Source organism: Pristiophorus japonicus, chromosome 6 (assembly GCF_044704955.1).
Source record: "Pristiophorus japonicus isolate sPriJap1 chromosome 6, sPriJap1.hap1, whole genome shotgun sequence".
NCBI classification, from domain to species: domain Eukaryota; kingdom Metazoa; phylum Chordata; class Chondrichthyes; family Pristiophoridae; genus Pristiophorus; species Pristiophorus japonicus.
In genome coordinates, this window is record NC_091982.1 from 186,806,946 (window position 1) to 186,879,034 (window position 72,089).

Below are 72,089 nucleotides of genomic sequence, written 5' to 3' on the forward strand. Positions count from 1 at the left end.
AACAAAGATAGCATTTTTTGGGGTCTTTTTGTAGAAGTATCAACTGGGTGGACAATTATACAATGAGAAAAAAAGGTTTGATCTTTTATAAAAGGAAAGAAACCTGTGATTTGTTTGCCAAATTTTATGCCACATAGAGTTTGCACATGAGAAATAAAATATACTATTTGTTTTTCAGCTGTGTATTCTATGCCAACAAAATAGATAGAATGAGATTTGTTTTTCATCAAAGAAGTCAGCTGTATTTCTAACATGATAATATTTAAAGATATAAAGGGATTAATTTGGTCCTTCAAACATTATTTTTCACTAATCCCATATTATGTTCCATCGAGGATGTTGCGAGGAGTCAGATTTCATGCAACTATCGCTCTAGTCACTGAACAAGAGTCTGAGGTAGAAGTTAGATTGATATTTGTAACCCCCTTATAAACATATGAACATATGAAAATGAAGGACAAAAAAAGACCAGTTGGTCCATTGAGCCTGTCCAATACCATAATGGTCCAACTAAGCATCATGACACTCATTGCATTTCACCCGACAGCGGTTATGTAATATTGTGGGAGAGACTCATAAAACAGAGAAAAATCCTAGCCTCTAAGGTGTCAGTCTTGGCTCAGTAGTAGCACTCTCTCCTCTGGATCAAAAGGTCATGGGTTCAAGCCCTACTCCATTGCGTGAGCATATAATTTAGGCTGACACTCCAATGCAGTACTGAGGGAGTGCTGCAATGTTGGAGGTGCCGTCCTTCAGAAGAGATTTAAACTGAGGCCCTTCAGATGATCCCATGACATTATTCGAAGAAGAACAGGATAGCTCTCCCAGTGTCCTGACCAATGTTACTGAACCAAATCACCTGGTCATTCATCTCATTGCTGTTTGTGGGACCTTGCTGGACACAAATTGCCTGCCATGGTTCCCAACACTACAACAGTGACTACACTTCAGAAGTACTCATTGGCTGAGAAGCGCTTTGCAATGTCCTGAGGTCGTAACAGACACCCTTTCTTTCTTAAGCAAATTCAGGGTAACAAAAATCTAGGAAGTTCCACTCTGACCCCCTCCCTTCCGAAAGCAATAAAACAAATTCCAGAAGTCCACAGTGATCACAAGACACATTGCCCAATACCTTTTGTATGTTGTGATAACAGCCATAGCCAAGCACTTATCCAGCTCCCTTTTGAATGCTTGCAGTAAATCTGCCCTCACTGCACAAACTGGTAATTAGTCGCAAAGGTCGAGAACCCTCAACAAAAATAAAACCTCCTGACATTTGACATCTAACCTAGTTCTATGATTACATGACTTATACGCATGTCTCCCTAACCTATCTAATTCAAATAGTTTATCCACAATTTCAAGGGCCTCAAGCAAGTCCACCCGAAGCCAAGGCTTTTCTAAAGTAAATGACACAGCTCTGTAAACCTATTTTGTTAACTAAGCAGAGTGACCATTTGTACTTGTTTTTGTGTCCTTCTGCGCATGCGCGCATTGGATGCTGTCCCCGTTTTGGCCATGTGCCTTCGATTCAGTCGCACAAACGCAGTGCAACATATGAGGAGGCCGGAATTCGGAAGTGGGCTCATACAACGAGCTTATGTGGACCTGTCTGCTGCTGCTGGAGCTGGATGCATTTGCATTTTTTGGAACATTTTCGCGGCCTTCTGTGGGAGAGATAACATCGGAGGTAGTGGAAGAGAGACACAGGGGGGAGAGAAGAGAGAGACACGGGGGGGAGGGAGTGAGAGAAACGGGGGTGGGGAAGAGAGAGAGAGACACGGGGAGGTGGGAGAGAGAGGGTCAGGGAGAGAGAGAGAGAGAGAGACATGGGGGAGAGAGAGAGATGGGGAAGATAGAGAGATATGGGGGGGAAGACAGAGAGATAGGCAGGAAAGACGTGGGGGAGAGAGACTGGGGGGGAGAGAGAGACATGGGAGGGGGAGAGAGTCACGGGAGGGGGGAGAGAGAGAGAGAGAGAGAGACACGGGGTTGGAAAGAGGTGGGGGGAGAGAGAGAGAATGAGACAGAGACTGGGGAGAGAGAGAGGGGAAGTATGAGGTGAGAGAGGGAGCTCAGGAAAGATGGATCATATTCTTCCAACCCCCTTTACACCCACACCCAATTTTTCGGAAAGCTCGATGCATATGTTACAAGGGATATCATTGGAGTGGATGAAATCCGGAAGTCACGACACTGTCACTATTCACTTCATGCCCAATAAACCTGTTAATAATTCATGACCCACACACAATGCCTCATCTATGGCAGGTGGGGCATGAACTTGGGCTGGGGTGTTAGGAACTTGGGCTGAGGGAGGCATAAATTTGGGCTGGGGGGGTAGGGATGAACTTGGGCTGTGAGGGAGGGATGAACTTGGGCTGGAGGGCATGAACTTAGGCTGGGGGTGTCAGGAAATTGTATTGGGTTGGGGAGCTCTATCCTCTCTGGGATCTGAAGTCTGAATGGCTCGAATTACACATTGCAAGGTCACTCAGAACTTGGGCTAGGCGGTTCCAATTACACATTCCAGAGGAACTTCTGGGTGTGGCTTATCCTCCAAGGGGACTAATCAGTGAGCATCTTCTAGTGCAAATAGCTCCATCCTTAACTAAGGGCCTTTAAGCTAGATATAAATCTACTGGCCCTCCTTTGAACTTTTTTCAGGTCCTCTATATAAGGCACCATGTGAGAGGACCAAAACTGGATACAATATTCTCGATGAGGCTTCATCAGTGCCTTTTACAAGGACAATATGGTGCTTTATGTTTTTTATTCGATTGTGTTAGCAATGTATCCTAATAGTCTATTTGCTTATACTACAGCCTCATGGCACTGGTCATAAACCTTTAAAGATTCATGTACTATAACAAACTTTAGTTCAGAACTCTTCATGGTATACACATGCTTGGCATTAACCCAACCCACCTGGACAACATTGCACTTATGAATATTAACTGACCTGTCAGATGCGGGCCCATTCTCCCATTAAATCTAGATCTGATTTTAGTTGTTTTTTCAAATCTAACATGCTAAAACTTGCACAAATCTTTGGATCATCCACAAGCTTGTAGATAGCTCCCTAAACACTTTCATACAGCTCATTAATAAAGGTCATGAAGAGCAACAGTTCTAATACTGATCACTGTGGGACACCACTAGTAACCGAACTCCATGCAGAATTATTACCAGTAGTAACAACCTTCTGCTGAAGAGAATGCAACCAATTTCCTCATCCAATCCATGATTTGCCTGCAATCTCATAATTCTCTATCTTATTAAGCAGCCTATTGTGTGGCACCTTGTCAAAAGCTTTTTGAAAATCCAGGTATACAATATCAACCAGGCTATCCACATCCACCAACATGTAACTCCCTCAAAAGAAATGCAACCATTTTGAGAGTCCCTAATAACCCCTTCTGTGTCCAGGTGGTCATACAGAGTATCTCTAATTACTCCTTCCTGCAACTTGCCTCTAACCAAATTAACCTAATGATTCCTCAGTTCTGACTTGTTGCCCGTTTTGAATATTGGCACCACATGGACCGCCCTCCAGTCCATGTGAGCAATTCCATACTGTAACTGACCTGGAACTGTTTTGTTATGAGACAGTATAGAGGGCGCTTTACTCTGTATCTAACCCCTGCTGTAACTGACTTGGAAGTGTTTCTTCATGAGACAGTGTGGAGGAAATGGATTCCGCCCGAGGGTGCTCAGTGAGTTCTTTGCTCATATATTTAACAGCTCACTAGGGTCTGGAATTGTTCACATGGACTGGAGGGAGGTCCATGTAGTGCCAATATTCAAAAAGGGCAACAAGAACTACAAAATCATAGCATCATTAGCTTGATTTTGGTTATAGCACCTTGTGGGACATGAGGAAAACCCTGCTTGGAAGTTTACATTCTGAAATGGGTTGCCTTTAGAGGGGACACTTCTTTAGTCAAATCAATTAAATTTCTTTGAACTAAAATACATTTCATTAAGAAAATAGCTTAGACTGTATCATCACTAATAAATACTGAAATTTCCAAGTTCAGTACACTTCAGTTTCTTTACTGTATACAGGGTCAAAATTGGTGGACATAATGCCGCATACCGCCCGCAGACATACTGCCCAAAATCGCGAAATTGATCAAAAAATACCTACGTACCACCCACATACCGCCAGGCGGGAAATTCATTAGCGACATACCGCCTGCCCAAATGGAGCGCCCTACAGACCGTCCAAAAGTCCAATATTGGTAGCACACTACCGACATACCACCGGAGCTGCACACCGTCTGAAAAAAGGTGGTTTTATGCCGATGGTATGTCGGCGGTATGTAAACTACAATGTTCCTCTACCCCCCTCACCGCCAGCGATCTATTCCTCCCCTGAGTGACCTATTCCTCCCCCCAGCAATCTATTTCTCTTCCCCCCCCAGACATAGTCCTTGCCTTCCCAGCAATCTAATTCCCCCCAGAGCGATCTAATCCCCCCCATAGAGATCTAACCCCCCAGTGATCTAATCCTCCCCCCCCCCCAGAGCTCTAATCCCCCTCAGAGCTCTAATCCCCCCCAGAGATCTAATCCCCCCCAGAGATCTAATGCCCCTCAGAGCTCTAATCACCCCCAGAGATCTATTCTACCCACCCCCCACCCCCGAAAAACGTGAAAATAAATAAATAAATACATAAGTATTATAAATAAATCAAAAATACTGCACAAAACAATTCAAAATCTAAACGTACCTGGAGACAGTTACCTGCGATTTGACGTCAGTAGTCTCTGGCCTCTGGACTGTTCTTCTTGGGGGGGGGGGGGGGGGAAAGTTCGATGGAAGAGCGCGCGTGCGCAGAACTCAGGACCCAAAGAGCCCCAAGTCCCAGACAACTTACCCTGCACAACTGGAGCAGTCCGTCCATCACACTCCACTGACGCACTGCTCAAGACCGCATGGACCGATGTCGCCGCAGTGAAGATTGACCGACAACCGCGAGACCGCCGAACATTGGGCGGGCCACCAAAGTCGGGTTTGCAAAGTTCTTTTTTAATGAAATTAACCAATGTCTATCAGAATTGGTGGCCTGAATATTAACAGGGGTGGGTTATGTAGGTGGTGGGGGTGCACAGAGTTTTGGACAGAAATCCTCAAAATCTGGGATTCCCCCCGCATGCTGTCGAGTTTCAACTCCACAGTGTGCGTGTTTTGTACTTGACAGGGTCCCTACCTGGAAGTCAGCCTGACATCCTAATTGACAGGCTTGTCTTCCAGTCAGGTGGGAGGACTCCAGACCAGGTAGGACCAATACATGGCCCGGCGAAAATCTTGGGAGGGTCCTATCCCCGAAAGTGGGGGGGGGGGGGGGGGGGTGGTCAGATCCCGGGGTTCTTTGTATTGGGGAGGGTGGGTGCATCTGATGCGTGGGAGCTTGGGGGGCTGGGAGGGAAGCACACCTGCTCCTCCTGGCCCACAATCAGTGCTGTAAAGGTACTTCTCCCCGAAACTCTTTTGAGTTTACCTGCAAAAACATAAACATTAAAACCATGCCACTCGACCTGGGTGACACAGCAGACATTTTCAAGGCCCCTTTTTTTTTTTGTTTTTTTTGGGGCGCTAAAATCAAATTTTTCCAGTGCCCCCTATAAAAGGGGAGGGGGACACTAAAAGCACCGGCAATGAAAACAAATTAAACTTTAAAACGTAAAATCAAATTAAAATTTGGTTGCCGGGCGTGATGATGCACTCCAGTCCCTCCGGTGCCCACCTCTTACTTCTCCCCGAAGCTGTCTTCGCCTTCCTTCAGCTGCCGGGTTTACCCGAGGCCTGGGAAACTTTCCGGCCACTGTAAAACCTGCAAAGCAAGTTAAATCAGAGGCTACCAGCGTCATTAAAACATTTAACTTGCCAACCTGCCTCCTGGGAGCGGGTTGGCTGCCCGCCACTTGTATCGCCGTGGTTAAACCCGGAAGTGAGTGGGTTGGAGGCGGGTGTCATATTTTAAAATTTTTACATCTGACCCAGCCCCAAACCATCTGTTTTTACATGTTAAAGTTCAGCCCGGTGTCTCAGAATTCCCATATTTTAGTCCCATATGAGGGAAACTCAATTGTTTGAGAATTTCTGTGTACGTCAGGTCCTGTTTGTGCCACCAATCAGGTGGAACTCGGAGCTCCTCAGTAGTCTTCCCAAAAGTATATTTTAATCCTAAATTTAGAAAGTAGCTACCACTGCAATAGTATGCCATTTCCATTCTGGAGGGGTTTAATTCTAAGGGCTGGATTTTTACCAGGTTTGCGACCAGGTTTTCGCCAAGATTTGATCCTCTGTGGCGAAAACCCGGTCGGCGGGATCCTCGAGCACCTTTTTGCGGCGCGGATTGCATTACCATCGTACTTTCGGCACTCTCTGCCATGCTCAGAATACCGACAGGTCAAACCTGTCGATGCAGCCCTGCCAGCAGTGGTAAGTACGAAGACCTGCAGAAAAGGTAAGTAAAACTTTTTATTTTTAATTTTTTGCAGCGATTTAGTAAGTAAGGGTTTTGTGAATGTTTTTTGAATGTTTTTAGCACTTTTTTTGTCCCCACCCACCCCCCCTACCTCCCAAGATCTCTCTTGCAGTGCTACCGACCACGGACTAAAGTTGCCAAAACTTGCGATTTGTGCCGCCAATCCTCATGCAACACCGATTTTACCGATGACGCAAACGTAAAGTCCAAAAGTTAGGCCTAAAATCAATAGCGCAATGAAAACGGTAATCTTGGCATAAAATTACCGTTTTCCGAAAATGCAGCTCTAAGAGTGCTAATTAATGCACAGCTCCTTTGTTTTGATCATGCTGTGGACTCACATCCACTGCAAACTGGATTGAGACAATTTAAAAGTGGATTATAACTTGATGTCTCAAAAGGGGTTGTGATTTATATATTCACTGTTGTAGTATTTGCAGAATGTTCTCTGTATTATCATTTGAAAGATAAAACACAGACAAGCAGATCTTGTCCCTAAGGTTCAATATTGTCTGGGTGACAAGGAGAATGAGTTTTGTTCAATTTAACATGCAACATTTGAAGACCTTTCCATGTTTCAGTGCCACAATAGAATACCTACAGAAACCCACAACACGTACAGTCAAATTGGATTAATTAAGAATCCTTTATACAATAGCTGGAAATTCGCATTGGTGGTAAATTTGCAGCTGATTTGCTCCAAATAGTCGGAAGTGATTTATTTCAATTCCACATCACATTACCTCTTCCCGTCATTGCATCTCTGGGCTGGTATAAACAATCTGTCTGGATTTAATTTACGAAAGTAGTCAATGCATGTGCTGGACAATTAATTTATTACCTCCTGACAAACTAACAGACTTGGTAGCAGCCCCAATATTATCACTGATGGATTGTATTCAGCATGGGTCATCTTGACCTGAGTTGAATGCAACCAAATGGAGCTGATAGGCTGCAAGTGTTTGAACTAAAGCACAAATTTTACTTGACTTTTGACTCTCTAATGCACAAGTAGAAATGAAAAACATAAAGAACCACAATAATTTAAGCACAAAAGGAGCAATGAAAGGGTGAAAATAAATGAAAATGAAAGGAAGGAAATAAACAGTAGTTTTACCAATTTGTTTCTTTGGATAGGAATCAATTTTTTCCATATTCTTCCATCTCCAAAGAAAATCTTGCAAATGATTGACTACTTTTGTTCCATATCATGGCATATCAAAAGAGAAAATATCCACATGCTTCTACAGGCCAATATCAATACAGCTATACATATAAATTAACTGACTTCCTAGGAATCTATAAAATAAGCTCTGGTTTATTAGTTGTAGTAATGATCGTCTCCCAACGCATGTACAACTTAAGAAGTTTTCCTTCAGTCTATGATGGAAAGTTACATGTTATCCATGAGATGTGAAAACAATCAGATTCCTTGCTGATGTTTTACATTTTTTGATATGTTTTCTAACATGCATTAGCCTTTAGTATGCTATATATAATACCCAACACTTATATTAAAGCTGAATTTTTAAGCGCACATTTAAAAATAAAACAATAATTATCAGTGTTCTGTCCTATTTCTTCGATTGGAATCTCAAGTTCCAAAAGTTTTTTTTTACTTTGGGTTCTATTCAAGATATAAGAAAAAGATGATTAAAAGGTCTAGGGATGAGTAAGTAGTGCAATTAATAGTATATTTATCTAAAACTTTATCAGTTACCACTTTACAATAACACTAACATTGTACAGCTCTCGAGTCAGATCCTGACCTGTCTATTGTGAGGAATGGCATGAGGCCCGTTGAAAGAAATAGCTGTACCATGCTATTCCACTGCAAGCTTAAAGTTGCTTTACAAAGTGCTCAGGGCTCCACTGAACTTATTAGACATTTTATAAATTTATGCAATGTTTATGTACAACTGGTTATTTCATATTACTGTTGGGCTACCTAAAACATAGCCATTTGTTTTCATGTGGTCACCCAGAGGACCTCTCTTTGTGAATTCCTGTTAATGATTCCTGTCTAGAAATGTAAGCTCCAAAATTTCTGATGACAAAAATGTGGTTGGACAGACTTACGCCCACCAGTCTGTTCTAACACAATGATTTCCAAATTCTGGTTACATGGTCATTAGTTCTTCTTGGGGTGGGGAAGGGGTGGGGTGACTTTCTGGCCAAAGAGGAAATTCTTCTCTGAAAAACAATCCTTCCTGTCGTTGCTGGTTTCCTAATAGTAATCGATTGCAGTGTTGACATCATGCAGATGTACTTGGTAGTGGGAGCAAAAAAAAACAGATCTGGTGGGATTGTCCCTTAGGCTATTAAAGTACAACATTTGCAGCAACTAATCAAAAAAAAGTAAAATCCTTTCTGTGAAGCAATGGTAAAAAAAAACCTTGAAATATGACTGTACACATCTCATTCATTTTCCAGTAAGTGATTTACAATGATTCAGTCTTAACTGTTAGACTTAGGCTAAGCTAACCCATACACGGTGAAGACAAAAGATGTAGATTTCAGTTCATTACAGACTTATTTGCTAATGGAAACTGTAATCTAGCCATGGTGGGTATTGAGAGAATGGCTAAGCTGTAACATGGAGCTCCATATATGTCTATAAGCATGTATGTACAGGGTTGTCTCCTAGGTCTGATAGTACCAATGGCAGCAGGCAGCATAAACAACCAGCTGTGAATTGATAGTGTAGCTACTGGTCCTCAGTGACAAACAGATAAATTTTGGGCTAGAGTTTCCAAACAATCTGCCAGCGCTCAATTCCCGCCCAAAAGACCGCTAAGATTCCCAAGATTATAGCCGGCGAAAAATTCCCCCCCCCAAAATAAAATCCACCCAGCGAAAAATATGGGCATTGCACCTGATTCTTGGCAGAAAAATGGAATTTCGGGTTGATTGGGCGATAATTAATAAATTTACTAAAAATTTACACCGAGACTGCGGGCTGGCCGAGGAGAAGAAAAGCACAAAAAATATTTTTTCAAAAAACATAAAATAAAAAATCATAAAAGCATTCTCAGGACCCCTTTCACTTAAATCACTACAAGAGAATTTTTAAATAATTAGTATAAAACCAATGACTTAATTTTTTCTTGCAGGGCTACTCATCTACCGCCCAGCTCTGCTGATTCTCGGCGTTTTTTTTTATACTTACCTACGGGTCACCGCTGAGCTAAAAATCACGCCATGGTTATCTGTGGAAGGTGCACGCCAACGGTCTGCTCCCCAGTGGTACTTCGAAACCGCCGGCGTGCCTCAGCTGGGAAATTTTTTGCCAACCCGATTCTCGCCCAAAACGGCCAATACCGTGAAGCACTGGAAATTCTAGCCTTTTGTCTTTTTTAAAGAATCTTGTTGCTCTTTGAAATATTTTTTTGAATATATTGATTCTTGGGGCTGGACATTCCCCTGATGATCACTAGGCTATCGCCCAAATAGGCAGGCTATCACCCATTTTACTTAAAAAGTGGAAAGTTGGGCTGGAACACTGCCCAAAGATAGCCGGCCCAATCTTTGGCACACAAAGAATTTCACATCGCCGAGGTGATTGCCCTCCACAACTTTCACCACATCGCCCACACATCGCCGGGCTGATCGCTCGCCGAGAGGATCGCTGGAGAAAAGCTGCTCCTAACCGGCACTGTTCACAGGACTCGGCACTATGGACGCCATTTTGAATGTCGGACGAAGCGAGAGGCTGTTTGAAAAAGGAGCTTATCAGGATAATTAATTTGAGAGTTATTTTAAGGGCCTTACTGACTCATCTGCTCACATTTCTATTTATTGAGGACAAAGGACATTTATAGCAATCGTGATAGGGTCTGTAACTTCTCTACCATTATTTGTAAATGCTCACATGCTGGAGACTGAAGTTTGATTTAGTGAAGAGCCCAATCAAAGAAGTGGCAGACTGATGCGGAGGAGGAGACCTTACACCAGACGAACTTACAGGGAAAAGCAATCATACCTGAACTTGTCTGATAACACGTGCCTTAGGAGGCTGCGCTTCCGAAAGGAGGTCATCACTGAGATATGCCAGCTAATTAAGGGAGATCTGGAGCCTACCAGCACCATCAGGACTGCACTGCCTTTTGAGTTAAAGGTTACTGCGGCACTTTCCTTCTACGCATCGGGCTCCTTTCAGGCTTCAGCTGGCGACATTTGTGATATCTCTCAGCACGGCACACATTGCTCCATTTGACAGGTGACTAAAGCCCTTTACGCACGCAGGATGGACTTTATAAACTTCCCCATGACCAGGGAGTTACAGACCGAGAGGGCTTTGGATTTCTCGAGAATAGCAAACTTCCCCAAGGTTCAGGGAGCAATAGACTGTACGCACACCACCTTGAGAGCACCTTTACAGAATGCGGAGGTATTTCGTAACCGATTTCAGGATTCCACTTCCTGAATGTGCAGTTCGTTGTCGACCACAACCAAATAATCATGGCAGTAAATGTTAATTTTCCAGGCAGCATCCATGAGGCGCACATCTTGCGTGAGAGCACAGTCTCTGACCTATTTAACAGTCAGCCACAAGGTCACGGTTGGATGCTGGGTAATAAAGGATATGGCCTTGCCAGTTAGCTTATGACCCCCACTGAGTAATCCCCAGACGGAAGCCGAGAAGCACTACAATTAAAGCCATTTAGCTGCACGCAATATCGTCGAAAAGACAATTTGAGTGATGAAGCAGCGCTTCAGATGCCTGGACCACTCTGGAGGCAGCCTACAGTACCACCCTGACCAGGTCACTGAGTTTATTGTGGTTTGCTGCGTGTTGCATAAACTAGCTATAAGGAGAGGACAACAATTGCCTGATGGGGTTGCCAGTCCACCTCAGAAGAGAGTGGAGGAAAAAGAGGCAGACGACGAGGAGTAGAAGGATGTCATGTATCCTACATGGTTACTACTTGTACTATTACAAGGTGTGCCATCAGAAGGCACTGCAGTGGGAGACTTGTAGGTTACCTGTACAGGTGTGCCAGCCTAGTATAAAAGGCAGGCCACCACGTGTGATCCTCACTCTAGAGTTACATTAAATGGACTAAGGTCACTACAGTTCAAGCACAACACATTGTCTCGTGGAGTCATTATTAGAGCATCTGAAGACATAACAATTGACGATGAGATTACAGACTTTCACGCGAAAATGACTAACTTTGGTACGTTGCAGCAGTTCACTGATGGTGATGATTGGGAAGCCTTTGTGGAGAGGCTCGACCATTTCTTCACAACAACGACCTGGCAGACGACAATCCAGCTACACTGGCTGATAAGTGCAGAGCTATCCTGCTAACCAGTTGTGGGCCCACCGTCTATGGCCTCATCAGGGATTTGCTGGCACCAGCGAAGACAACAACCAAGACATACGAGGAGCTTGTAACATTGATCCAAGAACAACTCAAGCCCAAAGAGAGATTCCTCACAGCCAGAAACCGGTTTTATACACACAGACGGCCTGAAGGCCAGGAGATCGCGAAATATGCTGCAGACCTCAGGAGGCTGGTGGCATCATGTGATTTTGGCGACCATCTCACCGAAGCGCTGCGGGATATCTTTGTCATCGGAATCGGCCATGAGGACCTTCTTCATAAGCTACTATCTGCGGATACAACAGTCACACTGCAGAAGGCCATCTGCGTGAGCCAAGCATTCATGTCCTCGATCTGCAGTTCGAGGCTGATGACTCATCCTCAGGACTCAAACCTGGCAAGTACTGTGCACAGAATGGCGCCTTTTAGAGGCTGGACTGTAGAATGGGAATCTTGTCAGGGGAGAGAGAACAAGCTCCCGAGTCCCTTAACTCAGAGTCCGCCGAGGGGGGCTAATCTAGTAGCACCATGCTGGCTTTGCAGAGGGAATCATAGGGCCCACCAATGCCATTTTAAAAACTATGTATGTAAAGGCTGCAGCAAATGTTTAATAGAAATATGACTCACTGTGTTGATGAAGAGTCTGCAGATGGCCATGAATCCAGCGCGGATTATGAAGCGATAGTCAGAGAGGCAGCTCGGTCCCATGGTGAGGTATATAGCATGCTTACCTGCACCACCGAATGTTCTCCATTGAGGATGGACGTTGAGATAAATGGCGATCCAGTCTTCATGGAAGTGGACATGGGGACGAGCCAGTCAGTAATGAATCAAGAAGCCTTTGAGAGGCTATGGGACAATCAGACTGAAGGACCCAAATTGATCCCGGTTCAGGCAAAGCTGCGCACCTACACCAATGAACTTATCCCAGTCATTGATAGCGCGAATGTAAAGGTACTCCATGACGGAGTGGTGCATAAGTTACCCCTGTCGATTGTCGCAGGTGATGGACCAACGCTACTCGTAAGAAGGTGGATGGAGAAGATCCATAGTAGCTGGGATGATTTCATCCCTCCAGCGATTGACGTCCCCTGCGCTCGGGCAAAGCAAACCCCCACCTGAGGTTGGATCTGGCACCAGAGAGCAGACCAGCACAGCACCCGAGGCACAGATCTCTCAGCATGACTGCATGGAAATGATCCAGCTGAGACGACCCGAACGCACCTTCCAGACTCCAGTGGCAGGACTCCGGAGGAAGAAAATCGGATCCAGAGGCGACTTCCCAGCTTCGGTGGAGGAACCCGGGGAGAAGAGGATCACAGCAGTACAGCAGTCGACATCGTGGATGGAATAAATATGGCACCCAAACCATGAGGTGAGGCGCTGAGAAAAAAGATGGCGGCTGCCGGACCATGAGGTGCAGCGTTGATGGAGCAACATGTGGTACCAAGCGAAGAAGAGGATTGGGGTAAAGATAGCAAGGCTCTCTTAAAGGAGGCCAGCAACCCACCACACTTAAAGGGACAGTTCCACACTCTCAATCAATGTAATAGCAACTGTGAGTTAGATGTAAAATGTGTACTTGATGATCAGAGTTGTGTACATGCAATAAGCAAGGAAAAGTCACGCGATTGCGATCGGAGCTACAGGTTATTTACAATAAGTAATGAAACGTTGTGCGATGTGGGATTTCAACTGCATACAGTCAATGTAGCGGGAAAACACTCATCGGGAACACACAGGTCCAGCGAGCTACCTAATGCTGTAGCCTGCATCCCTGGGACCAGAGTGATGCACCATGGAGTGATGCACCAAGCAGCTAATATATACAAGCTGCAGAGCAAGCAATTTCAGGAGGGCAATGGCACCGGTATCAATACTCTGCCCCTGATCGGCTCCACTTCTCAGGCACCCGATGGCACCAACCGCCACGAGCCTGAAAAAGCAAACTGCGCTAAGGCGCAGCCCCCAGACCCTAACGCCACCAAGGCTACACCCAGCAATGAAGGGTCACCTGCAACAGATCTCCCAAATGGGACTGGGACCAGCCAGGATCCCAAACCAAATAACGCCCAGGCAAGCGAGTCAGCAGTTCCCTGTGCACTGCTGGACGACTGCTCCTTAGGGAGCAGCAGCGATCCGGGGCACAAGGAGAGGACAGGGAGGTCACAGGCAGTTGTGAACCTGCCTGTGCTAGAAGCAATGGCAAAAGCCCCGAGAGCAGGCAACTTGAGCCAACTGGGTTCCTATTGCCAGCACTAGGCACCGCGTCTCCACCAGATTACCTGGACACCATCCAGCAGTTTTGGCATTAGTTTGTCCTCACGCACCGGTGCTGACCCCAGCACTGACTCCAAGTATATTCCAAGTATGTACCTCACCATTCAAATGTACTTACCTCACCACACTATCACGAATGCAATACTGTAAATGCAATTTTTTGGGGGACTTGAATGTATCTGTATGTAATGAGCCAACGGCACAATCTGTATTTGGCGGGGGTGGGGGGGATAGAATGGAGTGGTCATGGACGCACAAACAGAAACCACCAGCAACTCTACTGCCAACGAAGCACCACCTACTCACCAAAGATGGAAACGACCCCCCAAGCGTCAACTAGAGCTAAGCCCAGAGCACAGTCAATGCAAAGACAATTTGCACTAAGAACTTGGGGGAGAGTGATGTCATGTATCCGACATGGTTACTGCTTGTACTATTACAAGGTGTGCCACCAGAGAACACTGCAGTAGGAGACTTATAGGTTACCTGTACAGGTGTGCCAGGCCTAGTATAAAAGGCAGGCCACCATGTGCGATCCTCACTCTGGAGTTATATTAAATGGACTAAGGTCACTACAGTTCAAGCACAACACATTGCCTCGTGGAATCATTATTAGAGCATCTGAAGACATAACAGAGGAGGATGATGAGGACCTCGGGGAGGACAATCAGCCTAGCGAAGAACTCATGCCCCCACGCCCCCCCCACTAGACTGGAAAAACCCCGTGGGAGTTACACAGCTGCAAAACTCTTAAGTCAGCAGCTCATAAATGAATGCTTTGCATGAACTTACATTGGTGACAGTTACAGTTACAGTTATGGAATGACAACAGTTGCAGTTGCGTTACATTTCATCCTTGTCTGGCCTGGCTTGGTCATTGTTTTCCAACAATTGTATTCATGTTTTACCATACTGTACGTTATTATAAGACACTACACAACAATTGTAAAATGCAATAAAAAAATTTAATAATTTAACAAAAAACTTTTAATTTTTTTAATTTAAGCCCCCCACCCCCCTCCCAACGGTCACCTAACAATAAATTTAAAAAACAACAACAACAATAATATAACAACAATAAGAACAGAATAACAATAACACCTCCCTCCCTACCTGCGGCCAAGCTTCCCTCCAGATCCTCCACCCACCCATGGCTTAGCCCCCCGTTTGAATCCCTGGGTAGAAGGATAAAGTTGACTTGCAGAAGACAACCTCAAGACCTCCTGCTGTGGGGAGGGTGAGGATCGTCTCAGGGAGTGATGGAAGGGAAGACGTTCCTGAGGAAATGACTTCCAAGCTAGAAGGAAGTCCTTCCTCCTGACTCACATCTGTGCTGGCAGTTGGTGAGATGGCACCTTGGAGTGCAGTACTCTCTCCCACTAGTCTCGCATGCCACAAGGCCTGGATGGCGGCGGTCTGCTCATGCATCTCCCGGATCATCTGCTGCATATCCTCTGATTGCGAGCGGACATCCAGGAAATGTTCCCCGTGAACGCATCAAACGCTTGGAGGAGCTCGCGACTTATCACGACGCTCTCCATGCACAGTTTGTACATGCCCTCGATGCGATCTGCCAGTAGCAGTGCGTGCTGACCTTGCTGACTTGACCTCCTTGGGGTCAGTGTGGGCACTGAATGCCTTGGAATCGCCAGTTGCAAGCCGCTTGGTCCCGCTACTTCTTCTGTCGAAGACAATGATGACAAAGTGACCGCAGGTACAACATTCAAAGTGATACAAGGGGCATTCTCCTCCCTTTCCATAACTTCCTCCTCTGGTTCGGTGGTGTCTTCCTCTTCCGCACCTGTGGTGACGACAATCTGCACCTTGCCAGCTGCAGGGGCAGGTATAGGTGTGGCCTCCCTTTGCGCCATCGGAGTGGTGGGACCTGCAATACACAATTGAGCTTATTGAGTTTATTAGAACAGAAGGGATTCTTGTGCTGCGCTGGCATACATAGGAGGAGCAGCACTACTACAATAAATGTGACCAAGAGACATTACATATTAATGCATCATATGGTAGTACATTTGATAATACATCTGTGTTGAATTCATTGCCCCAGAGAGCTGTGGAGGCTGGATCAGTCGGAGATAGACAGAATGATAAGGGAGTGAAGGTTTAAGGGGAGCAGACAGGGAAGTGGAGCTGAGCCCTACATCAGATCAGCAATGATCTTATCAATTGATGGAGCAAGTTCAAGGGGCCAGATGGCCTGCTCCTCCTATTTCTTATGTTCTTATGTTGTTAACCTGAGAGTAGCACAGAAGCTGCATGCATAACATGACATCATTCATATATTATAATGAATTGCCGTTACATTACTTTGAACTAACAATGCTTTACACATTACTCACATGACACAAGAGGGGGTTTTGCATCACCATGGGTGGTGGCCAAGTGACTGTGGCTGCCGACAAGTGCCGCAGCATGTTCCTCCAAGTCAATAAGGATAGAGAGCTGGGCAGGGCCTCCTCCTGTGCGCCTGCGCTCAGCCCGATTCTTAGATATCTTCCTCTGCCAATGTAACAATAGCATGGCATAAGCTAATTGACTAGGTACTATCATGGAAAGACAACAGTTTCCAACGTTATATGCTAATAGGCTTTGTATCCACAATTGATGCACGGTTATAACAAAGATCGTGTTTAGGATCTAATGCTTGACACAAACATCTCGACTACAATCTCCATTGAAGGCCCCCAGGGGTGGTGGAAATCAGGACAGCTGGTGAGCTCGGCAATGACAGGAGCTAATGTTCCCAAATGTCCCAGGACAGACGCCCACCCCAGGTTAATTGGCCCCACCGAGAGTGCACCTCATTGATGAGGGCCTTACTCGCTTCATCGGAAAAGGCTTGGCCCTCCTCCTGCCCCCCCCCCCCTCCACATCGTGCCCACTCTCTGAAGACTCGATTTCAGACATTTTTCAAAAAAGCTCTTTCTCTTGCTGTTTCTCTTTCTCTCTCCTCTCTGTGTCTCCTCTCGTTTCTCTCTCTCTCTCTCGCCCCCTCCCTTTGCCTTCTGCACATGCATGGATGACCGCATACCTCCCGAATTGCAGGAAAACTTGTTTGCAAAAAAAACCACATGTGCAGAAAGGCCGTTGCTAGGGAAGCCTTGCCTTCCACATTACTGAGGCCCATTTTGCATCGCTAAGGCTAAATCCACATCGCTGAGCTATCGCTGGGCTATCGCCGGGAAAAAAATGCTGGAAGTTGGCAATCCGAAAAATGAGCGATCTTCCAGTGATCGTGAAAGCTGAAGCAACGCTCAGGCTGGAACATCGCCCAATTTTGGGCCCTAGCAATCTGAGTGGAAAGTCTAGACCTAAATTTCTACAGATGTAAATGTTAGCAATACCCCTAATAGAGATCATCAGTCATACACTTTATCTCCACAATAGTTACAGCACGTACAATAACAATAAAAAATTGAAATAAATAACTAACTCTTCCATCGGATTAAGCAGAAATTATTTTAAAATAGGATGGACCCAAGTATAGTTAATAATCAATTCACTTTTCTCTTCAGAGGTAATTGTTTCATCAGTATGGTATTCCTTGAACTACGTCGACATGGAGCAGATTCAGCAAAGAAATTAACAATATCAAACACAAATCTCAGAAGCAACATCTGCAGGCCTGATTTTCAAGAGATACTGTAAATGCTTTTGGAATTTTATATTTTGTCACAAATCTTCTTTGTGATGGATTTAGAACTGAAACATATTTTCAACCCTAAGTTGTCAATTTTCCCAGTATTAATATTATCTTGATATTTATTTCTTAATTAGAGAGCAGATAAGATAAAAAATATAAGGGCAACTTTAGTACATGAGCCATCGTCTTCCCACATGATTCTCCAGAATGTTGTTGTCTCAGACCACAGCTTGTCACAAGATGGCCAAGACGATTTTGACCTTTCCTGTAACAGTCATAAGGGGGTAGATAGGCCGAGAGCAGAGAGAACAATGAGGCACTGTTAGGGATTTTAATTATTTTAGTCTGTAGACCATGCATTTTATAAGTGAGCTCACTTATGCTATCTAATGAAATACATATGTAATACCCTGAAACACACACATGGTGAGAGGTGAGAGGAGCTGCCCTTGACATCAAGTCAGCATTCAGCCAAGTATGGCACCAAAGAGCTCGAGCAAAACAGAAGTCAATGGGGGTCAAAGGTGAAATCCTTCAGTGGCTGGAGTCATATCTAATATAAAGGAAGATGATTGTGTTTGTTGGAGGCCAGCTATCACAGCCTCAGAACATAGCTTCAGGAGTACCTTGGGTTTACTTCCTTGGCCAAACTATCTTCAGCTGCTTCATGAATGGCGTTCTCTCCATCAGAACATCAGGCGTGGGGCTGTCTGCTGATCCAGCTCTATTCACAACTCCTCCACTAATGAAGCAACACATGCCAGTCGACAACTGATCCTGGTTAATATGCAGGCTTGGGCTGACAAGTGACTGGTAAAATTTGCCAGGCAATGAACAAGAAAAAGCTCAGCTATCTCTCATTGACCTTCACCAGCACCAGCATTGTTGAGGCCCCACCATCAATACCTTAGAGGTCACCATGGACCAGAAGAGTATCTGGACTAGCCATATTAATACTAGAGCTACAAGAGTAAGGTGCGTGATTGGCTTTCCTCCTGAATCCTCAAAGCCTATCCACTATCTAAAAATCTCGAAGCAGAGTGTGATGGAATAGTCACTACTCATCTCGATGGGGACAGCTGCAACAACAATCAAGAAGCTCAAATTTATCCAGGATAGAGCAGTTTGCTTCATTGGTAGCTTTGCCACTGGACTCAATATCCACACTCTTCACCACCAGCGTAATGTGACTGCAGTATGCATGATCTACAGGATACACTGCAATATCTCACCAAGGTTACTTTGATAGCACCCCCTTCCCCTAAGACCTCAACCATCGAGAAGTATAAGAGCAGCAATATCCTGCAAAGGCCTTCACCTCCAAGTTCCATTCCAAGTCACATACCATCTTGGCTTGGATATATATCATTTTTCCATCATTGTTGCTGGGTCAATAACCTGCAATTATTTACCGAGCACCATAATGGGAGCACCCTCATCCCAAGGACTGCAGTGGTTTCGGAAAAAACACCTACCACCTTCTCAGGACAATTGGGCCTGGGCAACAAATGTAGCCTTCACAGTAGCACCGACAACCTGAGAATAAATTTTAAATATTCAGAAATACATCTAAAGTTTCTATACTATTAGTCAAATTATTCATTATTATGCCACAATGTTGAGAATGGTACATTATTTCTCCTCGTCCTCCTTGACCTCACTGCAGCTATTGATACAGTCAATCATAACTCCTCTCCTCTGCTGTCTAACTCCACTTGTTTTCCTGGCTGACCTCCCATATACCACTCTCTGTAAACTTCATTTCATCCAAAATTCCTGCTGCAGGTATCCTTTTGCACACTGAGTCATATTCACCCATCACAACTGTCCTTGAATCTTTAGGTGAATCTGCAGGTGACAAACACATTTGTCTTATATTGTTGCCCAGTCCCTCAACACTTTCAATTTAAAATTAACCTTGTGTTTAAATCATTATCTTTGTAGCCTCCTCCAGCTCTACAAATCCCTCCCCAAAATCTCTACTCAGCTGACTCTGACTTTGTGTGCATCACCCCTCTTTCATTCTGCCATTAATGGCTATACCTTCAACCATCTAGGTTCCATTCTCTGGAAATCCTTCCCGAAACTTCACTGCCTTGCCACCTCTCACTCCTCTTATACGATTCTCCTTAATATCCATTATCTTTGACCTAGTGTTTGATGATGCTCATAATCTCTCTTTGTAAGGCTTGACGTCCATTTTCCTGACACCCCCATGGAACATTTTGGGACAATTTTTCGACATTTAAGGGACTACATAAATGTTTATTGTTATATTTATTTCAGAGAAAAAAGGTTTGTTGGGAACACAGCATAAAGTAGTAAATTTTGGACTAAAATGCTATCATTGATATTGTCATAATAATAATTTCTATGATAAATTAATATTTTAAACACAGAGGAAAATTAATTTGCATCATATAATACTTGATGGTTGACAGCAGCATAATTCAGGGCTTCATTAAATGATGCTCAAGCTTCAGCAAGTAACCATCCAACGACCGAAGAAACTCTTGGATGGGTGAAATCCCTGCCTTTGGTCATTTTAGTCAAAAGTAGATGCCCATGTGAACATTTTGGAGTCGAATAAAGTTGTAAGAATTTAATTCCCATAATAATCCAACCATTGACAGTGAACTCCACTAAGACCAATGACTCACTTTATGCCTGCAGCATTGGTGAGTTATAGTTAATGTAGTCTATCAGTGAGCTCTCACCATTTTTACCGAATTTAGCATCTGGTCATATACTTTGAGCACTGAACTTAACAGCTGGTCATATACTTTGAGCACCAAATTTAACAGCTGGTCATATACTTTGAGCACTTAACATTAGAATTGGACCTTGGGACAGATTTTTCTCTGTGACACCAATGGAAAAAAAAGCTCTTTCCCCAATTAGTTTTCATGTTCCTCCCACATGAGGAAATAAGTGTTCCAATAATAATGGGGCAGATGAATAAATCTAGCAACAGTTTCTGATTTTCCTGTTGGTCCACAACAGCATAGTAAAATAACTTGCTGGGTGGGGTGGGGGGGGTGCGGAAATGGACTTGCCTCTTCTGTAAAGACAAAGAATAATGATGCATTATAAGAAAAATCAGGCTGCTGCCCATGACGATTCAACAGTTCCCAAAATGATACACACTCTTAGTTGGGAAAAATGGAAATGTAAAAAAAATTGTAGTTAAAAATGCTACCTCTCCCTGGCCTTTATGCTAATTGTATACATGTTAATTTTTAAAATAGTTTCAAAGGTGCATCGGCCAAGTATTTAAATTCTGAATAGTTGTTAATTAAATCCCTGCACATCACCAGCAGGGAATATTGAAATGTTGTACTCTGGCGGAAGTCAGCTACACTAGCCTCGATTAGCATCAGTGTCACACAAGGGGAAGATTGGAGCCACACAATATTGTTACATTGTATCGTTTTAGTGCAAAAATTCCCATTAACCCTCCGAGGACTGCATAACATTTCAGAAACTAAGGAAGGAATACAATGCAATTACAATGTTTGACTTTATTCTACGAATACAATGAATCAATACATGTTCTTTGGTTGTATATATTTTTCTAAACATAGTTTAAAAGCTTCAACATGAAAATGTTACAGAAGGTAATTTTACAGATATATGAAGTAAAAGGGGACATACTATAAAAGCTGAATGTAATTTTTTTGAAGGACCAAACAAGAGTCATATTTCAAAGTATAAAGCAGTTAAAAATCATCAAAACTACTAAATATATAATCACAAGATAGTATTGAGTCCATAAATACTGCAAAATATATGCTTGCTTCTTCCATATAATATCTTCAAAAAATGAATTTATGCAAATGCCTAATTAAATATTACTAGATGCATGGGAACGGACAAGGTTGTAATTGAAGACAGGTAACACAACTGAAGGACAAGACTGAAGGTCGAAATTTTCAATCAAACTGCTGTCCCCAATTACAACCCATTGCAAATCCGTAACTTCATTATTGTAATTCAATGCATTTCAATTATATGATGAATTGGGTTTCTGCTTTATTCTAGTTTCTCAGTAAGAAGCAATTTATCTTTTATGCAAATATATTATAAATATTGAAATAAAGATTTTTTTTAACTCTTCAACCTTTCTTTATATAGACATTTTTGTACTCTGGTCATGTCTGAGGTCTCTTATCACGGTCAGGTCAAAGTATACATCATGGCTTTATTAATATAGATAGTAACACTTTTTAGATTTTAGTTTTAATATAATAGTTTCTGAAAACTTTGTTTCACTTTGTGAGCGCAAATGCTGGTTCATCACAATAGTCATGGAGGTGCATTTTTCATCAGTCATAATTGTCAATTAATCAGAAGTAATGGAAATATTCAGCAGGAATCAGCAAAGATACCAAAGTATAATAAAAATCTGAAGAATCAACATTATAAACACTGAAAAAGCGAATCACCAACATACCGTGCCATGAGATGGTGAGGCAATTTCAATCTCCCACTCCATTGAACTCCCAATTACCACCACATCACGTTGAGAGGAAGAGGGGAGAACAAGTGTCCTACCTAGGCCACTAATGTCCTCCTATAGGCCAGGTTAAATTGGCATTGGCTGAGGCCTATATCTAGGTCATGAATTATCATGGACTGAGGAGAACAAGAAATGGAAATTAGGGATGTTTATTGTCAAATAAAATGTTTCATTAAGGTTAGAAAAATGTGCAAAACCAAAAAAAAAATTAATTTATAGTATTTTTTTATTAAGCCAAACAAAACAGAAGGTTTCTGGTTCAATTCTCAGTCTGTGCTGAGTTAGCCGAGCTGAGACAGCAGATTGGGCACTATAATTGGCCTCATAATCCCTGGGCTAAGGATCGGGAAAATTCAGCCAGAGTTCCTCCTCTCAATTGCGATTCAATGGTTTCTACTTTGACAGCAAGAAAAATAATGTATCATTCCTATTAATAGAAATAAATATAAAACTGAAATAAAAATTGAAAACGCTGTAAACACACAGTAGGTCAGTCAGCATCTGTGAATAGGAAAAAAAAAAATAGATTAATGTTTCAGTTATGTAACCCAGCATCAGAACTGAATAGTAATATATAAACAAGCATTTTAGTGAGGAAAAAAAATAGAGCAGGAAAAAAGGGAATGGACAGTGAAACAATAGATACTCCAATCATGAAAAGGGTGTTCAGACATTGAAAGATCTGAAAATTATTTAATATAAAACTGTTAGATGATATAAAATATCATCAATGAGGAAATGGAAAGACACTAAAAAACAGAAATGTGCAATTAGTTAAGGTGAAAAAGACATGGTGGATATACCCACCCAAACAAAATGATGAGAAAATGGGGCAATTGGAGAGAAAAAAATCAAATGCAGTGAATCTGAAATGAAAACAGAAAATGCTGGTAAAACAGGTCCCAAATCAGTCCCCAAAAGAGAATAAAACACAGAGCAACACCACAGGTGCAGGCCCCTGCCTCCAACACTGCATTCTGAAACTATTGAGTCAACAAGATGTCAACTCTGATATACTGATGGGCCTACCCCATATCATCAACACCTTTCCTGTACATAAAACGGAGGATATAGTTAAGGTCTGTAGTTATTAAGTTGAGTTTTTAGAGCAGAGAGCTGCAGAGTGCTTAGTAGAAAGGTGAGATACTGTCATGAAGTTTGTGTAGATGCTGTTGGAACAGTGTAGGCAATCAAAGATGGAGAAGACAGACTGGGAATGGGAGAGGGTGTTGAAGTAGTGAGATCCAGTCAGGTCAGGGGAACAATTATGAACAAAATGGAGTTGTTTGGCAAAGCAGCCCCCTAATCTGCACTTAGTCTCCCCAATATAGAGAAGGCCGCATCATAAGCAACAAATACAGAGGAAGTACATGTAAATTGCTGTCTCACATGGAGAGACCCTGGACAGTGGTGTTGCACTTGTCGTGGTTGCATGGGAAGATGCAATGGGTAAGGCAGCTGGATGCAAGGGCAGTGGAAGAGTGAACAATAGTAAACTCTTTTCAGGTCTGAAACAGTGACAGAAGTGTGTATTGTCAGCAATTTCTCTTTTAATGTCAAAACTCCTACATTTGCAGTGATGGGAGATGTGGTTGAAGAGGTAGGTTTTGAGGAGAATCTTTAAGGTGGAAAGAAATGCAACAACCAGAGGGACTTAGAGACAGATTTCTAGAGCATAAAAGCACAATGTGTGAAGGCTGTTCCAATGAGCAGGGGGGGGCGGTGGGGGAGAGGGGGGGGGGGGGGAAGTGCAGGGAGTTAGAAGAGTATATGGAGTGAGCTGAGATGTTGGATTGGAGAATGTTGCAGGATAGAATGAGCCAGAGGAATGGGAGGATCAGGCTCGGCTAGAAAACTCCCCATCAGTTCGGTAGTGTAGTAACACTAACTATGAAGACTAGTCACTTGTGCAGTAGACTGGAAGGTTGCCAGGGCCTATGCAATTATATTCCCACATGAATCTGTGCCCTCAGAGGAAAAGGGAAGAAAATTGAAAAAAAAGTGTGCTCGGAAAAAAATATCAATATAAAATACTTTTTGAAACCAATTGTGCGAAAAACGCTATGCAGACCTCAAAAGTTGAATATCTCGAAGTAAAATATTGGCAGTGAATACATTGCTTTAACATTTGACTAAACCAGTATCTAATTACTGATTTGTAAAATCTAATTCCATTATAATGCCAGACACAAATGAGATATAACTGTTTTTGTGAGGGTGGTATAATTTAAATAAGGTGCCTCACACACAATTGCAATTTTCTTGTGTTAATGGTGTGTTACCAGGTTACACTCAGTCTGAAATGTGACACAAAGGTAAGTAAAATGAAAAGATATTAAAATGGACCATTAGTGCAGTATTGCTTTTGAATAATTAATTCTAATAGACCGCAACAGTTACATTCTGATTATGTAGCCATTCACTTGTCAAGCCTTTTACCAACAGAGGAAACAGCTCTGTCAACAAAGCAGATGTTATTTAGTTATGGGAAATTCTGATTGTACAGATTGTTCAAATCCCCTAGCTTGAGATAAAAAAAACTCTATTTTCATGGGCTGTAGGTGTAAGAATCGATATTCAGCTGACTTGCAGCCCTCATTGCAATTTCCTGGTTTCATTTTGCTTTTCTATGTGCTGTATTGCCTGCGAGGCAGTAATCCATAAGCCAGCAATAAATTGGAATGATATGGCAAATTTGCACTGTATGGTCATTTCACAATTCATGCAAGCACTGGTATTTCTGATATCTCTAATCTTACTTGTTTCTAAAATTTCAATTGCAGTTGGAAATAGTGGTTATAAAATAACCAGATAGAAACATATAAATTAATAAACATTACAGATTATATTGACAGCTTACTGGTAACTCAACGGGTACTATAACAGTCATGGTAAAAATTACTGCAATGGTTTAATGTAAGAAAATTACCTTAGCAATAAGAAGGATAACGGAAGTTCACTTGTTTCAGTTTCTCGATAAGTTTGCAGTTTGTGTCTTTCCACCCCAGCAATTCCAATTGGTATTATAGAACATTCTGCCTCCTTGTCAACTATGAAAGCAATCAAATTCTCTGCCAAAATCCACTATTGAATAAGACTCTGTAAATTATTTTAAAAGGAATTAGATAGTGAAATGAATCATGGAATTTACAGCACAGAGGGAGGTCATTCAATATATTGAGTTGTACTGACTTTCTGGAAGTGCATTCCCCTGACCTTTCTCCAGGGCTTTTCAAAATGTTCTTTTTAAAATATTTAAATGTGGTTCTGGAGTCTGCTTCCACCAATACCCGTGCTCCACTCAGCAAGGTACTTTTCACTCATGCACTCTGTAATACTTTTCGGATCGCCCCATCCGCCACTGTGGGAATGCATTTACTTTTGCCTTTTAAATCAGTTATAGTTGGTTCCCAAGTATCGCTGAACACCTACTACACATAAGCATCCTTTAAAAATAACATCCTGCATGCTCAAACATTGAGAAATGGTGTGCAGGATGTTTAGAAACATAGAAAATAGGTGCAGGAGAAGGCCATTCGGCCCTTCGAGCCTGCAACACCATTCAATAAGATCATGGCTGATCATTCCCTCAGTACCTCTTTCCTGCTTTCTCTCCATACCCCTTGATCCCTTTAGCCGTAAGGGCCATATCTAACTCGCTCTTGAATATATCCAATGAACTGGCATCAATAACTCTCTACGGCAGGGAATTCTACAGGTTAACAACTCTGAGTGAAGAAGTTTCTCCTCATCTCAGTCCTAAATGGCCTACCCCTTATCCGAAGACTGTGTTCCCTGGTTCTGGACTTCCTCATCATCGGGAACTTCTTCCCGCATCTAACCTGTCAAGTCCCGTCAGAATCTTATAAGTTTCTATGAGATCCCCTCTCATCCTTCTAAACTCCAGTGTATAAAGGCCCAGTCGATCCAGTCTCTCCTCATATGTCAGTCCCGCCATCCTGGGACTCAGTCTGGTGAACCTTTGCTGCACTCCCTCAATAGCAAGAAGGTCTTTCTTCAGATTAGGAGACCAAAACACAATATTCCAGATGAGGCCTCTCCCCCCCCCCCCCCCCCCCCCCAAGGCCCTGTACAACTGCAGTACGACCTCCCTGCTCCAATACACAAATCCCCTAGCTGTGAAGGCCAACATACTTTTTGCCTTCTTCATCACCTGCTGTACCTGCATGCCAACTTTCAATGACTGATGAACCATGACACCCAGGTCTCATTGCACCTCCCCCTTTCCTAATCTGCCACCATTCAGATAATATTCTGCCTTCATGTTTTTGCCCCCAAAGTGGATAACCTCACATTTATCCACATTATACTGCATCTGCCATGCATTTGCCCACTCACCTAACCTGTCCAAGTCACCCTGCAGCCTTTTAGCGTCCTCCTCACAGCTCACACCACCACCCAGTTTAGTGTCATCTGCAAACTTGAAAATATTACACTCAATTCCTTCATCTAAATCATTAATGTATATTGTAAAGAGCTGGGGTCCCAGCACTGAGCCCTGTGGCACTCCACTAGTCACTGCCTGCCATTCTGAAAAGGACCTGTTTATCCTGACTCTCTGCTTCCTGTCTGCCAACCAGTTCTCTATCCACATCAGTACATTACCCCCAATACCATGTACTTTGATTTTGCACACTAATCTCTTGTGTGGGACCTTGTCAAAAGCCTTTTGAAAGTCCAAATACACCAAACCCACTGGTTCTCCTTTGTCCACTCTACTAGCTACATCCTCAAAAAATTCCAGAAGATTTGTCAAGCAAGATTTCCCTTTCATAAATCCATGCTGACTTGGACTGATCCTGTCACTGCTTTCCAAATGCGCTGCTATTTCATCTTTAATAATTGATTCCAATATTTTCCCCACTACTGATGTCAGGCTGACAGGTCTATAATTACCCGTTTTCTGTCTCCCTCCTTTTTAAAAAAAGTGGTGTTACATTACAAGAACATAAGAACGTAAGAATTAGGAACAGGAGTAGGCCATCTAGCCCCTCGAGCCTGCTCCACCATTCAACAAGATCATGGCTGATCTGGCCGTGGACTCAGCTCCACTTACCCGCCCGCTCCCCGTAACCCTTAATTCCCTTATTGGTTAAAAATCTATCTATCTGTGATTTGAATACATTCAATGAGCTAGCCTCAACTGCTTCCTTGGGCAGAGAATTCCACAGATTCACAACCCTCTGGGAGAAGAAATTCCTTCGGTTTTAAATTGGCTCCCCCGTATTTTGAGGCTGTGCCCCCTAGTTCTAGTCTCCCCGACCAGTGGAAACAACCTCTCTGCCTCTATCTTGTCTATCTCTTTCATTATTTTAAATGTTTCTATAAGATCACCCCTCATCCTTCTGAACTCCAACGAGTAAAGACCCAGTCTACTCAATCTATCATCATAAGGTAACCCCTCATCTCCGGAATCAGCCCAGTGAATCGTCTCTGTACCCCTCCAAAGTTAGTATATCGTTCCTTACGTAAGGTGACCAAAACTGCATGCAGTACTCCAGGTGCGGCCTCACCAATACCCTATACAGTTGCAGCAGGACCTCCCTGCTTTTGTACTCCATCCCTCTCGCAATGAAGGCCAACATTGCATTCGCCTTCCTGATTACCTGCTGCACCTGCAAACTAACTTTTTGGGATTCATGCACAAGGACCCCCAGGTCCCTCTGCACTGCAGCATGTTGTAATTTCTCCCCATTCAAATAATATTCCCTTTTACTGTTTTTTTTTCCCCAAGGTGGATGACCTCACATTTTCCGACATTGTATTCCATTTGCCAAACCTTAGCCCATTCGCTTAACCTATCGAAATCTCTTTGCAGCCTCTCTGTGTCCTCTACACAACCCGCTTTCCCACTAATCTTTGTGTCATCCCCTCTTCCAGGTCATCTATGAATATTGTAAACAGTTGTGGTCCCAGCACCGATCCCTGTGGTACACCACTAACCACCGATTTCCAACCTAAAAAGGACCCATTTATCCCGACTCTCTGCTTTGTGTTAGCCAGCCAATTCTCTATCCATGCTAATACATTTCCTCTGATTCCGCGTACCTTTCTCTTCTGCAGTAACCTTTTATGTGGCACCTTATCGAATGCCTTTTGGAAATCTAAATACACCACAACCATCGGTACACCTCTATCCACCATGCTCGTTATATCCTCAAAGAATTCCAGTAAATTAGTTAAACATGATTTCCCCTTCATGAATCCATGTTGCGTCTGCTTGATTGCACTATTCATATCTAGATGTCCCACTATTTCTTCCTTAATGATAGTTTCAAGCATTTTCCCCACTGCAGATGTTAAACTAACCGGCCTATAGTTACCTGCCTTTTGTCTACCCCTTTTTTAAACAGAGGCGTTACATTAGCTGCTTTCCAATCCGCCGGTACCTCCCCAGAGTCCAGAGAATTTTGGTAGATTATAACGAATGCATCTGCTATAACTTCTGCCATCTCTTTTAATACCCTGGGATGCAGTTCATCAGGACCAGGGGACTTGTCTACCTTGAGTCCTATTAGCCTGTCCAGCACTACACCCCTAGTGATTATCTCAAGGTCCTCCATTCCCACATTCCCGTGACCAGCAATTTTTGGCATGGTTTTTGTGTCTTCCACTGTGAAGACCGAAGCAAAATAATTGTTTAAGGTCTCAGCCATTTCCATATTTTCCATTATTAAATCCCCCTTCTCATCATCCAAGGAACCAACATTTACTTTAGTCACTCTTTTCCGTTTTATATATCTGTAAAAGCTTTATGTTTTGCGCAAGTTTACTTTCGTAATTTATCTTTCCTTTCTTTATTGCTTTCTTAGTCATTATTTGCTGTCGTTTAAAATTTTCTCAATCTGCTAGTTTCCCACTAACCTTGGCCACCTTATACGCATTGGTTTTTAATTTGATACTCTCCTTTATTTCCTTGGTTATCTACGGCTGGTTATCCCTTCTCTTACCGCCCTTCTTTTTCACTGGAATATATTTTTGTTGAGCACTATGAAAGAGTTCCTTAAAAGTCCTCCACTGTTCCTCAATTGTGCCACCGTTAGTCTGTGTTCCCAGTCTACTTTAGCCAACTCTGCCCTCATCCCACTGTAGTCCCCTTTGTTTAAGCATAGTACGCTCGTTTGAGACACTACTTCCTCACCCTCAATCTGTATTACAAATTTAACCATACTGTGATCACTCATTCCGAGAGGATCTTTTACTCGGAGATCGTTTATTATTCCTGTCTCATTACACAGGACCAGATCTAAGATAGCTTGCTCCTTTGTAGGTTCTGTAACATACTGTTCTGAGAAACAATCCCATATGTATTCTATGAATTCCTCCTCAAGGCTACCCCATGCGATTTGATTTGATTCCTTTTTCACATGCCTCCATTATTCCCTTGATTATTGCCCGCCCCACCGTGAAGTTATTATTTGGGGGCCTATAAACTATGCCCACCAGTGACTTTTTCCCCTTACTATCTCTAATCTCCACCCACAATGATTCAACATTTTGTTCATTAGAGCCAATATCGTCTCTTACAACTGCCCTGATATCATCCTTTATTAACAGAGCTACCCCACCTTCTTTCCCTTCTTGTCTAACTTTCCGAATTGTCAGATACCCCTGTATGTTTAATTCCCAGTCTTGGTCACCCTGCAACCACGTTTCTGTAATGGCCACCAAATCATACCCATTTGTAATGATTTGTGCCGTCAACTCATTTACTTTATTTCGAATGCTGTGTGCGTTTAGGTAGACTGTTTTAATACTCGTTTTTAAACCATGATTTTTAGATTTGACCCCTCCTGCAGCCCCTTTATATTCATACATATTGTCCCTTCCTATCACCTTGTGGTTTACACTTACCCCAGTGCTACTCTGCTCTGTTGCCTCCTGCCTTTTGCATTCTTTCTTGGGGTCCTGTTCATCTGAGCTCTCACCCACTCTGACTAGCTCAGAGCCCTCTCCTGGGTTCCGAATACTCCTCGCATTGAGGCACCGAGCTTTCATGTTTGCCTTTTTTATTACACTTTGACCCTTTAGAATTTTGCTGTACAGTGGCCCTTTTTGTTTTTTGCCCTCCACTTTTACTCATCTCCTTCCTGTCTTTTGCTTTTGTCTCCATTTTGTTTCCCTCTGTCTCCCAGCATTGGTTCCCATCGCCCTGTCATATTAGTTTAACTCCACCCCAACAGCACTAGCAAACACTCCCCCTAGGACATTAGCTACCCTCCAATCCATAGGAACTGATCCAGAGTCGATAGACTGTTGGCAAATGATCACCAATGCATCCACTATTTCTCGGGCCACTTCCTTAATACTCTGGGATGCAGACTACCAGGCCCCGAGGATTTATTGGCCTTCAACCCCATCATCTTCACTAACACAGTTTCCCGCTTTATAAGGATATCTTTCAGTTCCTCCTTCTCACTAGACCCTCAGTCCCCTAGTATTTCCGGAAGGTTATTTGTGTCTTCCTTCGTGGAAACAGAACCAAAGTATTTGTTTAACTGGTCCGCCATTTCTTTATTCCCCATTTCAATTCACCTGAATCTGACTGCAAGGGACCTACATTTGTTTTCACTAATCTTTTTCTCTTCACATATCTATAGAAGCTTTTGCAGTCAGTTTTTATGTTCCCAGCAAGTTTTCTCTCATACTCTATTTTCCTCCTCCTAATAAACCCTTTGTCCTTCTCTGCGGTATTACAAAATTCTCCCAGTCCTCAGGTTTGCTGCTTTTTCTGGCCAATTTATATGCCTCTTCCTTCGATTTAACACTATCTTTAATTTCCCTTGTTAGCCACGGTTGAACCACCTTCCCCATTTTATTTTTACTCCAGACAGGGATGTCCAATTGTTGACGTTCATCCAAGTGATCTTTAAATGTTTGCCATTGCCTATCCACGGTCAACCCTTTAATTATCACTCGCCAGTCTATTCTAGCCAATTCACGTCTCATACCATTGACGTTACCTTTCCCTGAGTTCAGGACCCTCGTCTCTGAATTAACTGTGTCACTCTCCATCATAATAAAGAATTCTACAATATTATGGTCACTCTTCCCCAAGGGTCCTCACACAACAAGATTGCTAATTAATCCTTTCTCATTACACATCACCCAGTCTAGAATGGCCAGCCCTCTGGTTGGCTCCTCGACATATTGGTCTGGAAAACCATCCCTAATACACTCCAGGAAATCCTCCTCCACCGCATTGCTACCAGTTTGGTTAACCCAGTCAATATGTAGGTTAAAGTCGCCCCGGATATCTGTTGTACCTTTATTGCACGCATCCCTAATTTCTTGTTTGATACGGTCTCCATCTTTATTATTACTGTTTGGTGGTCTGTACACAACTCCCACTAGCATTTCTACCCTTTGCTATTCCGTAGCTCCACCCATACCAATTCCACATCATCCAAGCTAATGTCTTTCCTCACGATTGCATTAATTTCCTCTTTAACCTGCAACACCACCCCACCTCCTTTTCCTTTCTATCCACCCTTCCTAAATGTTGAATACCCCTGGATGTTGAGTTCCCAGCCTTGGTCACCCTGGAGCCATGTCTCTGTGATGCCACTTACATCATATCCATTAACTGTTATCTGCGCAGTTAATTCATCCACCTTATTCCGAATACTCCTTGCATTGAGGCACAGAGCCTTCAGGCTTGTCTTTTTAACACCCTTTGCCCTTTTAAGATTTTGCTGTAATGTGGCCCTTTTAGCTTTTTGCCTTGGGTTTCTCTGCCCTCCACTTTTACTTTTCTTCTTTCTATCTTATGCTTCTGCCCCCATTCTACTTCCCTCTGTCTCCCTGCATAGCTTCCCATCCCCCTGCCATATTAGTTTAACCCCTCCCCAACAGCACTAGCAAACACTCCCCTTAGGACATTGGTTCCGGTCCTGCCCAGGTGCAGACCGTCCGGTTCGTACTGGTCCCACCTCCCCCAGAACCATTTCCAATGTCCCACAAATTTGAATCCCTCTCTTCTGCACCACTGCTCAAGCCATGTATTCATCTGAGCTATCCTGCGATTCTTACTCTGACTAATAAGTGGCACTGGTAGCAATCCTGAAATAACTACTTTTGAGGTCCTACTTTTTAATTTAGCTCCTAGCTCCCTAAATTTAAGTTGTAGGACCTCATCCCATTTTTTACCTATACAGTTGCTACCTATATGCACCACGACAACTGGCTGTTTACCCTCCCCCTTCAAAATGTCCTGCACCCACTCCGAGACATCCTTGACCCTTGCACCAAGGAGGTAACATACCATCCTGGAGTCTCAGTTGCTGCTGCAGAAATGTCTGTCTATTCCCCTTACAATAGAATCCCCTATCACTATAGCTCTCCCACTCTTTTTCCTGCCCTCCTATGCAGCAGAGCCACCCACAGTGCCATGGACTTGGCTGCTGCTTCCCTCCCCTGATGAGTCATCCCCCTCAACAATACCCAAAGTGGTGTATCTGTTTTGCAGGGGGATGACCGCAGGGGACCCCTGCACTACCTTCCATCCACTGCTCTTCCTGTTGGTCACCCATCCCCTATCTGGCTGTGTAACCTTTACCTGCGGTAAAACCAACTCACTAAACGTGCTATTCACGTCATTCTCAGCATCGTGGATGCTCCAGTGAATCCACCTGCAGCTCCAGTGCCGCAAAGCGGTCTGTCAGGAGCTGCAGCCAGATACACTTCCCGCAATATGTAGTCGTCAGGGACACTGGAAGCGTCCCTGACGTCCTACATAGTACAGGAGGAGCATAACACGTGTCCGAGCTTTTCTGCCATGACTTAACCCCTAGATTAACTTAATTTGGCAACAATAATGCTAAAGGTTACTTACTGATAAAGAAAAGAAAAAGAAAAACTACTCACCAATCACCAGCCAATCACTTACCCGCTTGGCTGTGATGTCACTTTTCGATTTCTTTCTACTTCTTTTTTGCCTTCTCTACCTGCTGCAGCTGTACCAGCTGGCCATTATAGGCCGCTCCGACGTCCCCGAACTTCTTGCTATGATGTCACACATAATTTTCTTTTCCTCCCGGGTTGGGGAGTCAGCACTGGTGGGGAAAATAAGACAAAGCAACACCTCCTGCTCCCACTTGCCCAAACTCTCCAACTTACCAAACTCTTACCTTTGCACTCTGACCTGCTGCTGCACTCTGAGCAAGACTGCACCAAGCCCCCTGTTTTTATACTGTTCCTGGGTGACTCACCACTGGCCTGTTTAGGGAACCAGTTTTTACTAGCTGTCCAATTAACTAAGCTAGCTTGCTTGTTTTTCTCTGCTTAAACCTACAAGAATCCTATCTGTTTAATATTGCAGTTTTACTTAAACTTGTAACCTTATTTTACCTTTAGAAGCTCCTAGAAATTGTCATTGGTAATTTACACCAACCTTGAAATGGTTTAAACGAGAGTAACCCTTAAAGTTTTCTCACTTACCAAACTCTTACCTTTGCACTCTGACCTGCCACTGCACTCCCTTTCTGTTACCAAACGAAAAGTTATGTTTTTGAGATGGGTGCTTCTTACACTGGGTGATAATCCCCAACTACTGGAAACTACTTTGCAGCATAACGTAGGCAGAGTTCTGGCATGATGAAAATTCTCACCATTTTCCACTTCCAGTCAATTGATTTATGAACCTACAACTGAAGGTCAATAGTAAAAATCTAGGTTTGCGTGTTGGTAAGTTATTTAATCAAGGGGACATCAAAGTTGTTGTGTATAGAAGAACTCTATGAGGCTGAATACTGTGAGCTAAACTTAGTGTGACCTTAGTCTTCTTTATTACAACTCCAGAGTGCCTGAACAACATGGTAACCAACCTTTTATACTGGCCCTGCACATGTGTGCAGGTGACCATTAGGACTCCAACAGTCGCGCTCTCTGGTGGCAAGTATTACATAGTTACATACATAACATCACTCCTCCCCAAAAGTCTTCGGCACACGGTATTTACAAGTTGAGGTGATCCAGAGCCCTTCGCTCCCTGGTTGATTGTCTAAGTTCAAACCCTGGCGTGTGTGAGTTGGCCGGACCTTTGCTGCACTGCACCGCGGCTGGTCTGACCGGACTGTCAGGACGGTGGGTTCATCCTCGTGATTGACAGTGAGGTCGATTGCTGGTTGGGTGTGTGTTGGTGGATCGTTGATGGTGATGTCCTCTTCAAGTCGTTCATGGTTGTCAGTAAATCGCAATTTGGTCAGATCTAAATGCTTTCTGCACGTTTGGCCATTTAACAGTTTGATTATAAACACCCTATTCCCTTCCTTGGCCAAAACAGTGCCTGCAACCCACTTGGGACCATGACCGTAATTCAGGACAAACACAGGGTCGTTAACATCAATGTCACGTGAAACAGCCGCGCAACCGTGGTACATGTTCTGCCGGTGACGCCAGGTTTCCACGTGATCATTAAGATCTGGGTGGACTAGGGAGAGCCTGGTTTTGAGGGCTCTCTTCATTAACAATTCTGCCGGGGGAGCCCCAGTGAGCGAGTGGAGTTGTGTCCGGTAACTGAGCAGAATGCAAGACAAGCGGGTCTGCAGGGAACCGTCCATCACGCGTTTCATGCTCTGCTTGATTGTTTGGACTGACCGCTTCACTTGACTGTTGGATATGGGCTTAAACGGAGCAGACCTGACATGCTTGATGCCATTGCGGGTCATAAACTCATTGAATTCTGAGCTGCTGAAACACGGTCCATTGTCATTGACAAGGATGTCGGGCAAGCCATGGGTGGCGAACATGGCCCGGAGGCTTTCAATGGTGGCAGTGGATGTGCTGGATGACATGATTATGCATTCAATCCATTTGGCGTAGGCGTCCACAACTGCTAAAAACATCTTTCTTAGAAAGGGGCTGGCAAAATCTACGTGGATCTTGGACCACGGTTTGGAGGGCCATGACTACAGACTCAGTGGAGCCTCCCTTGGTGCATTGTTCAGTTGCGAGCAAGTGTTGCACTGACGCATGCATGACTCTAAGTCTGAGTCAATGCCGGGCCACCAAACATGCGACCTGGCAATAGCCTTCATCATGATAGTGCCTGGGTGGATACTGTGTAGGTCGTGTATAAACGTTTCCCTGCCTTTTTTTGGCAAAACCACGTGGTTACCCCATAAGAGACAATCCGACTGGATGGACATTTCACCTTTGCGTCCAGGAACCGGTTAATTTCATCTTGCATTTCCCCGGGAACGGCCGACCCATTTCTCATTTCCCATTTAGGACATAACTCTTTACTAATGATAGCACAGGATCCTGGCTGGTCCAGGTCCTGATCTGGCGAGCAGTGATGGGTGATCCCTTGCTGTCAAATGCATCCATGTCAAGTAGCGAGTCTGCGGGCTGCGCCATTTCAACCCTAGTGGTGAGTAATGGTAGCTGACTGAGAGCATCGGCACAGTTTTCAGTGCCTGGTCTATGGCGGATAACATAGTCATAAGCGGATAATGTTCGTGCCCATCTTTGGATGCAGAACGAAGCTTTGCTCTCTGAAAACAGCGAAATGAACGGCTTGTGGTCAGTTTCAAGCTCAAACCAAAGTCCAAATAGGTCTTGGTGCATTTTCTTAACCCCATATACACATTCTAACACCTCTTTCTCGACCATACTAGAGGCTCTCTCAGCCTTAGACAGACTTCTAGATGCATATGCAACCGGTTGGAGGTTGCCCGATACATTGGCTTGCTGTAACACACAGCCGACCCCGTACGATGAGGTGTCACAAATTATCACTAAATGTTTACGTGGGTCATAGTGTACAAGTAACTTATTTGAACATAGCAGGTTCCTGGCCTTCTCAAAGGCTGTGTCTTGAGATTTTCCCCAAACCCAGTCGTCACCCTCACGTAGCAACTTGTGCAAAGGCTCTAACAATGTGCTCAACCTGGGAAGAAAGTTACCAAAATAGTTGAGGAGACCCAGGAACAAGTGCAGCTCTATCACATTCTGTGGTCTGGGTGCATTCTTGATGGCCTGTCTTTGAATCTGTGGGCCTGATGCCGTCTGCTGCAATCTTTCTCCCCAAAAATTCAACTTCTGGCGCAGGAAAACACACTTGGAGCATTTCAGCATGAGTCCCACTCTGTCCAGGCGACTTAGAACCTCTTCCAGGTTGTGTAGATGTTCGATGGTGTCACGACCAGTGATCAGGATGTCGCTTTGAAACACAACGGTGCACGGAACAGATTTCAGCAAACTCTCCATGTTTTTCTGGAAAATGGCTGCAGCCAAGCGAATCCCAAAAGGGCACCTGTGGTATATAAACAGTCCTTTGTGTGTGTTGATGCATGTCAGTCTTTTCGAAGATTCAGCCAGCTGCTGTGTCATGTAAGCGGAGGTTAGTTCCAACTTGAACGATTCCCCCCCCCCCCGCTAACATTGCAAACAGATCATCCGCCTTGGGCAGCGAGTACTGGTCCTGTAGTGAGACTCGATTAATCGTTACCTTGTAGTCTCCGCAGATTCTGACCATGCCATCGCTTTTCAACACCGGAACAATTGGACTGGCCCACTCGTTGAACTCGACTGGCGATATGATTCCTTCGCGTTGGAGTCTGTCCAGTTCGATCTCGACTTTCTCCCTCATCGTGTATGGAACCGCCCCAGCCTTGTGATGGACGGGCTGTGCATCGGGGCCTAGATGGATCTGTACCTTGTGAAGTTGCCGATGCCTGGTTCGAATAGCGAGGGAAATTTGCTCAGCACTTGAGCACACGAGGCATCATCCACTGAAGATAGTGCTTTGATGTCATTCCAATTCCATCTAATCTTTTCTAGCCAGCTTCTGCCAACAGTGTTGGGCCATTGCCTGGAACAATCCACAATGATAGGTCATGCACAGCTCCATCATATGACACCTTCACTGCCGCACTTACAATGACTGGTATGAGCTCTTTGGTGTAGGTTCGCAGCTTTGCATTAATCGGGCTCAGTTTGGACCTTTGTGCTTTGTTTGCCCCATAGTTTCTTGGAAGCCTTCTGGCTTATTATTGACTGACTCGCACCCATGTCCAACTCCATGGATACTGGAACTCCATTTAATTTGACTTTCAGCATTATAAGAGGGCTTTTGGAGGTCAAGATATGTACCCCATACACTTCTTTCTCGAGTTGCCTGTGCTGTGTGATCTGCGCCGAATCGATCATCCTCTGCCACGTGGTATGTCGCAGCACGTTTGCACATTCGCTGGAGGTGCCCCATCGTTGCACAGTCTTTGTACATGTAGTGCTTGAATCGACATTGATGGGCCCGATGATTACCCCCGCAGCGCCAACACGATGCTAATGGATTCACATTTACCCCCGATGGCAGACTCTGAGTCATCACAGGTCTTGCAGCCGCAGACATATAGGCCCTGCCATGTACAGTTTGGTCTGCTAGTGACGTCATTTTATGCACAGTATTTGCCGATGAGCTTCGATGTTGAGAAGATATTGTTTGGTGTTATCGTCCGTGGCCATGCATGCCTGGGTGATCGCGATGGCCCTGATCAGGTCTAGGGTTAAGGCAGCCAGCAGCTTTCAAAGACTGACCTCGTGGCTGATGCCCAACATGAAAAAGTCTCGCAGCATTTGCCCCAACGCAGCTCCAAAATCGCAAGGTCCCGTGAGGCGTCTCAGGTCAGCGACATAATCTGCCACGTCCTGGCTCCCGGAGTGATGGTGCATGTAAAAATGATATCTGGCCATGAGGATACTCTCCTCTGGCTTGAGGTGGTCCAGAACCAGCATGTACAACTCTCTATATTCCTTCTCCGTTGGTTTTGTCGGTCCGAGCAGATTCTTGATGCCGTATATTTTAGGCCCACAGACGGTGAGGAGAACCGCCCTGCGCTTGGCCACATTAGTGTCTCCTCCAGCTCGTTGGCCACGAAGTACTGATTGAGACGCTCGACGAAGGCTTCCCAATCATCACCCTCTACAAATCTCTCTAATATTTCGACGGCAGTCATGGTTTCATGAAGATTCGTATTCTGTTACTCGTCGCCAGTTGTTGTGTATAAAAGAACTCCACGAGACTGAGTACTGTGAGCTAAACTTAGTGTGACCTTAGTCTTCTTTATTACAACTCCAGAGTGCCTAAACAACATGGCAGCCAACCTTTTATACTGGTCCTGCACGTGTGTGCAGGTGACCATTAGGACTCCAACAGTCGTGCCCTCTGGTGGCAAGTATTTCGTAGTTACATACATAACAAAAGTCATCCCCAATCCTGTCCTCGCCCATTCCCACTTGTAATGTATTTGCTTCATGGGTTCTTTGCTTAAGAATGCATAGCAACACATTGCTATTAAGAACTCTTTGGTTTATTAGCAAAAGGTTTAACAATCACACTACACATTACCAGTTCATCCACCAGGCTCACAACCACCTGCCTCATCGTGGATTTCCCGAACCCAACTGGCTGGGGTTTTATTGAGTCTTGTGAACATCACGTGACTGGCTAAGCCACTCCCAACTCAACAGTTTAACAAACCTGTGAGCATACTCACAGGTGCACACATTACACCACTGTTATACATCAGGCTGCTTCCCAATACGTCTACTACTGTTCAATGCAAAATTCAGAAGACATTTTTAAATTGTTACAATACATGGCTACAAATTATTACAAAATACATGATATGCATATTCTTGTGATCTGAAACAATCTGAATCCTTCGGCACATCACCATACATGCATACTTTCCAGAAGGGTTTGTTGGATTGAGATCAGAAGTGAGAACCCTGGGTGATTGTTCCCCTCTCTGGATTTGTAGTTTTGAGAGGAATTGGTGCACCCATACTGCTAACGTACTGACATTAAACATGGGACCTTCTTAATCGCTAAAGTTAACTTCCACGCTGTACCAACGGAGCCATTAGTACAGTTACATCTTTTCATGGAATTGTCAAAATAAAAATTGTACTACCTCCTAAAGGACTTTTAGTATATTACAGAATCTTGCAGTGCACCTTTTAACTATTCCAAGCTTCTGAATGATTTACTGGTAAGGAAATAAAAACTTCTATTGTGTTTGTTATGTTTAATCGTATCTATTACTCAGGTCTCTGGCTGCAACACCATGTCATGAAGGAAGAATGGGGAGAGCAGAAACACATACTGACAGCAATTGGATCAATTCCAAATTCAGTAAACACTGGAACATAGGTAAGTACAGGATTGAAAAAGACTCTGAAGTCCATCTGAATCCCCCAGAAACTAATAGTTCTTAGTCACGTACTCTCTCAAGTATCTATCTAGTTTTTCCTTACATTTTTTCTGCACTATCTGCCTCCCTGGACAATCTGTTCCATATGTTCACCATGCTCTGCATAAAGCACTTCAATCTAAACTGCCTGTGCATCAACCCTCTTCTAAGCTTGAAACTGTGACCCTGATTCTAGAATTTGTGCAATCTCAAACATTTTGTTGGGGTTACTTATCTATTCCCTGAAGGATCTTGAATACTTGAATAACATCTGCCTCAGCCTTCTCTTCTCCAGAGTAAACAAGCCAAGGCTGTTTAACTCCCTTCATAAATCAGATGTCTTAAATTAGGTACGAGTTTGGTTGCCCTTTCCCGCATTGCTTCCAATGCCTGGACATCCTGATAACCAGAATTGTACACTAGGTTTGGCCATACCAGTGCCCTATGCCTTGTACAAACTCACACTGTTATCATTTCCTGGGATATGTGCTCTCTACCTCTGGCCACACATCCCAAGATCTAGTTAGCCTTTCTTACAGTTGACACATACTGTAGAGGTATATGGGTTTGAGCAGGAAATTATATTAAAATGGTCAAATAGAATCTGAAATGGAAGCTAGATACAGAACAACTTGATCGGCTGAATGGTCTTTTCTCATTGTGACATCCTTATGTTCTTCCGATAATGAAATGTACATTCAGCAAATATTAGTTTTACATAATATTTGGAACTCAAGTTGCTATTGTCGGTTGAGTTTGCATGTGTATTTTTGGTTTACATATGTGTTCTAATTTGCTACAGGTAATAAGTAAGGTATGGGATTCCAAATAGCTCATAATGCATTTGTATATGTCAACTGGTAAATCTCGCAGTTGGATCCTGTGGGAGGTTTCTTAACCACAAATTAATTATTCTGAAGGATCACTATAGAAGTCAAGCAAAATATTGTCAAGTAGTTGGTTGAAGATATATCAGATAACTACAGTACACGATATCTGTAAATGGAAAATCAAAAGAGGGCAACTTTCATTTCTTCCATGTTGGGTCTTTTTGACTATTATTCACAAGGGACAGATTACATTTAAACTAGCTTCATAGTCTTAAAATTGCTTTGAAAAGCTGTTTGCCTTTGACCTTGTCTGGAATGCATTTTGTGCCATCCAATAGCTTGATTTGATGTTGAAATCTTATGGCCTTTGACTTACAAGATGTGAAATTGGAGTATTATGGGATGATTAAATTACCACGCTAATCAAGGTACAGAGCTGCTGCAACATCATTGAATCCTCAAAGGGTCATAGAGGTATTTCTGTACCAATTAATCATGACAAGGTTAGCTTTCTCTTTCAAATATCACTGGTAATGTACAGAAGTTACTTTCCTGTAATCCTCCACATTGATTCATGCTATTCAGATATTTATAATAAATAAGAAACACCTTATTACCAGTAATAATCCATCACACTTAAATATTTTCACTCTATGAATGTAAGCGAATGTTTATGCAACTGTACTCAAAAATAAAGCAATTTTTCAAAACAATTCTCACATATAATGCAGCTCAGAAAAATTAGCTTGTATAATTGATGTTTTTTTTCTTTTATAACTCCCTTCATCCACATTATCTCCATTTTCATTAGAATTATTTAAATACACCTCTAGAAGTAGTAATGTTTTACATTTTATAAAAACTGTTCGTCAATGGAGATTGCGTGGAAAACAATCTTTCCAAGCAGTTTTTACCCAGCTTAGTTAATCCATGTACTGCATTTAATCCATGCAGTTATTCTGTTAGCTCTGAGTATTTGACATAACTCTTTTTAGCTTTGTGGTCTGAATTTCTAATAGTTAGGGAAAATGCCCTTTGAGAACCTGTATGATATTACAACTGGCTTTGCTACATTTCTAAGCCTTGCTTTATTGCCCAGTGTGAAGCCTAACAAATGGGAGGAAGCAATAAAATGCTACATATGGTAGGATGAAGAGAGGTGAAATGGTTAGTTGCATTTATATAGCACTCCACATGTAACAGAACCATAAATGAGTGTTTAACAAGACAGTTAGGTAGACGCCTAGTGGAGGGAAAGGAGGAAATGTGGATATGCAGCAGGGTGAGAACAAAGGCACACAATGGTTTTAGGAGGGTTTTGAAGATGGGAGGAAATTAAGAAATGAAATGGTTTGAGGATATAATTCTAGAGGCCAAAAGTGCAGTGACTGAACATCCTCCGATGGTGAAAAGTTGGGATCAGGAAACAAGCAATGATCTGGAGTCAGAGGAGGGAAAGCTGGGGGCAGGGATGTATAGCTGAGGAAGGTCACTCAGATGCGGCTGGAGCTAAGTCATGGAAGGGATTGAACACAGAGTCAATTTCCACATATACGTTGATGACACCCAGATCTACCTCACTACCACCGCTCTTGATCCCTCCACAGTCTCTAAATTGTCTGACAGCTTGACAGACATTCAGTTCTGGATGAGCAGAAATGTTCTCTAATTAAATATTGGGAAGACTGAGCCATTGATGTTGGTCTCTGCCAAAACTCCGTTCCGTAGCCACTGACTCCATCCCTCTCCCCAACTCCTGACTGAGGCTGAACTAGACTGTCCACAACCTTGGTGTCATATTTGACCCTGAAATGAGCTTTCGACCATATATCTGCAGCATAACTAAGACTGTCTATTTCCAACTCCACAACATCGCCCATCTCCGTCCTTGCCTCAGCTCATCTGCTGCTGAAACCCTCATCCATGCCTTTGTTGTCTCTAGACTTGACTATTCCAACGCATTCCTGGCTGTCCTCCCACATTCTACCCTACGTAAGCTTGAGGCGATCCAAAACTCAGCTGCCCATGTCCTAGCTCGCAATAAATTCCACTTACCCATCCCCCTGTGCTCGCTGACCTACATTGGCTCCCAGTTAAGCAATGCTTCCTTTTCAAAATGATCATCCTTGTTTCCAAATCCCTCCATGGCCTCACCCCTCCCTATCTCTGTAATCTCCTTCAGCGTCACAACTCCGCAAGATATCTGCGCTCCTCTAATTCTGCCCTCTTGAGCATTCCTGATTATAATCGCTCAACCTCTGGTGGCCATGCCTTCTGTTGCCTTGGACCTAAGCTCTGGAATTGCCTGCTTAAATCTCTTTGCCTCTCTACCGCTCTTTCCTTCTTTAAGATGCTCCTTAAAATGTCCCTCTTGGTCACCTGCCCTCGGGACCGAAATTGCCCCTTCCGATAAAGCCTCTGGCCACCTGAAAGCAATAGCCATGGGGCAACGCGGAATGGCCGCCGAGTCTCCACGGAGAGGCCTCCACTTTGGAAATTGCCCTTCCTCAATTTTGGAGCGATGTCCGGGACCACTCTACCCATTTTCCCATCGCGTCGTGCATGCGCTGATCCATAACTGACTGGCGGGGACCCCCTTGTGAAATTGCCCCTTTCCCGGTATTGTCCTGCAGGAGTGGCCCTGCCTCCGTTCAATGTCCCTCACTCTCTGTAGCATGGCAGTGCAGCTAGCCTTAAAGGGGAGGACGCATTGCCGGGCTGACATGTTATTTTTTTTGTCGGCCGACTACCAGGTCGGTCCAGCAATTACAGCCGCTCTCTCAGGTGCCAGACCACTGGCCCAGCCAAAACCCTCCCTGGTGGCCCAATGTTTGCCACTAAAGTGGCTGCAAAGTTTGCAGCGGCCCTCCCCTTTAACTGATGGGGAGGAACTTTGTGACGCGCCAGTGCTATAACGTCATCAGTGCAGCGCTGATTACTGACAGCCTCGTGCACTCTGCCCAGCCCCCACTTCCGCCCCACTATGACGGCCACTCCGCCCCGTCCTCACTCCTGTTCCGCTCCAAAAAAAAACCCCAAAGTGCTGAATTCCGACAGTAGGTGCGCCTTGTTTCGGGCGTTGGGCAATTTCAGCCCCCTAATTTCTTTTTATGTAGCTCATTGTCAAATTTTATGACTCGTAATACTCCTGTGAAGTGCCTTCAGATGTTTCACTATGTTAAAGGCGCTATATAATTCATGTTCTTGAAGATGGGAGCAAGGATCTTGAATCTGATTCACTGCAGTACACCAAGTTACTAATATTTGGCAAGGACAGGAGTGAGTAAATAAAAACATGGAAACATAGAAACATAGCAATCTACAGTGCAGAAGGAGGTCATTTCGGCCTATCACGTCCGCGCCGGCCGACAAAGAGCCACATGGCCCTCAGTCAGCGGCCTCGAAGGTTACATACAAATCTATGAATAATGAACAATGGTGGAATGGTAAAGAGCACCCAGCCCAGCCAGTCTGCCCCACACAACTGCGACACTCCTTGCATCGAAACATTCTACTCTCCACCCTAACTGGAGCCATGTGATCTCCTAGGAGAAGCAAAAACCAGATAAAAGCCCAGGCCTATTGTGGAAAATAATCTGGGGAAATTCCTCTCTGACCCATCCAGATGATCGAAACTAGCCCAGGAGATTGCCCTGGCCGTATTCGATTCGCTGCAGTACTTACCATCGTATCTGCGCCAGCCAACAAGAGGTTATCCAGTCTATCTCACTTACCAGCTCTAGATCCGTAACCCTGCAGGTTATAGCACTTCAAATGTGGTGAGGGTTTCTGCATCCACCACCCTTCCAGGCAGTGAATTCCAGACCCCAAAAACCCTCTGCGTGAAGAAACCTCCCCTGAAATCCCCTCTGAACCTTCCACCAGCCACCTTAAGACTATGGGCTAGAATCTCCACTTTTGTACTTATGGCCCAAAAATGGGCATTATTTCTGGTGTGGGTGGTAAGAAAGAGTTTTCAGATCGCCGGCTTCTCGCCCATTCTCAAACCACCTAGTTTACATTTTTGAAAATGGGTGTTACCGTAAGCGATATCAAATGGGCAATAGTGTTAAATCTTTTTGACCTTCTGCCTTAAAGTGTGGCCGTCCTTAGCAATGTCATGGCAACGCTTGATTCCCGTGATTCTGGAGGTCAAGGGTCACCATGACATGTGCAGAAGAGAAGACAGAGAGAGAGGGAGCTCAGAGGGACTGAAGGTGTGGCTGGGTGTGGTGTGGCTGGTTTGGGAGGAAGGAGGGAGACTTCAGAGCTTCACAGCAAGTAGGCAAACAAAAAATAGCTCTTACCAGCCACATATTTGACCGAATTTGCCCTATAAAGGAGCGAGAGGAGGAGGCATCAGAGCATGCTGTGGAGACTGATGCTGAAGCAAGCAGTGAGCTGGGAGAGGAGCACATTGGAGGCCTCAAAAGAGCCAGGAGGTTCTCGGATGAGGCAAATGCCTCCCTCCTGCAGGAGGTCGAGTTACGTTGGGATGATTTGACACAGGGAGGGCATGGGAAGCACACCCCAAAAGCCTACCAGAAGATATGGACCGAGATAGCAGAGGTGGTCTCGTCGACGACCAACGAGGTGCTTGAGGGCAACCAATGCCACAAACGATGGAACGACCTTATGGGATCCGCAAGAGTATGTATTACATTGATTTACATGTACTTATGTATTTATATAATTTGATTTGTAACAGTCATGAGTGACTATCAGCAGATGTGAGGTCTTGCACTTTTACCGGGAATGTTTTATTCAAAACCTGCGGTCACGGTGTACGTCTTTAGGTAAAGAATGATAATAATCATATTAATCATGATTACATCTGTCGATTATGTGTTGTATCAGTCTCTGTGACAGTACCAAGCAATGATACCATGCAATGATCTCATGCCATGTCGTCCTGTCACCTTTTACAGAAGAAGCTCTCGACGATGAGGTCCATGCAGAGGCGAACAGGTGGGGGGCCACCAGTCCCCAGCGACATCACAGAGATGGAGGAGCGAGTGCTAGCATTCATGGGGAATCACCCCCGGACAGACACGGACGCATCTGCAAACCCTGAAGTGATGCCATGTGAGTAAAGCTTACACCATTGCATGATGTAAAGTCAATAGATGCCACACCCATTCATATCTGAACAATCATTGCAATGCACAATGTGTTAATGGTCATGAAATGTGATGTCTGCGATGATGTTGAGAGTGGTAGTACTTTTGTCGTGCATCTGCTGTCTGCAGCGTTGGACTCACCTTGTCAACCTAGCACCCCCTGCTCCTCTGATAACCTAATTTGTGTCTTGCAGCTCAGCCAGCAGCGCGGCCCCAGGCAAGGCTACAGAGGCCATAAGGTTGGAGCGCAGGGCAATAATCGGCGGACGATCCTACTATATCTGGTGCTGAGGAGCTCCAATTGTCACCAGTCTGTTCTGCGTCTATTCTTGAGAGATGAGAGCACGGACTTTGAAGAACCTGCACCACCACGCTCCAGAACCCATTCCACCCCAAGGCCATCTAGTGGTCCTCCAGTCATTCTCGCCTCCACTCTGGAGGTGCTGGCCCCAAGCACCTCACCACAGGGCACCCCATTTGTCCCCAGAACGGTGGTGACTCCACGGAGGCCTTGTGGACACGTCAGGTCTGTTCCACGAGCGTGACATGACAGTGGAGAGATGGTACAGTTGTCCAGTAGGACTGTAGACATTGGTGACCAGCTCATCGAAGCATTGGGGGGCATATCCTGACACCTGGCCACCATGACAGAGTACATTCTGCGCATGGCAGAGTCCCTGGATGCGATAGCCAGGAACACTGCTGCCACAGGCTTCCCAGTGGTCCCTGAGCACAGCAGTCCACTCCTAGGTTCCGCACCACCACTGCGAATGAAAGATGAGAGCAAGGACCAAGATCCTGCTTGCATCAGAGAATGTTGCCCCCTTGTTGCCCCCCACTCCCGTACCCGTCCAACCAATGCATCTGCCTTCATCCCCCCCAATGAGGCACCGACTGAGGAGCTCCTCGGCCAGGCACCATGGAGCGAGGAGGGGAAGGGGTAGAGGTGGCAAGAAGGAGAGGGGGGGGAAGGAAAGTGAGGTGCATGTCCGCAGGTGATGGCTGTGTTATATCTCCATCTGGGTGTATGCAATTTGTTGCAATGCATAGGGGCTGGGGACCACGCTCCTGCTTTGCCTTTGTATTCTGTGTCGCTGGACATGTTGAACATGTGATTTATATCAATAGTGGAAAAAGTGGGGTGTGGGCGGAGGTTGGGTGCTATTGGCGTGATATTTATGATTTCAGACCAATGTTGGTATTAAACTTTTGTTATTGAACATGACCTTGTTGCGCATTGTCTCAGATAGCTGGACCATTACACACCGTTGATTCCTTACCATGAAAGGTTTAAATACAACTTAACTTCAATCAATGTAAACTTTAACTGGCACCAAGGTGATGGGCACCATTGATGTCTGAGCTGCACACACACAGCAGTGTGTCAGCATTATCACTCACATCAGCGCTCTTTCCAATATCAGCTTCTCACGTAAGAGTGGGATTGAACAAATGCCAGCCACATCGCTGCCGTTCGTTCCGGTTAGTTCCACTTTTTGTGGGCGGTTTTTTGAGCGAGCAATATTGTGGCCGATATGTGTGCGAGGTGGTGAAATTGAAGATGGGCGATCTCCATAGCTGCTAGTTTGGGTAAATATGCTCTTTACGACAAAAAACAGTGGGCGGGCGTTAATATTGAATCTCAGCGTTAATTCCGCGCAGAAAGTAACGCTGGATGATATTATGGCCGTTGAATTCGCCCATTCTGCTGATTCAGCCCAAAAAAAGAGCTCCCTCTCTAGTGCAATCACGTCCTTCCTATAATATGGTGACGAGAACTGCACGCAATACTTCAGCTGTGGCCTAACCAGAGTTTTATACAATTTAAGCATAACCTTCCTGTTCTTGTATTCTATGCTTCGGCCAAAAAAGCAAGCATTCCGTATGCCTTCTTAACCACCTATCCACCTGGCCTGCTACTTTCAGGGATCTGAGGACAAGCACTCCAAGGTCCCTTTGTTCATCTACACTTTTAAGTGGCTTACCACTTAATGTGCATACCATTTCCTTATTAGCCCTCCCAAAGTGCATTACCTCACACGTCTCTGAATTAAATTCAATTTGCCACTGCTCTGCCCACCTGATCAATAGATTGATATCCTCCTACAGTCCATGACTTTCCTCTTCATTATCAACCACACAGCCAATTTTAGTGTCATCTGCAAACTTCTTAATCATACTCCCTATATTCAAATTTAGATCATTGATGTATACCACAAAAAGCAAGGGACACAGTGCAGAGCCCTGCGGAACCCCATTGGAAACATCCTTCCAGTCACAAAAACATCCATCGACCATTACCCTTTGCTTCCTATCTCTAAGCCAATTTTGGATCCAACTTATCACTTTGCTCTGGATCCCATTGGCTTTAACCTTCGTGACCAGTCTACCATGTGGGACCTTATCAAAAACTTTGCTAAAGTCCATATACACTACATCATGCGCACTACCCTCATCAACCCTCCTGGCTACCAATCCCCAGTAAGTCCCTAGACATCCAGGGGGCTCCAGAATTGTTATTCCGACCCTTTTTCTTTAAGAGCACATGTCTGGCCTGAGCCTTCCGGATCTCCTCCTTGAATGCCTCCCACTATTCCGACACTGATTTACCCACAAGTAGCTGTTTCCAGTCCACTTTGGCTAAATCACTCCACAACTTAGCAAAGTTTGGGACTTTTATTCCTGGTCTATTCTTGTCCTTATCCATAACTAACATGAATCTGACTGAATTATGGTCACTGGCACCCAAGTGCTCTCCCACTAATGCCCCTTCCACCAGCCCAGCTTCATTCCCCAAAACAAAATCCAAAACTAAATGGCTGATGTTTCTTTTTAAATGAGACATTATTTTACTCAGAAATAGTTAGGTAATTGAAAAACAAGTTTCCATTAACTCTGCATCTTTCCATTTTGCCATTCACTTATTTTGGAACAAATCAAATGTACTGTGTATTTAACATTATCTAACCAATCAGATAAAAGGTTACAGTGCAATGAAACAATTACTGCAAGATTTTAAAGCCACGTATCTTACACAAATGAAATCTTTTCCTGGCGCTTGCACATATTGCCAGCATTATCTGTGACCCTTTGAAGTTAACAAAATTAAATTGATTTTCCTTTTTTCTCCAGGCCTTAAGTTGCTGAGTTGAAAAGGAAAGGGCGAACACCAAGCATATCAGCTGAATCATAAACGGAGAAAAGATAACAAGATAAAAAACATGGGAAGTGGATGTATCCAGCCCAATTTATTGTTTGCAAAAGTTTCAATTCTTATGAAATCTTTTATTGTGAATGGCAAACAAGCTAAAACCTCTCACACAATGGTATTCTTTGTTGAGAATGGTTTCTGTTTTAGTTTTATTAAGTATTGACTCAGTTCTCAAATAACAAAATAAAATGTTCCTTTAAAACAGAACCCTTTATTCAGCTCGATCCTCTCAGACAGTTCGTGCTTCATAGGCAGCTCTTCAATCACCTGACAACAAAGAAGCTATTACTTCCTATTGCAAGGCATCTACTTTATTTTTTGTGTTCACTGTGGTTGTGCAATGCACCAAGTCAAAAAGAAGGCTGTAACCAAATCTTGTAGGTGTGACCAAGTACCAATGGGATAAAATGGGACTAAGTTCTTTATTTATTTTGGCAGAAGCAACCTAATAAAGGTAGCTGGAAGATCGCATTAGGCAGTTTATGTCTGATGTCAAGTAAACATGTAAAACAGAAGAACATTATTTTGCTTGTAACTTTTTCCCGAAAAGGATTAGTTTGAAGATGTGCTGGCTGGTAGAGATATACAGAAAACTGAAGCAGGAGTGGCCTGAAATTGTCAAGTTTATTCAGAACATGAAATAACCCTGCCACCTATAAAATAATAGTGAACTGCATTCACCAATGGAAAACAAAAATCGCTCTCTGCACTGGTCAAGGCACAGAGACAAAATATCCCTTTGTGTCACCAACACAGCTGCTGACAAGCAAGCAAGCATTTGGAGACACAGCAGTAAAGGTCGATTTAATTTGTTTTATTTTTACAAATGTAAATAAAGAAATATATATTTGTTTTTATTAAAATACTTGAACCTTGGTGCTCGGCTGGGGAAGCACACATTAACCGATGCGTGACCCATAGAAGACTTCTGATGGGCAAGTGCTTATGGAAGAACGCACTTGTACTTGTGTAGTGTTTTCACATTCTCAAGTGCTTCACAGCTAACAAATTATCTTTGAAACATATAGTCACTATTATTTCAGCCAACACCAGCTGCCAATTTACACACAGAATGCTCTCACAAGCAATAAATTAGGTAAATTACTAATTATTTTATTTTAAGGGATAAATGATGGTGAACACAGTGGAAGAACTCCCTTTCTCTCCCAATAATGCCATGGGATATTTTCTGTCCACTGGGACTGGGCTTTGATTTAATTTCACATCCAAAAGATGGCACATTTGACAATGCAGCATTCCCTCAGTATGAGTCCAGTTAATAGAGTGTCAGCTTGGATTATATGCTCAAATTCTGGAGTGCAGCTTCATCCTATGATCTTCTGCCTCAGAGACAAGATTGCTACCATTAGGTCAAGCTGACATTTGAAATGTGTTGATACTCACTGAATGTTTTCCCTAGATATGACAGTAAAGCAGGTTTCCCCAGTAGCCTTGGCTATCGGTATCAGTAGCAATCTGTAGGCACCACAATATCACCTTGTGCTGGCTGCATTTAGAAAAAACAGGTCTACATGTGGCCGAACAGGCTCTCCATAAAATTAGCAGCAGCAAGACCTCTGAACTGCTAATCATGCTCTCCATCATAATCTCTTCTCCTTCACATTGCTCTTCATGGTTCACTTTTTACTACCTGCTTGCTCAGTACTCCTTTCATCAGCACAAGCAAGGTCAATAATACCTCTTCACATAGAAGCATAGAAAATAGGTGCAGGAGTAAGCCATTCGGCCCTTCGAGCCTGCACCACCATTCAATAATATCATGTCTGATCATTCCCTCAGTACCCCTTTCCTGCTTTCTCTCCATACCCCTTGATCCCCTTAGCTGTAAGGGCCATATCTAACTCCCTCTTGAATATATCCAATGAACTGGCATCAACAACTCTGTGCAGCAGGGAATTCCACAGGTTAACAACTCTCTGAGTGAAGAAGTTTCTCCTCATCTCAGTCCTAAATGGCCCTTATCCTAAGACTGTGTCCTCTGGTTCTGGACTTTCACAACATTGGGAACATTCTACCCGCATCTAACCTGTCCCGTCCCATCAGAATCTTATATGTTTGTATGAGATCACCTCTCATCCTTCTAAACTCCAATGTATAAAGGCCCAGTTGATCCAGTCTCTCCTCATATGTCAGTCCAGCCATCCCGGGAATCAGTCTGGTGAACCTTCGCTGCACTCCCTCAATAGTAAGAACGTCCTTCCTCAGATTAGGAGACCAAAACTGAACACAATATTCCAGGTGAGGCCTCACCAAGGCCCTGTACAACTGCAGTAAGACCTCCCTGCACCTATACTCAAATCCCCTAGCTATGAAGGCTACCATTTGCCTTCTTCACCACCTGCTGTACCTGTATGCCAACTTTCAATGACTGATGAACCATGACATCCAGGTCTCGTTGCACCTCCCCTTTTCCTAATCTGCTGCCATTCAGATAATATTCTGTCTTCGCGTTTTTGCCCCCAAAGTGGATAACCTCACATTTATCTACATTATACTGCAGCTGCCATGCATTTGCCCACTCACATAACCTGTCCAAGTCAACCTGCAGCCTCTTAGCATCCTCCTCACAGCTCACCCCGCCACTTAGTTTAGTGTCATCTGCAAACTTTGAAGATATTACACTCAATTCCTTGATCAAAATCATTGATGCATATTGTAAAGAGCTGGGGTCCCAGCACTGAGCCCCGCGGCACTCCACTAGTCACTGCCTGCCAATCTGAAAAGAACCCGTTTATCCCGACTCTCTGCTTCTTGTCTGCCAAACAATTCTCTATCCACGTCAGTATATTACCCACAATACCATGTGCTTTGATTTTGCACACCAATCTCTTGTGTGGGATCTTGTCAAAAGCCTTTTGAAAGTCCAAATACACCATATCCATGGGTTCTCCCTTGTCCACTCTACTAGTTACATCCTCAAAAAAACCCAGAAGATTTGTCAAGCATGATTTCCCCTTCATAATTCCATACTGACTTGGACCAGTCTTGTCACTGCTTTCCAAATGCGCTGCTATTTCATCCTTAATAATTGATTCCAACATTTTCCCCACTACTGATGTCAGGCTAACCTGTCTATAATTACCCGCTTTCTCTCTCCCTCCCTTTTTAAAAAGTGGTGTTACATTAGCTACCTTCCAGTCCATAGAAACTGACCCAGAGTCGATAGACTGTTGGAAAATGATCACCAATGCATCCACTATTTCTAGGGCCACTTCCTTAAGTACTCTGGGATGCAGACTATCAGGCCCCGGGGATTTATCGGCCTTCAATCCCATCAATTTCCTAAGCAGAATTTCCCGCCTGATAAGGATATCCTTCAGTTCCTCCTTCTCACTAGACATTTGTTCAATTGGTCTGCCATTTCTTTGTTCCCCATTATAAATTTACCTGAATCCGACTGCAAAGAACCTACGTTTGTCTTCACTAAGCTTTTTCTCTTCACATATCTATAGAAGCTTTTGCAATCAGTTTTTATGTTCCCTGCAAGCTTCTTCTCGTACTCTATTTTCCCCCTCTTAATTAAACCCTTTGTCCTCCTCTGCTGAATTCTAAATTTCTCCCAGTCCTCAGGTTTGCTGCTTTTTCTGGCCAATTTAGATGCCTCTTCCTTGGCTTTAACACTATCCTTAATTTCCTTTGTTAGCTATGGTTGAGCTACCTTTCCAGTTTTATTTTTACTCCAGACAGGGATGTACAATTGCTGAAGTTCATCCATGTGATCTTTAAATGTTTGCCATTGCCTATCCACCATCAACCCTTTAAGTATCATTTGCCAGTCTATTCGAGCCAATTCATGCCTCAAACCATCGAAGTTACCTTTCCTTAAGTTCAAGACCATAGTTTCTTAATTAACTGTGTTGCTCTCCATCTTAATAAAGAATTCTACTATGTTATGGTCACTCTTCCCCAAGGGGCCTTGCACAACAAGATTGCTAATTAGTCCTTTCTCATTACACATCACCCAGTCTAGGATGTCCAGCACCCCAGTTGGTTCGTAGACATTTTGGTATGGAACACCATCCTTAATACGCTCCAGGAAATCCTCCTCCACCGCATTCCTACCAGTTTGATTAGCCCAATCAATATGTAGATTAAAGTCACCCATGATAACTGCAGTACCTTTATTGCATGCATCCCTAATTTCTTGTTTGATGCTGTCCCCAACCTCACTACTACTGTTTTGTGGTCTGTATACAACTCCCACTCGCGTTTTCTGCCCTTTGGTATTCTGTAGCTCCACCCATACTGATTCCACATCATCCAAGCTAATGTCCTTTCTTACTATTGCATTAATGTCCTTGTAGTGCTCAATATTCACAGGGTGTACATCATTATCTTCAAAATTCACCTCCACACATTGGGTTAGGCAGTTTCAATGCAACTACATAGAACTCTGTTGTCTTTTCTCTTGGCTGCTAGGTTATGATGCCAAAACTAAAGAATTGTGCTGCTCCGTTGAACAGGGTGCCAGTAACCCAACGTATCTTAATGCTTCCTGGATGATATTGTAGGGATGCCTTATGGCTACCTAAAAGGAGCCTGATCTTTAAAAGTTGAGAGCAGTGAATACCTTCCTTGTCACAGAGAGGCTGGTTCTGGCAGATGAGTGTGGCTTGAGATCTTCATGTTGCAGGTCACAGAGAGGGCCAAATGCGGCTTCTGATGCAGAGCTCCTCAGAGATGTCTTCATAGAAACTGGGTTGGGTTCTTCTGGCATGTTGCCTGTTTCTCCTTCCCTCCAACCTGTGCTGCTCTTCTTCCTCCTCTGTAATAATGGCATAGATTGGTTTGTCCAGGGGGAAAATCATCAGATGGTCTGACTCAGTAGCAGGCAGTAAAAATCAAGTGCAGGTCTCAGTAGGAAAAAAGCAAAACAAGGGGTTGAAAACACATTTTCAAACAGTGTAAATCAGTTTGCAGACTTTTCAAAGCTCACAATCTTCTCACCTTTACCTTGATCAAGTGATATTGGTCACTGCTGGTATTAACATATGCAGAGGGCTAGACATTCCCCAGCCTTGCGCCCGTTCTTTTGGCGATATTTTGCCGTTTTTGGTAAAAACGGTGATCCGCTAGATTTGCCGAAGTCTTGCGCCAACAGTTTTTAAATACCGCTGAAAAGTGGACCGCCGGAGTGCAAGACTGGAAATACCGCTATCGCTTTAAATTTGACTTTTGGCACACCTGTGCTCTGGGCAAAAAAATGTTCAAGTAAAACCTGCGTTGCAGCCCCAAAGACAACGATAGAAACAGAAATTTACAGCACAGGCCATTTCGGGCCATCGTGTCTGCACCGGCCGACAAAGAGCCGCACGGCCCTTGGTGAGCAGCCCTGAAGGTTACACATAAACTTGAATAATGACGGAAAGGCAAAGAGCACCCAGCCCAACCAGTCTGTCTCACACAACTGTGATACCCCTTATACTGAAACATTCTACACTTCACCCCAACTGGAACCATGTGATCTCCGAGCAGAGGCAAAAACCAGATAATAACCCAGGCCAACTTAGGGAGAAAAAATCTGGGAAAATTCCTCTCCGACCCATCCAGGCAATCAAAACTAGTCCAGGAGATCACCCTGGCCGTATTCTATTCCCTGCAGTATTTACCATTATATCTGTGCTGACCAACAAAAGGTCATCAAGTCTAATCCCAATTACCAGCTCTGGGTCCATAACCCTACAGATTACGGCACTTTAAGTGCCCATCCAACCATTTCTTAAAAGTGGTGAGGGTTTCTGCATCCACCACACTTCCAGGCAGCGAGTTCCAGATTCCCACAACCATCTATGTAAAGAAGCCCTCTCTCAAATCCCCTCTAAACCTTCCAGCAACCACCTTAAAACTATGCCCCCTCGTAATAGCCCCCTCCACCAATGGAAATAGACCCTTACTATCCACTATGTCCAGGCCCCTCAATATTTTGTACACCTCGACGAGGTCTCCTCTCAACCTCCTCTGTTCCAATGAAAACAAACCCAGCCTATCTAATTTGTCTTCTTAACTAAGATTCTCCATTCCAGGCAGCATCCTAGTAAATCTCCTCTGCACCCTCTCTACTGCAATCACGTCCTTGCTATAATACGGTGACCAGAACTGCACACAGTACTCCAGCTGTGGCCGAACCAAAGTACTATACAATTTAAGTGTAACCTCCCTGTTCTTATATTCTATGCCTTGGCCAATAAAGGCAAGCATTCCATATGCTATCTTAACCACCTGGCCTGCTACTTTTAGGGGATCTGTGGACCAATGGTGGAGCTTTGGAGGCGTGGCCTATTCACTTGGAGCCTGGAGCAGTAAGAGAAGGAGCTCCCTGCTGTTGCTCCTGCCTGGAAGGCCTTTGTGAGCCCTGTGAAACAGCCCAGGAAGAGGAGGAAGGGGCTTACTACAATTCCAATTCATCCAGAGGGAGAGGAGGAGAGCATAAAATTCACTGCTGCAGAGAGTTGGAGAGAAGGGGAAAAAGAACAACAACTATCCAGTGTGGAAGGAGGGAGAAACTTCATTAACCAAAGGTGGGTGTGTTTTGGTGCATTCCCCGAAAGACTTTGTTGTATCGGTGGGGGGAGAAAAGAAGATTTCTTCGAGGCCCGGAACATCGCGGTGGGTGTGTGTGTGGGGGTCTTGCTTACAGCTAGGCCCCACACACCACTGAAGCACCCCTCTCCCATTGCCTAGCCTGGGATAGCTGGAGCTACCTGGCTGAAGTATTACTAATCACCCTATTTAACATCATTGGGAGTGTGTGCCTGGGTGGCTCCAGCTGCCCCAGGTGAAAACATCTTCTCCCCCCACCCAAAGACCATCTACAAAGACTGTTTTGTTAGCCATCTGGGGAGTGCACCCCAAAAAAAAAACACCCACCCATCGCTGTGAGGGGAGACCTGCCCTCGCAGCTTCCCTCTTACCCACCCCCACCCTCTCTTTCTCTCTCTCTCTGTCTCTCCCCTCTCTCTCTGAGAGCACTTTCCACCTAATTGAAAAAAAACAATTAAGACAACTGAGTAGAGCGAGCAAGGCCCCTCCCCAATTGTCAACTAGGGGAGAGGTGTGCCTCATTGAGAGCTCCTCTGCTCATACATTTAAACGAGGCCAATTTAAGAACATTAAGGCCTGTGACTTTGGGGTGGGTGTAGCACTTAAAGGGACCCCAAGATGGCGACTCCATCCACGCCGGTGGCAGGGCCAGCTAAGACGTACGCGCAGGCGGCGTCCACATCCACGGCGACTCCTGCGCCTCCTGCTGCCCTGCCACCGTTCAGACTTATAACAAAAAAACACGGGGTCAAGAGCTACACTCACCCCACAATGAGCATCGAGGAGTGCATGCGGGCGATGGCTGGGGTAGTCGGCCCCTCGGCCATTGTCACAGCCTCCAAGATGTCTGGGAAGGCTGTATTCATCCTGGGGTCGGAGCGGGCGGTGTCCCTGGCCCTTGAAAAGGGGCTCACGGTGGGCGGGACGTTCCTGCAGAGGGTCATCCTTTCTAACGTCCCGCCCTTTGTTCCGCTGGGCTCCTCCTTCCTCACCTACACTAACTGGGGGAGGTAAGGTCAGGGATCAACCCCATACCGCTCGGCCTCAGGGAGAGCAGCCTGCGCCACGTCTTCTCCTTCCGCCGCCAGCTCTTTGTTCGGCTGGCGCGGGAGGAGACGACAGAGGGTAGTTTTAATGTGGTGCACGAGGGGACTGCCTACCGTGTCTTCTGGACGTCGGACGGCGTGCGGTGCCATGCCTGTAGGGAGGTGGGGCATGTTCGTAAGAACTGCCCCACCTCCAAGGCCTCCAAACCACCGAGGGCGGCCAAGGCTGGCGCCGCCGCCACCCCTCCCCCTAGTAGCGTCCGCGTGCCGGGAGCTGTGGGTGCGTGGGCATCGTCGGGGGCCTTTGTTTTCATGGCCTCCAGCGGGGGGGAGGGAGAGCGTCCGATCGGAAAGAAGGTGCGAAGGAAGGCGAAACATCTCGAGGCAGGTCCCCTCAGTGCGCCAGACAGTTTGATCACTGCGCTCAGCCCAACCCAGTCATCGGCGAGCGCGGGGTGCCCTGAGCCCGTGCCCGAGCCCTTGACCAATACCGCAGAGGGGCTCGGGCGCGGGCAAGATAAGGAAAGGGGGGAGTGGAGCGGGAGGCCTCAGCAGACATGGAGGTCTCCCTGCCTCCGCGCACCCCCAGGAACAAAAGGAGGCGCCGCTCCAATGAGGCGGAGGGGGAACAACATCCCTCCGCAGAGGAGTCGGTGCCCGCCGAGTGTCCCGCGTCCCCCACCAGCGCCCCCAAACTGCGCCGTAGGCAAGAGGAATCTGTCCCCGGTGAGGGTGGGGCAATCGGGGCTGCTCAGCCTCTGCCTCCCGGGGATGGCGTGGAATATCTGCCTGTCATGGGGGGCGCGGGGCCAGTGGAGGAATGCGTTGCCGCCGGGTCAAGTATCCCGGGGACTGAGGCGGGCGGGGCCGAAAAGGCCGAACTGAGCCCGCCCAGCCTTTATCCAACTTCCCCCGGGACTTGCTTGACTCGGCAGAAAATGAAAATGTTAAAAATTTTAACATACATCCACACGCTGGGCCGGGGGGTGACGGCGGGGAGGGGGAAGAACACCAACCCTTGCCCCCTACTTTGGAGCTGGGGTACTTGGAGGACCTGGAGAATTTCCTAAACCAGGTCTCTCCGTGTTCCCCGGTTCCTGGGGCGGAGGAGGAATCCCTTCCGCTGTCGCTTCCCGACCCAGCACCGCTTTTAAAAGAGCCCAGTGGGGACTCCTCTGCCGACGGTCCGGGGGTGGGATCGGGGCAGAGCCAGGACCGGATGGAGCGGCCGGGCCATTTGCCGTACCTCGTGTGGTCGACGGGCCGGCTGCTGGCGGCGACCTCCCGGAGGGGGACGGGGACTCAGTGGGGGACGAGGGAGAAGATCTAGAGTCCATCGCCAGTGAGGCGGTGGATTTCCTCGTGCCCGCCGCTGAGTCCCCCCTCATTCCTGTAAAGAAACTCCGGGACTTTTTGGCCCAGAGCCAGGGTCGCTGCAACCGAGCCCATCTGGCACGGGAAAGATGGTCCGAGCCGGGGCTGCTCATCGCGTCTGTCCGCGCCGCCGCTAAAACCATGGTCGCGGTCGGGCCCTTATCAAAGGCGCAAGGCCTTGAGCTGCGCCGGCTCAAAGGGTTCCTCGCTGGGCTGCTGAGGGAGTGGAGGTCAACAAACGACTCCACTCCCCCCCCACAATAGGTTAGGTAGAGGTTGCACTATGCTTTTGTCATGAAGATAACCATAGCCAGCCTCAACATCAACGGCGGCAGAGAGGCACGCCGTAGATTTAACAATTTTTCGCTCCTGCGGGAGGGGAAATATGCGGTGTGCTTCCTGCAAGAAACCCACACCGTTCCGGGAGACGAAGCCACGTGGCTCCTGGAATGGCAAGGAGAGGTCCGCATGAGCCACCTCACCGCCACTTCTTGTGGGGTGGCCATCTTGCTGGCCCCGCATTTTCAGCCGGAGATCTTGGGGGTCGAGGAGCCCGTGCCAGGCCGCTTGCTGCACGTCACGGTTCGCCTGGGGGACGTGCCGCTCCATCTTGTGAACGTGTATGCTCCTCATCCCGGCCCGCAGCAAGTGCGCTTCTTCAAAGAAGTGTCCGCTCTTCTTGGCTCCGTCAACGTCGGCGACTGCATTGTCCTCGGGGGGGATTTTAACTGCACCCTCGAGGCGAGAGACCGCTCCGGTGCCCCGCAGAGCATGACGGCGATGGAGAAGTTGAGGGACCTGGTCGGGTCCTTCGACTTGGTGGACGTCTGGCTAAATCTCCACCCCGACTCCAGCGCCTTTACTTGAGTGAGGCCTGGAGTAGGATGGTCCAGAATCGACCGCCTTTACGTGTCTCGGACGTACGTTTCCTGCGTCCCGGCGGCCTCCATGCAGCCGGTGCCGTGTTCGGACCACCACCTGGTGTGGGCAGAGCTCGCTTCGCTCCGCGCGAGAATGCGGTCCGCGTACTGGCATTTTAACAACAAGCTGCTGGCTCACGTCCTCGTCTTCTGTCAAGAGTACGCGAGGGGGTCAACCAAGAGGCCGGCGGCCCTACGAAGTGAAGAAGGCCGCGCTGAAGGATCTGCAGCTCGTCGGGTCCCGAGGCGCGTTCGTGAGTTCACGGATCCGGTTCCTGCGGGATCTGGATCACGGCTCCCCCTTCTTCTACTCGCTGGAAAAAAGACAGAGTGTCCGTAAGTAGCTCTTGACGCTGCTGGCCGACGACAGCTCTCTCGTCTCGGATCCGGAGGGCGTCAACAACAGGGTCCGTGAATATTACGGGGCTCTGTTCTCTCCGGATCCGTCCAGCGAGGAAGCGCGTAGAGTTTTGTGGGAGGACCTGCCGAAGGTCGGCCCGGAGGGCGCCGAAAATCTGGAAGCTCCGCTAAGCCTGACGGAGCTGACCGGCGCCCTCGACCGGCTCTCGAGGGGAAAAGCCCCGGGGCTGGACGGGCTGACCGTGGAGTTCCACAGGGCGTTCTGGGACGTCCTGGGGGGCGACTACGCGCGGGTCCTGGGGGAAAGTCTGGCGACCGGGGAGATGCCCCTCTCTTGGCGCAGGGCAGTCATCATCCTGCTGCCTAAGAAGGGCGATCTCCGCCTCCTTAAGAACTGGCGCCCGGTCTCCCTCCTCAGCACGGACTACAAAATCTTCGCCAGGGCGATGTCTGCTCGCCTTGGCGCCGTGCTGGACCACATGATCCACCCCGACCAGTCCTACACGGTCCCGGGCCGGACAATCCACGATAACATCCATCTGGTCCGGGACCTCATCCATCATTCCTAGGAGGCTGGTCTGTCGGTCGCCTTCCTATCTCTCAACCAAGAGAAGGCGTTCGACAGGGTGGATCACGACTATCTGTTCGGGACTCTGCGCGCTTTCGGGTTCAGGACGCATTTCGTCGCCCGGATCCGACTTTTGTACACCGCCGCGGAGTGTCTGATTAAGATTAACGGGTCCTTGACGGTGCCCCTTCGCTTTGGGAGAGGGGTGCACCAGGAATGCCCCATGTCCGGCCATCTGCGTGGAGCCTTTCCTGCGCCTCCTGCGGACGAGGTTGACGGGACTGGCTCTGCAAGGGCCGGGCGTGGAGGTCGTCCTCTCGGCTTACGCCGATGACGTGCTCCTCGCGATAGAGGATCCCGCTGACCTGCGGAGGATGCGTGAGTGCCAGGAGATTTACTCGGCCGCATCCTCCGCCAGGATCAACTGGGAGAAATGTTCCGGACTCCTGGTGGGTCAGTGGCGGGTGGACTCCCTGCCAGAGGAGCTCAGGCCTTTTGCCTGGAGCACGACCCATCTCCGCTATCTGGGAGTCTACCTTAGCCCCGACGAGGAAGCCTGGCCCGCGAACTGGCAAGAGCTGGAGGCCAAGGTCGCCGCTCGCCTAAGGCGCTGGACAGGACTGCTCCGAGTGCTGTCCTACAGGGGTCGAGCGCTAGTCATAAACCAGCTGGTGGCCGCCATGCTGTGGTACCAGCTGGTCACTTTGACCCCTCCTCCTGCGTTTGTCACCAAGATACAGAAGAAGCTGGTGGACTTCTTCTGTGAACAACAGGAAGCACTGGGTCTCTGCGGCGGTCTTGAGTCTTCCGCTTGGGGAGGGCGGTCAGTCATTGGTGTGTGTCAGCACCCAGCTCGCGACTTTCCATCTTCAGACCCTGCAGAGATACCTTTACGTCGAGCCCCCTCCTAGGTGGCGTGCTCTGGCGACGTATTTCTTCCGCCAGCAGCACGGCCTCAACTATGACACGCAGCTCCTGTTCGTAAGCTTGGGGGGCGTCAGGACCGCCTTCCAGGAGCTGCCTGTCTTTTACAAGGAACTCATCAGGGTCTGGAACAAAGTCTCCACCAAGCGCAGCTCTCCACCGGCTGGAGTGGCGGCTGTCCTGCAGGAGCCGCTGCTCGGGAATCCGTACCTCCACGACCGAGGTTTTAGGTGGCAGTCGGACGAGAGGGCTGTGGCTGGTGAGGTGACCAGGGTCAGGGACCTGCTCGATGGCGGAGGAGCGGGCTGGATGGCGCCAGACACGCTGGCGTGGCGCCTAAATTCGGCCAATGTCCGCCGCGCGGCTGGTGCCATCGAGTCGCTAAAAACAGCTCTGGGCCCTGACTCCGTTAGGTGCATCGAGGAGGCTCAAGCACGTGGGGAGATCCCGTCTGAACTGACCCCCGTCCGGACGGAATTCCTCATCAGCGCCAAACCCCGGAACCTCCCTCCGGAGCCGGCGGCTCACAACTTGAGCCGCCTCGAGGACATCCCCTCCGTGCCTTTCAGTTCCGAGTGGAGGGGTTTCCTGTACGGGCTGCTCCTGCACACTCTCAACTTTGCCATCCTCGCCTGCCGTCCGGACACGCCATGGCGTACCATCTTGCCGTCATGGAGGTGGGGGTCCCCGATGGAGGGCACTCTACGTGGGAGTCCTCCCACTATTTATCGGGGACTTGGCCTAGAGGGTGGTGCACGGAGCAGTGCCGTGCAATAAATTTTTAAGCCGGTTCACGGGCTCCCAGGCCGCCTGCAATTTCTGCGGTCTGGAAGAGTACGTGTTCCATGTTTTTATTGAATGCACGAAGTTGCAGCCCCTGTTTTTTTATTTAAAGGGGCTGTTCCTGAAATTCTGGCTGCACTTCAGTCCCACACGCCTGATCTTCAGGCACCCTGTGCGGAGGGGAGTGGGTAGGTCCGAGGGCCTCCTCGTAGGACTGCTCCTGGGCACGGCCAAAGGTGCCATCAGCCGGTCCAGGCAGCGGGCGGTCGAGGCGGTTGTTCAGCCTGACTGCCTGCCTCTCTTCCGCGCGTACATCCGCGCCAGGGTGTCCTTGAAGATGGAGCACGCGGTGTCCACCGGTACGCTCGCGGCCTTCCGCGAGAGGTGGGCGCCGGAGGGACTGGAGTGCATCGTTACCCCCGGCAACCAAATTTTAATTTGATTTTAATTGCCGGTGTTTTTAGTGTCCCCCTCCCCTTTTAAAGGGGGCACTTGGAGAAAAAAATTATTTTAGCGCCCAAAAAAAAAACTAAAAAAAAACAAAACAAAACAAAAACACAAAAGAAAGGGCCTTGGAAATGTTTGGTGTGTTCCCCAGATCAGGGGGACACGATTTAATGTTTTAGTTTCCTCCCAAAAAGAGTTCTGTGGATAAGCACTCCAAGGTCCTTTTGTTCAGCTACACTATTAAGTGGCCTATCGCTGAATGAGTATACCCTTTCCTTATTAGCCCTCCCAAAGTGCTTCGGCTCACACTTCTCTGAATTAAATTCCATTTGCCACTGCTCTGCCCACCTGATCAGTAGATTGATCTCTTCTTGCAGCCCATGATGTTCCTCTTCATTATCAACCACACAGACAATTTTAGTGTCGTCTGCAAACTTCTTAATCATACTCCCTATATTCAAATCTAAATCGTTGATATATACCACAAAAAGCAAGGGACCCAGTACTGAGCCCTGCGGAACCCCACTGGAAACATTATTCCAATCACAAAAACATCCATCAATCATTACCCTTTCCTTCCTACCTCCAAGCCAATTTTGGATCCAACCTGCTACTTTGCCCTGGATCCCATGGGCTTTAACCTTCATGACCAGTCTACCATGTGGGACCTTATCGAAAGTCCTGCTAAAGGTATGAAGGCCTGCAAAAAAGGTAAGTTAAAGTTTATAGTTTTTAATTCTTTTTCAGCGATTCAATAGTTAAGTTTCTTGTGAATATTTTGTGATTTTCTATTTTTTGTTTTTTGCAAATTTATTTTTTGTTTCCCCTCCTCCCAAGGCCTCTCTCACAGCGGAAAGCAGCCTCAGACTAAAGTTGGTGAGGACCGTGGTTTCTGCAGCGAATCTTCATGCAACGCCGATTTTTCCACTGGGCGCCTTTAGAAAAATAGTAGCGTGATTAGCGGTATTTCTGGTGAAAAATGCCGAAAAAAATACCGCTATGACCAAATAACTAATTTCTAGTCCTTAGAGTGCCTGCCCCTTTAAATCAATCAGCCACTGAAATACAACACAGAAACGAGGCACACTAGCATTTTATGGGAGGGTGGGGGAGTGGGGGGGATGGGGTGATAGCGTGTTCCTGACCTGTGAATGACAGAAGTGGAAAAAAAGCTGGTCATGGGTTTTAGTATTACCAGCTGACATCAGTTTGCCCTGGAGCGCAGCATGCAAAAAAGAGATGAAGAAGTTTGAGTATATCATAATCTGGGCAGAGACCCAGAATAATTACTTTTCTGCCCATTTTTTCCACATTGTGCTCATAATTTAGACCCTCTTCAGGCTACGGTGAACGTGTTGATGATGGTTTGGTTCTTGCTCAGGCCAACATCCTCAGCATCGAAGCATTGACCACGCTCGATCATCTCCGATGGACGGGCCACATCATCCACATGCCTGATACAAGACTCCCAAAACAACCGCTCTACTTAGAGCTCCGACACGGCAAACGAGCCCAAGGTGAGCAGAGGAAATGCTTCAAGGATACCCTCAAGGCCTCGTTGAAGAAGTGCAACATCCCCACCGACACCTGGGAATCCCTGGTCCAAAATTGTTAAAATGTGGGAGAGAATAATCCGGGAAGGCACCGAATACCTCGAGTCTATTCGCTGGGAGCAAGTGGAGACCAATTGCAAACAGCGGAAGGAGCATACAACAATCCAATCACTCCAACCAACCTGGCCCTTCAACCAACGTCCCTTCAACCACCATCTGCCCAACCTGTGACAGAGACTGTAGTTTCCACATTGGATTCATCAGTCACCTGAGAACTCATTTTTAGTGTAGAAGCAAGTCATCCTCGACTCCGAGGGACTGCCTAAGAAGAAGAAGAAGACTTCAGGCGTGGTTAAGAAGAAGATTGGCCCTAATGTGATCATATATTTGGCAATTTTTAATATCTTCTGATGCAGAACTCTTTTGCTCCTGCCCTTTTTATGGCATCTTCAAATCTACCCAAGTCTCCTTCATGCCAGCCGCTCCTACTTTTACCTCCACCACCACGGGTACTCCCAGTTGGCTGTTTTCTGGCAGTGACAGGGTACATTGTCTATGATGATGGGCTATGTCAGCACTGATAAAGGGAAATAACTATTTTCACTCACATTAAGCATAGCATGGGTGGATCAATGGTGAACAATTACAGATGAAGAATTGCAGATGTGATACCTCAATCTGACCAATCTGTGTCTGATTACTCTGCTGTTGTGTAACTGTAATTATGGCAGATTATTTCTTCCAACCTGTTAGCAGGGAAAGTATGTTGATGAATTTTGATGAAGATACTGTTGAATCTTAAGTTGATTTTTAAAAAATCTTTTTACAAATATGGATGATCCTTCTTAAGCATTTGCAATAGTATTGTCATTGAACAATCTCCTAAATCCCCTGTTGTCCCAGATAAATGATCTGGAGATTGGGTTTTTTAATTAGTATTGATAAATGGGAAAAAAAATCCTGCAAAGTCATTACTATTCAACCCAAGAGTGTTAGTTCCATTTATTTCAAATCAAATTTATTCATTGAGTCGAGTTTTAATGATTGGACTATTTGTTTTTAATGGCTGTATATCTTGTGGTTTGTGTCCTTAAATGATGTTCCACAAATTTGGGAAAATAAAATAGCAGAATTAATAATTAAAGATACGAGAGTAGAATTCTCCCAATTGTCTGCTGTAAATTCGATGGGAGATCCACAGAAACCTCAGAGATATGGCATCAGCAATGTTTACAGAATTTCTCCAGGGATTTCATGAATCTTCTGTCAAAGTACAATGAACAAGTGGGGAACCCCGTGGAAATTTATTGCAATGATGAAGTAGAGGGCTTAAGGGGGGAATTCTCTTCATGGAGGAGTTCCATATCCACCACAGCTCTGTCACAACTCATTAAATACGCACGGAGGGATTCCCACCATCATGACGGAGCCCGAAAGTGCAAAGGCAAAGAATCTTGGTAATGTGGCAGAGCCAAAACTGCTGCATCACAAGAAACATAGAAATCTACAGTGCAGAAGGAGACCATTTCAGCCCATTGTGTCCGCAACGGCCAACAAAGAGCCACACAGCCCTCGGTCAGCAGCCCTGAAGGTAACATATAAACCTATGAGTAATGAACAATGGCGGACAGGAAAAGAGCACCCAGCCCAACCAGTCCACCCCACACAACTGCGATACCCCATGTATAGCAGCATTTTCCACTGCTCCCCACGTGGAGCCATGCGATCTCCTGGGAGAGGCAAAAAAACAGATAAAAACTCAGGTCAATTGGGGAAAGAAATCTGGGAAAATTCCTCTCCAACCCATCCAGGCAATCAAAACTAGTCCAGGAGACCACTCTGGCCATATTAGATTCCCTGAAGTACTTACCATCGTATCTGTGCCAACCAACAAGAGGTTATCCAGTCTAATCCCATGTACCAGATCTAGGTCCATAACCCTGCAGGTCACGGCACTTCAAGTGCCCATCCAAGCACCTTTTAAATGTGGTGAGGGTTTCTGCCTCTACCATCTTTCCAGGCAATGAGTTCCAGACCCCCACAACCCTCTGATTGAAGAAGCTTCTCCTCAAATCCCGTCTAAACATTCCACCAACCACCTTAAACCTATACCCTTTGGAATTGATTCCTCCGCCAAGGGAAATAGGCCCTTGCTATCCACTATTTCCAGGCCCCTTAAAATTTTATACACCTCAATGAGGTCTCCCCTCAGTTCCCTCTGTTCCAAGGAGAACAAACCCAGCCATTCAATCGGTCCTCATAGCTAAGATTCTCTATTCGAGGCAGCATCCTATTAAATCTCGTCTACACCCTTTCCAGTGCAATCACGTCCTTCCTATAATACCGTGACTAGAACTGCATGCAGTATTCCAGCTGTGGGCAAACCAGTGTATTATACAGTTTAAGCATAACCTCCCTACTCTCACATTCTATGCCTCAGTCAATAAAGGCAAGCATTCCGTATGCTTTCTTAACCACCTTATCCACCTGGCCTGCTACTTTCAGGGATCTGTGGACAAGCGCTCCAAGGTCCCTTTGTTCATCTACACTTCTAAGTGGCCTACCATTTACTGTGAATACCCTTTCCTTATTAGCCCTCCACAAGTGCATTACTCACACTTCTCTGAATTAAATTCCATTTGCCACTGTTCTGTCCACCTGACTGGTAGATTGATATCCTCATGCAGTCTATGACTTTCCTCTTCATTATCAACCATACAGCCAATTTTAGTGTCATCTGCAAACTTCTTAATCATACTCCCTACATTCAAATCTAGATCATTGATGTATACCACAAAAAGCAAGGGACCCAGTACTCAGCCTTGTGGAACCCCACTGCAAACATCCTTACAGTCACAAAAACATCCATCAACCATTACTCTTTGCTTCCTACCTCCAAGCCAATTTTGGATCCAACTTGTCACTTTGCCCTGGATCCCATTGGCTTTAACCTTCGTCACCAGTCTACCATGTGGGACTTTATCAAAAGCTTTGCTAAAGTTCATTTACACTACATCGTATGCAATACCCTCATCGACCCTCCTGGTTACTTTCTCAAAAAATTCAATCAGGTTAATCAAACATGATCTTCCCTTAACAGATCCGTGCTGACTTGTCCCTAATTAATCCTTGCCTTTCTAAATGTAGATTTATCCTGTCTTTCAGGATTTTTTCCAATAATTTTCCCACCACTGAGGTTAGGCTGACAGGCCTGTAATTACTCGGCCTATCCCTTTCTCCCTTCTTAAACAAGGGTACCACATTAGCAGTCCTCCAGTTCTCTGGCACCATGCCCAAATCCAAAGAGGACTGGAAAATGATGGTCAAGGCCTCTGCTATTTCCTCTTTTGCATTGCTCAACAGCGCGGAATGCAATTCATCTGGGCCTGGAAACTTATCCATATTGAAAGCTGCTAAACCCCTTAATACCTCCTCCCTCACTATGTTTATTTCATCCAGAATTTCATACTCCTCCTCAATAGCAGTATCTGCATTGCCCCTTTCCTTTGTGAAAACAGACACTGTTCCGACACTGATGTACCTCCAAGTAGCTGTTTCCAGTCCACTGTGGCCAAATCACTTCTCAACTTAGCAAAGTTAGCTTTTCCCCAATTTGATACTGTTATTCCTGGTCTGCCCTTGTCCTTATCCATAACTACCTTGAATCTGACTGAATTATGGTCACTTGCACCCAAGTGCTCTATCACTGATACCCCTTTCACCTGCCCAGCTTCATTAACCAAAACTAAATCCAGAACCGTCCCCTCCCGTATTGGGTTTGTAACATACTGACGAAAAAGTTGTCTTGAATGCATTTTAGGAATTAGAAGAGGCAGTGCGAGGCCTTTTGAAAGGAAGGCTCCCACTGATGGCCTCAGTTGTGACTGAGGCCTTCAGCACATAAGTGTCTGGGGTAGATTGGAGGCAAATGAGGTCGCTACAAGACCTGGGGGGAAAAATTGATTAGTCACCATTTTGAGGTGCTAAAATCACCTGAGCGCTAATTTTAGCGCCGGACGATATTTAACGACGGCGGTAGTGATATTGATTTTTAGTGCCCTAAGACTGGAGAGCTAAGCTGGTACCATTACTAAAATTCTGGCGCTAACATACCGACATTCTATCGCTCAAAGAGAAGGTTAGCTGTAAAAAATGAAAACTTAAACAACATTAGCCCCTATTTTTGCAACGATTGTGCGCCATCTTTTGGTGTCCAAACGTTTTTTGCCGTGAAATCCTCCGTTTCAAACTTTCATCAACGTTTGTACACTGGCAACGACCATATGCACCATTTAAAAAAATTTTGCCGCAGACATGAGTGAAAACGGGCTTTAGCGCCGTTTTTGTGCAGCTAGGCGATTTTGGCCGTCCACGATTTATTTCAGCGTGGCACACACTACCAAAAAGCCCTGAAAAAAGCAAACTTCTGTGAACTTAAGGAGATTGGCGCGGCACACAAATGGACAATGGGGCCAGGCAAAAGAAGACAAAATAAAGTACAAATGCATGAATTTTTTTCACAGGGTAGTCTGAGAATAACTCAGAAAGTAATTACTGAGTTTTTGGAGTGAGATAATTTAATAAACAAATGTATGAGTTTTTTGGAGGGAAATGAAATAACTTTGCTGGGTTCTTTTTTAACCAAATCGCAACTGTCCACCCCAACACAATCATTGCTGACCGGGCGACAGGCACGGTCGGGGGAGTGCCGGCCAGGCAGGGTCACGGGCTTGGCCGGACAAAATGCTCGGCTTCAAAAGCAGCCCTGATTCGTCTTCGTTTTTTTTTTACAAGCTGTGGATCACCCTGTGGTACAGTCTCTGAGATTGGTCTGGGGATGATTTGAGTGGCAGCAGTTGATGCCGCCAATTGTTGTTGTTGAATGACCACCTGAATGTGTTCCCTTATTGCAGCAGCTACCTGCAAACTTCCATCACGTATGTCAGACAATTTCCCCATCAGCTGTCCCGACAGTGCATCAAGTGCATCCACCATTCCCTCCTAATCTGCCCCACTGTTGTGTATGCAATAACTCAATAGACTGAACACTGTAAACTCCGAACAGGTACAAACCTGGCTCTATTTTATTAGGGCCCAAAGTGAATACATTACATGATGGCTTGCCTTTTATACCTGGGCCGCGCACACGAGCGTATAGCCCAATGCCCTCAGACAGTGGCGCCACCTGGTGGCTAGTAAACCCAAGCATACATACATCACAATATCCCCCTTTAAGATATTAGTAACGGTCTTTTTACAAATTGAGACGGTCCGGGGCTTTCCGATCCCAAGTTGAACGTCTCAGTTCAACTCCAGCCTTGGGTGAGCGTTCTGAGTCTGTTATGACTGGGGGCTGGGTAGCCGATCTGATGGGAGTGGCAATGACCATGTCAGGGATTGAAAGTCCAGATTCATTGATGACAGCAGAGTCCTCTGATGACTGAGGGTAGATTGGTTGGTCACTGATTGAGTCTTCCTCAGACTGTTCCGGTTCATCCGTGTGCTGCAGCTTTATCTGATCGACATGTTTCCTGCATGTCTGCCCATTCTTGAGCTTAACGATAAAAAATCTGTTAACCACTTTGCCGTAACAGTACCGGTGATCCATTTGGGACCTTGACCCTAATTCAGTACATACACAGGATCATTGATAGAAATGTCACGTGACACAGTAGCGCGATCATGATACCCTTTGCTGACTTTGACGTCTGTATTCGACACGATTATTCAAGTCAGGGTGGACAAGAGAGAGCCTGGTCTTGAGACCTCTCTTCATCAATAGTTCAGCAGGGGAGACCCCGCCAAACATATGGGCTCTTGTCCTGTAACTAAGCAATATGCGTGACAAGCGAGTTTTCAGTGAACCCTGAGTTACACGATTCTTACTTTGCTTGAGGGTTTGGACTGCACGCTCTGCTTGTCCATTGGATGCGGGTTTGAACAGTGCTGACCTCACATGTTTGATACCATAGAGTTTCATGAACTCTTAAAATTCCTTACTGGTGAAACAAGATCCGTTGTCGCTTACAACGATATCAGGCAGACCATGCGTAGCAAACATGACACGAAGGCTCTCAATGGTAGCTGTAGATGTGCTGGATGACATGATTGTACACCTTATCCACTTGAAATAAGCATCCACCACAACTAAAAACATCTTTCCCAGGAAGGGACCTGCAAAGTCGATGTGGATTCTGGACCATGGTTTAGATGGCCATGACCACAGACTCAGCGGCGATTCCGCTGGTGCTTTACTAAGCTACATGCAAGTGTTGCACTGATGCACACATGATTCCAGATCAGAGTCAATTCCAGGCCACCATACATGAGACCTGGCAATGACTTTCAACATGACAATACCGGGATGCATGCTATGTAGATCATGCACAAATTTCTCTCTGCCTTTCTTGGGCATAACAACACGATTACCCCACAGTATACAATCTGATTGAATGGATAGTTTGTCTTTGCAACGGATGTAAGGTTTGGTCTCCTCACACATTTGCTTGGGTATGGCAGACCAATCACCACTAAGGATACAACATTTCACAACTGATAATATCGGGTCCTGGCTGATCCAGGTCTTAACTTGTTGGGCCATGACAGGGGTTCCTTAACTTTCAAAAGCATCCATGACTAACAGTAGGTCTGCCAGTTGTGGCCTTTCCACCTCCGGTGTGGGCAACAGCAGATGGCTCAATGCATCGGCACAATTCTCCGTGCCAGGTCTATGGCGAATGACATAATCGTAGGCAGATAATGTCAGCGCCCACATCTGGATGCGGGATGATGCATTGGTATTGATACCTTTGTTTTCCAAAAACAATGAAATGAGTGGCTTGTGATCTGTTTCCAGTTCAAACTGAAGACCAAACAGGTACTGATGCATCTTTTTAACCCCATACACACAGGCTAGTGCTTCATTCTCCACCATGCTGTAGGCATTTTCCGCCTTTGACAAACTTTTTGAAGCATATGCAACAGGTTGTAATTTGCCTGACTCATTAGCTTGTTGGAGCACGCAACCAACTCCATATGACGAAGCATCACACGCCAATACAGGCTTACACGGATCATAATATACCAGTAGCTTGTTAGAGAAAAGCAGATTAGTAGTTTTCTCAAAAGCTCTATCTTGTGACGCACCTCAAACCCAGTTGTCGCCTTTTCTTAGCATCATGTGCAGTGGCTCTAATAAGGTGCTCAATCTAGGTAAGAAATTACTGAAGTAATTGAGTAGACCAAGGAATAAACGCAACTCCGTCACATTCTGAGGCTTGGGTGCATTTTTGATGGCCTTGGTTTTCGAGTCCGTAAGCCTGATACTGTCAGCAGCAATTTTCCTCCCCGGGAATTCAACTTCTGGTACCATGAAGACGCACTTCGAGCATTTCAGTTTGAGTGCACTTTGTCCAGACGATGTAGAAGCTCTTCCAGCTAGTTAAGATGTTTGGTGGAGTCACGACCTGTGACTAGTATGTCATCTTGGAACACGACAGTTTTGGAGGTGGACTTCAGTCGACTCTCCATGTTCCTCTGAAATATGGCTGCAGCCAAGCGAATTCCAAAAGGGCACCTGTTGTAGATAAACAGTCCTTTATGAGTGTTGATGCATGTAAGTTTCTTCGATGTGTCGACCAGCTCCTGTGTCATGTAGGCCGATGTCAGATCCAGTTTTGTGAACTATTTCCCCCTGGCTAGCATTGCAAACAGGTCATCAGCCTTCGGTAACGGGTATTGATCCTGTTTCGAAACTCGGTTGATCGTAACCTTGTAGTCTCCACAAATCCTGACAGTGCCATCACTTTTCAACACAGGAACAATGGGGCTGGCCCATTCATTAAATTTGACTGGTGATATGAGCCCTTCACACTGGAGTCTGTCCAGTTTGATTTCAAACTTCTCCCTCATCATGTACGGAACTGCTCGAGCTTTATGATGGACGGGTCTTGCATCTGAGTCCATGTGGATCTGCCCCTTGGCTCCCGTGAAATTGCCAATGCCTGGTTCAAACAGCGAGGGGAACTTACTCAGCACTTGAGCACATGGAGTATCCTCCTCCAACAACAACGCTTTGATCTTGTTACAGTTTCATTTGATTTTTTTAACCAGTGCCTTCCGAACAGCGGTGGACCATTGCCTGGAACAATCCATAACGGTAAATCGTGAACCGCACTATCATACGACACCTTGATTACTGCACTGCCAATCACTGTTATGAGTTCTTTACTGTACATACGCAACTTGGCATTGACTGGACTCAGCTTAGGTCTCACAGCTTTAGTATCCCACAGCCTGTCGAATGTCTGCTGGCTCATTATTGATTGATTCGCACCCATGTCCAATTCCATCGATACCGGTGCACCATTAAGTTTTACATTAATCATTATCTGTTGGCTCTTTGTTAAGAATGAATACAGTCCATACACTTCCTCCTCTGGTATCACGGATTGCATATCCGGATCCGCGCTAGTCTGATCATCATCCTCCACGTAGTGTGTCGCAGCACGCTTGCTCAGTTGCGGACACATGCGCTGGAGATGCCCGACTCTCGAACAGCCTTTACAAATATACTGTTTAAAATGACACTGATAATGCCAATGATTTCCCCCACAACGCCAACATGGTGATATCAGATTCATTTCCATTGGCAGACTTTGAGCAGCCACAGGTTTCGCGTACGCAGTCGTGTAGACCCTGCCATATGCAGCTCTGCCAAATGACGATATAATCTTGTTTACAGTACTTGCCGAGTTCCGATTTTTCAGTGATATCTGCTTTAAGTTTTTGTCCGTCATCATACATGATTGGGCAATTGTGATGGCCTTGCTCAAATCCAGCATCTCCGCCGCCAGTAGCTTATGCAGGATCACCTCGTGGTTGATGCCGAT

General features: G+C 45.6%; 1 long non-coding RNA gene across 1 annotated transcript; it reads left to right on the forward strand.

Moving 5' to 3' along the window:
- Nucleotides 1-4,851: 4,851 nt before the first annotated feature.
- On the forward strand, nucleotides 4,852-48,824 carry LOC139265328 (uncharacterized). Its single transcript, XR_011593530.1, has 3 exons — nucleotides 4,852-5,016; nucleotides 39,358-39,461; nucleotides 48,584-48,824. It is a non-coding gene; the product is annotated as an uncharacterized lncRNA (long non-coding RNA).
- The last annotated feature ends 23,265 nt before the right edge of the window (nucleotides 48,825-72,089 follow it).